General features: G+C 37.1%; 1 protein-coding gene and 1 long non-coding RNA gene across 2 annotated transcripts in view; one reads left to right on the top strand and one right to left on the bottom strand.

Moving 5' to 3' along the window:
- The first annotated feature begins 820 nt into the window (after nucleotides 1-820).
- LOC134792360 (muscarinic acetylcholine receptor gar-2) lies at nucleotides 821-29,141 on the top strand. The gene is made up of 6 exons (XM_063763638.1): nucleotides 821-1,160; nucleotides 20,029-20,108; nucleotides 22,785-22,924; nucleotides 24,116-24,251; nucleotides 25,703-25,886; nucleotides 26,489-29,141. The coding sequence occupies exons 3-6, from the start codon at nucleotides 22,848-22,850 to the stop codon at nucleotides 28,579-28,581; spliced, it is 2,490 nt and encodes an 829-aa protein (XP_063619708.1). The 5' UTR covers nucleotides 821-1,160; nucleotides 20,029-20,108; nucleotides 22,785-22,847; the 3' UTR covers nucleotides 28,582-29,141.
- Nucleotides 29,142-60,550: 31,409 nt separating this feature from the next.
- The window catches only part of LOC134792429 (uncharacterized), a 13,224-nt gene continuing 12,826 nt past the window's right edge, over nucleotides 60,551-60,948 (bottom strand). The window contains exon 3 of the long non-coding RNA XR_010144413.1: nucleotides 60,551-60,917. This is a non-coding gene — a long non-coding RNA (uncharacterized LOC134792429). The remainder of the gene's footprint in view (nucleotides 60,918-60,948) is intronic.

Below are 60,948 nucleotides of genomic sequence, written 5' to 3'. Positions count from 1 at the left end.
AAAAACACATAAGTAACATAACGTAATTTTGTATATATTGTACTTAGAAAATAAATAAGTATAAATAAAATCAATTTCAATTATTTAACAAATGAAACATTTCAATTAATCACAAGTAGTACATTAAGAACATAGTCATTAAAAACGTATTAAAAATCGTTTAAAAAAGCAATTCAATACAAATACAACATTGACTGTTTCAGAATAGTGGCATGGCTAACGACCGCAAAGTATTGTGGGGGATAAATTGAAAAACTTCAGGCGATTGACGATCACTTCAGCGGTTATGACATGATTGGTTACGGTTTTAAAGATGACTCACGCTAGACCGGGCGTGGCCGGACCGGAGCTTCCGGCGCTTCGTTTTCTGGAAAGCAACATTTGATCACCGATCAGCCGTCATAGAAAATGACATGTCGGACGCCTCGGCCCGGGCACGGCCCGGTCTAGCGTGTCATCCTTTACATTGTGGAATTTGTGGAGTATGGTGAACAGGCGTCCGTTCCAGTCCTGGTGCCATAGGCCATTTTGTTCAAAATTGTACATACTTTTTTCTCATTCAGATTTTGCACTCCGTCAGTCAGTAGGTCAGTAGACAAAAAATCTTTCAAAATTTCCACTCCGGTCATTCCGTTACCGTATTTGGTGACAGAATGGGAACTAAACCTGGGACACGTTTTCCTGCTATTAGATTAGAAGAAGAAATCTGTGTGTACTATTAAATGGCCCAGCCAAAAAGATAATCGTTAATCAAAAAACGTCAATCGAATCTCAACATGTATTGAGATGACAGATGCAAAAAGTCATGTTTACCGAAGTACCGAAAGGCTTAAAAATCTAAAAACAAAATCCGATCGTCCATTTTAGTCGAGCGATGCGAACATCGTAGCCTGTTGCGCCGTAGCGGCGTAGCGCCGTAGCGACCGTAGCCAGTTGCCAAGCGTGAGTCGTTCCGCCCGCCCGCTACGCCGCTCTCTAACCTACTTTCGTATTCTAAATTTAAATTTTCGAAAAGTGCTTATGTTTTTTCGTTAAAGGTGTTTTTTTCGTTTGTGCGGTACGATTTCTTTGCGAATGTATGTTTTTGAAACTTTGGTTGATAGTGTTTAGTTTTTAATGAATTAATTATGAACTGATTTGGAAGTTTTTCTGATTAATGGGTAAGTTTAGTGTGCATTTTTTAATTTTAATTATTTATATATTTAAAATGATTACTAGGAAATTTTTATTTTGTGTCATTTTGTAAAATGTTTAACTACAATAGCATAATTATGATTAAAAACATTGAAAACTTTATAGTTAGGTATAAATAAAATTTAAATTAACTGTAATAGAAGTATTAGTTTTTTAAAGTAGGTACCTACTTAAGTTTTAATTAAATCAGCTTGATTTTTCATCGACTTATTTTACTAAAATAAAAAAAAAACTTTCGTAATCTCCTACTACTTGAGGAATGCGGACAAGTGCGACTCGGGCTCGCCCACCGAGGGTTCCGTACTTTTTCGTATTTGTTGTTATAGCGGCAACAGAAATACAGTCATCTTCTGTGAAAATTTCTATCACAGTTCATGAGATGAGCCTGGTGACAGACAGACAGACGGACAGTTTAGTCTTTAGTAATAGGGTCCCGTTCTTACCCTTTGGGTACGGAACCCTAAAAACAATAGAATAAAAAAATCATAAAAAGACAAAAAAGAATGAATCATAAGTATCTATTATTTCTAAGTGCATAAGAGGGTTAAGTTATACATACGTGTTTTTTTTTATAAAACATTTAGAAAATATGTTTCTTTTTATAGGTACTTTTAAAATTTAAAAACGAACATGGAAAAGACGAAGGGAACAGATTGACAATGAACAGGGGGTTTTTAATTACATACTCTGAAAATAGTTTAGTTTAATCATATCATATATCGCTGTTTAATATTTTTTTAATCAGATCATTCGGCTATAACACAAGCTATACGGCCCGATTCGAACCTTAAAATACGTCAATTAATAGATGTAGAAACGATATGGATGGGTTATGTCAGTGCCAAAAGTGACGTTTTTGTTTGGAGAACAGTCACATTTGACACTGACATATCTAATCCACATCGTTTCTAGATCTATTAATTGACGTATCTTAATGTTCGAAACGGGCCGTCATTGAATTACTATGTAGTAAAAGACAATATTTTCCCGCAATAAATTGCAAGTACAAACTGGTTTCCCAATATAATATATTATTCAACGCGCACGAACCAATGAAAAAGCGCGAGCGCGATACATCGTACCAATATCCAATAAAATAGACTGGCTGTTTTTTTGTCTTTTTTTCCTTTAGGGTGGTATTCCAATTTCATTGTCCAATGTCCATTGCGTCTCACTCACCCATTAAGCAAAATGTGAGACACACATTGGACCAGGAAATTGGACACACAGAATACCAACTTAGGTCTAAATAAAATTTGGCGTGTTTAAAAATCTGGCTCCTCGTTTTGGGCATAATAAATACGAAATCAAAATTTCCGAAAATAATTAATGTAATTTTCCATTGAGAAACATAGGAAGAAGAAGATGCTTTGTTAAAAACACCGGCCAAGTGCGAGTCGGACTCGCGTTTCTAGGGTTCCGTACATAAGTCCGACTCACGCTTGATTGCACATTTCTATTAATAGGTTTTCCTGTCATCTATAGGTAAAGCACTCTTTTTGTGTATTTTTTTCAAAATTTTAGACCCAGTAGTTTCGGAGATAAGGGGGGGGAGGGAATGGTAATTTTTTGGCTATTCTTAAATATATTTGTATTTTAAAATTATAAAAAAAAACATTTCCATCTTTGGGTCACTAATTTACATATGTGTACCAAATTTCAACTTAATTGGTCCAGTAGTTTCCGAGAAAATAGGCTGTGACAGACGGACAGACAGACAGACGCACGAGTGATCCTATAAGGGTTCCGTTTTTTCCTTTTGAGGTACGGAACCCTAAAAAGTATGCTAGAAATATTAAAAACTTGTAGCTACAAAATGAAAACAGAAACTTCGAAAGAAGTTTTCGTTAGACTGAACTTTCTGACGCTTTGTTGTCTTTCAAATGAAACTGAACAAAAACATTAAATTCGCTGAACACTGCTTAATTATTGTCATGTCTTTCCCATCACGGAACAATGGTGTTCCGGACCTTTGGGAGGCGTGCGCGGAGCCGAAGCCAACACGTAGAAGCCCTTTTGACACTTTAATGAAATGTAAGGGGTACACCGAGCGGAGGCTGCCCTTGCCCGTGTCATGGGACACACGCAGAGGCAGCACCCGCCAGGGTGTAAGGACTATTGTCATTATCTTTATCATTGTATTTTCGACGAGAAATTGTGATTATTTTTGGACAATTTGAATTAACTGCCATTATCTTATACCTATAAACGAGCAATTATTTTATGTAAATATATACTGTGGTAAAACATTTATTACATTACATTATTTATTTCTGTCTTTTTTCTTCTTGTCTGTTACCTTCCGTGATTCTTCTCACTTGATGGTCTCATCGGAAGATCAGCGCTGGAAGCCACCAGCAACATGCTGAGATGGGGCCATTTCGTGGCACTTTAATCTTATTTTGTGTTTTCTTTTATACTATGTACTGTTCCGATTGTTTGTGCTTACGAATAAATCTATTCTATTCTATTCTATTCTATACATTAAATAATGCAATTTTAAACGTATTTAAAAACAGTTGTACGGTGGAAAGAAGAGAAATCTATTCTTCAAGGATGGGTATTCCACAGCCGTCTTCAGATCCAAATCTTTCTATCCTTCTTCTCGTTCCTCTAATTCTTAGAGAGACAGCTCTGATGATTGATATTTGTATTTTGACTTTGATCCAGTTGATTATTTGTGAGTATGGTTTGGACCATTTTTCACGGAGCTTAAGGGATGTTCTTTTTATGAAGGATTCATATTCCGTTCCAACAGCGCCATCACATAAATATATACTTATTTATACATGTATATATTTCGGGGATCTCGGAAACGGCTCTAACGATTTCGATGAAATTTGCTAAGTATATAGTTTTCGGGGCCGATATCGATCTAGCTAAGTCTTATCTCCGTAAAAAGTTATCCAAATTGGATGGATAACGTGACTAGTAGGGCCAATATGGTCGGCTCTTTGTCATTTCTCACCATGCCTGTCACGTTCTAACAAATATGTAAGTGCGAAAGTGACGCATTGCATGACAAGTGATAAAAATGCGACCATGGTATAGGTACAGGTGACAAAATGACTTATCACCTATTGACATGGTGCATCAACAGCGTTACATGGTTTTTTCCCACCCACCACTTTTGTATTCCAATATGTAATTTTTATTTTTATAAAAGCGATCTAAGTTACAATCAAACTTCCAATGAATTCTATCATCATTTTAATGAGGTATAAATCCAGACGGAAAAATATTTTATATCAATATCAAAATTATACTTAATTATTCGAATCCATATCACATTTTACTTACCTTAAATAATAGACGAAAAATGCAACACGACACTAAATTTAATTAAAACAAACTTCATATATGAGACAAACTCACTTCGAAATGGTTCTAAATGAGCTCGCGCCGCAATCAGCATTTCTGTAATGGTACCTTATCAAAGTAAATCTTAACGGGCTCGAAATTAGCTTTGTATGCAAATGTGAGCACGTGTTTGGATAAAATTATGAATACTATCAGGTTTATAACCGCGAAAATCCAAGTTCGCAAACTGTGGGCATCTTTCTCTGTCACTCTACTTACGCCTTCGTTGGAGTAAAAGAGAAAAATCCCCACAATTTGGGAATTTCAGTTTTCGCGGCAGCCCCTCAGGTTTCTACGTGTTACGTGGCTTTTGTTAATTAGAGAGGGTTGGAAACATCTCGGTAAACTTTAGCGTGGTAAATACATGAGTGTTCAGTAATTTCAACTTGTTTCCTTTGAAAACAAGAACAACCTAAAAAAATATTTACTCGTAACCCAACAAGTTTTGTAAGTTTTATAACTAAGCGGATATTTTCAAAAAGAAATATTTGTGAATTCGCTCTCTCTCTCTCTCTCTCTCTCTCTCTCTCTCTCTCTCTCTTTCTTTCATACAAGTGTCTTGTTTTGTTTCTGTTCTGTATCTGTTTTAGTTTTAGTTTTTAATTTTGGGTGACCTGAAAACCAGAGCCATGTCTTACAGACACTACTTATGCTGAGCGGCATCCTATTTGTTGTACGTGTCTTTATTTGTTGTTGTTTATTTTTAGGGTTCCGTACCTCAAAACGAAAATAACGAAACCCTTATAGGATCACTCGTGCGTCTATCTGTCTGTCTGTCCGACCATTCTCCCCCCCCCCCCCCTTTATATCCGGAACTACTGCGTCTAAAATTTTGGAAAAAATACACGAAATAGTTCTTTACCTATAGATGACAGAAAAACCTATTAGAAATGTGCAGTCAAGCGTGAGTCGGACTTAAAAAAACTGACACTTGACCGGTTTAGTATATTTTTACGCCAAATAAATATTTTAGATAAAGATAAAAAAGATAAAAAGATTTTTATTCGTGACGATCACAAAACATGTACGAACATGTACAGACAACAACAGCAAGAACAGAAGAGAATAATAAGTGTGCATCACGAAATGGACCCAACTCAGCATAATGCTGGCTATAAAGCCAGCGCAGGTCTTCCGTAGGGTCCATTCGGTGATGCCACGACAGATAACACAAAAAGATACATATTTAAAACATTTCAAAAGATACACAGAAGAAATAATTATGAAAACAGAAAATACAAAATACAAGAAAACGAATTAAGAAAAGAAACAAAACAAAATGAAACGAAAAGCATAAACAGACAAAAATTTATAGTACACGTATTTTCTATTTCTATTTCTAAAACAGTTGCGCAACTACTTGCAAGCTTACCTACGCTAGGATTATTGACATCGCCTAGTTGACTGCGTCGTGTTTATTCACCCGTGAGCTATCTCAAGGAAACCTACCTGTGTATACCTTACTAGGTATACAAGTCAAGTATACCCGTATTCAGCCGTGATGTAAATATTTTTTTAAAGATGTTCAAATTGTAGGAGAGAAGTTAAGGAGTAGGTTAGCGTGGTATGGGTATATAATAAGGAGGGATGAATGCTATATAGGCAAAATAATGTTGGGGATGAATCTTGATGGACGGAGAGCGGATTGTAAACCTAAAAACCAATGGACATAATGTCTGAAAGAGAATATGAGAAAGAAAGGAGTGAATGCTGAGGTGACGAAAGATAGAGGAGAATGGAAGAGAAAAACATGTTGCGCCGACCCCACGTAACGTGGTATAAGGGCAGGAAGAAGAAGAATGTGATATTCAAGCTTCCAGGAGATTACCTCTCGGCCCGATCCGAAAAACGATGGATGGATTGTGTGAAAGAGGATATGAGAAAGACAGGTGTGAGTGCAGAGGTGACGAAAGACAGAGGAGAATGGAAGAGAAAAACATGTTGTGCCGACCCCACATAACGTGGGATAAGGGCAGGAAGAAGAAAAATAATGTGATATGCTTCCAGGTGATTACCTCTCGGCACGATCCGAACAATGCTTGCTTATAAGCATGCTTAATTATAGGCATTGTTCAAAATTGGGCCGTATGTATCGATCGATTGATGTAGCTCAGGAGCTGGAAATCGCCCTTTAAGAGGAGGTCAAATGTCATGAAAAAAATTTACAAAAACATGTCTAATTCATGTAGGTATTTTCTGTTGCAATGCGTTGTCATTGCGTTAGGTACCTATAGCTTTTAATTACCCCTTTAGGTATAGGTTAACTGCAAGAGGTCCCTCTTTCTTAGGGATAAGTTCCCCTTTATCAACCTGCGGGCTCAGCATGGTTCCATTTTTATCGACTATCACTATGCCCATCACTTTCGCACTTACATACTTGTTAGAACGTGACAGGCATGGTGACAAATGATAAAAATGCGACCGTGCTACTAGGGCTGCACTCGGGACTTAATCGCGTGTTTAAGTTTAAAAAATTCGATAAATCGAATATCGTTAGTGTTGTGTGTCGACAGAGTAACATCCCTAGTGCGCAAAACGTTCAAACTGATAAACAAGACCAAGTGCGGGTAGTTCGAAAAACTCGCGCGGCTAGAAGATGTTGATGTCAACATGAGCCAGTCTTCTCTTAGACCACGGGGACAACGCCGTCCTCGAAATGTCGAAGGTAAATTTTAAAACTTAAATACACGATTAAGTCCCGAGTGCAGTTTGATAATGTTTAATAATCGTGAAAGTTCCCCTTTGTACTACACATTTATGTTTTATCTGATGTACTTACCTAACCAATATTCCTTTCTTTTCGCACAATAAAGTGCTGCTTACTTAGCTGCAGTATAATTTTCGCATAATAAAATAGATAGTGATTATAACCCAGGAATCTGGTGAGCAAAATTATAGACAGAAATGCATTTTCAGAGTAATTGAGATAAAAGGTAAAAACCCGCGTAATGTCCATATCTGCCGTTTAAGTTTCGCACGGCGTGCTATAAAATATCTTTTTAGGGTTTCCGTACCCAAAGGGTAAACACGGGACCCTATTACTAAGACTCCGCTGTCCGTCTATCCGTCTATCCCACTGTCCGTCCGTCCGCCCGTCTGTCTGTCTATCACCAGGCTGTATCTCATGAACCGTGATAGCTAGGCAGTTGAAATTGTCTTCTGTTGCCGCAATAACAACAAATACTAAAAACAGAATATAATCAATTTTTAAGTGGGGCTCCCATACAACCAACGTGATTTTTTTCGCTGTTTTTTGCGTAATGGAATCCTTCGTGCGCGAGTCCGACTCGCACTTGGCCGGTTTTTTTCCTTCCAATCCTGCCTTTCTCCTTTGAAGCCGGCTGCGAGTCCAGTCAATTCAAAACTGTAACAAATGGTAAAATCTAAACACCGCTGCCAGTTATTTCATAAACTACTAAACTGCCACCGTCCTGACACGAAAACTGTCCAAAGCAGATAACTTGTGACGTTAACAATTTCTCACCAAGAAACAATAACAAACCCAAAACGCCTGTCACTCGACTTATTCACTTAAATGACCACTGGTGAGCCTTATGTAGTTATTATAAGGTTGACAATTGGTTAGCTACTAGGACGATACATAGATACAGTAACCAGAATAGGGGGGCTAGAGTCTATCTCCGTCACTGTCGCTTTATTATGCAATAGCGATAGTGGCGGACGAAGACAATGGGCTACATGCATGAAATATATTGTACAATGTTTGTTCAGTAAACACGTTCAACAACACGAAATTAATCCAAAATTTAATTTTAAGGATGCATTCGTGAGCTTAAATTAAGTTACATTTTCAAAGACACCGGTATTCTAATTAACTCCATTTCGGAGATAAGCAATAATTTATTTTTATTTAATAAGGCCCCTATAAATGTGTACATGTGCCTTACGGCTTGTTCACATATTGATATACATATTGTATGAGTTTATGGATTTGCTACTAACCGCAAGTAGGTACTCGTACTATTTCGGACGATCGATGTTCACAATGATATGGATTATGTCAAAGTTTTCAATTATTTGGTTAAGTTAAATAGCATGGGCATGTTACAAAAACGCTATATGCAGCATTTAATTAATTTCAAGAAAAAGAAAATTAACTATACCATTCAGCTACTGAAATGGGCTTAACCATTACCCCGAAGTTAACGGAGTTTAAAAAAAAATCCATGTATATTCGAGTCTCATCTGAAATTGATTTCGTTTTTAATTCATTATTTTATTCCATTTCGTTAAATGTTTTCCGAATGGTTTTGTCATCAGGCACCGAACAGAATGCTTTTATACCCGGACGCCAATTCTTATTTTACTGTTTCATATGGTTTTTATTCTGTTTTGATACTACCTTGATTTATTGAAATAGGATGCAAACTTACATTTTGACATCAAAGTTATGTCATCTTTACACTCGCCCGTGCGTAATATATTATATACAGTGTGGAAAAATAAGTCGGGCCCTGGAGGGAACTACCTTAAATCCTTAAGTTGGTTCATTTTACTCAAAGGAGACATTCCTTTATTTTTTATACTCATAAAAAATTCAAACCAAATTCACAATCTCTAATTACAATCAGATACGCCTCTAGGTCGTGTCAAAATAAGATGAAAACCATATAAAACTGTTAGAGCACAATTGGCCTCCTGTTTGGAAAGTATTCATTTACGGATAGTTTTTGTTTTGCCTTTGTCTAGCACTGCCGGGTTGTTTGTAGAGGGCTAAAGATTTAAGTATACGGGTTTTTTCAATAGTTTGTTTTTTTACTGAACACGGTGCACTATTTTAAAATTGCTTCCATGGTCCACTCGTTGCATTTTACGTACCTATTGACTGAATTGTTTTATTTTCCAGTGAAAATATAGTATGTTTTATAATTATTGTGATATTATTAAATTGTACGATTAATCGCGTATTGTGATATGTGAAAAAAAATTGATATCTATATTGAGACTGAGTGAGTTTTTCAGAATATCCTTATTATTTCTGGAAATATTTTAGTTTAGATTAAGGTCTTGTATACCTCACATACCTTAAATTTAAATTTTGTATGAAATCTGTTTTTCGCTCCTAATTTTTAAAATAATAAAATGATCTAAAAAAAGTCAAACGTAGGGGCAAAGCTATGGTTAATATAGTTACATCAAATTATGTAAAAAATATTTTCCATAATGTAATATCCAGAGAGGAAAATCGGGACTATGTTTGTATGAAGAAGCGGCAGTCTCCTTTCCACATAAGTATTTTATAAGTGCAAACATAATCCCCACAAAGTGATGTCTGTCGGTAATAATGGAATGAACTAAGAACGTCTGGAATTTAATATCGTGCAAACTTACTAACTTGGTGAATGAACAGACTGTTGTTTCTGCTTACAATGTCGAGAATAAAACAAACATGTCTACAGAGTTGTTGATTTGAGAAAACATATAGATATATAAAGTTTAGTATTTTGGTCTCAAGAAGGCCTCTCGGGGCGGAATTGGATGGGCGTTCAAGTCTCACCCAAGGCAGTAATTTTTCCACTTCTAAATTTATTTCAAGCTTAATAACGACGCTCGCAGACGTTTCCGCTTTTTAATAAAAATTTTAGAAGAGAGTTTGGTCGTATCAACAATAAATAATAATTGCCCAAGAGCATCTCGGGCCATGCTCAGTGTAGGGTTCCGTAGTTACCATTATATCAGAATAGGCTAAACGGGGGCTAATTAGTAAGTATCATGTACATTACAAGCAAAACGGAGTACTTTCGCAGCGCTTTGTACATAGGTTCGTATTTTTACTAAGAAGAGAAGACTTTTTGTAATAACTCAAAAACGGTTGAACCGCTTATGTTCGCTATAGTTTTCATTGAAAGTATTTATGAGTTTTTGTTCTACTATTATTTCATATTTTTTGGACCCATAGTTCAAAATTTTGACGGGGGGGGACCTTTTTTTTTCTTTCGGAGCGATTATTTCCGAAAATGTTTACTTTATCAAAAAGTGGTTGTTGGAGACCCTTATTCATTTTGAAAGGCAGGGAACGTATTCTAAATTCGTTTCTTCGCTGTATGTTCCAAAAATACATATGTATACATCTGGGAACATGGCTAGATATAAATATATTTTATAGCCAGCCGGGTCAAGTGAATAATTGACTTGGGTCAGACACCTGCGCAGCCTCCACGAAAACAGAAAAGACATAACTGCCACCCTATTCTTATAAGTAAAGATCTTTTTTATATTGAAAGGATGTTCTTCTCCTTTTTGAGTGGCAATGTACGTGCCAATTCGCTGAGTTTCGCAAATTACCCGAGTAAAAAGAAATTCGGAGTTTCTGAATGAGTTTGTATCACTGAAGAGATCGACTACGACAATGACAAGCGACGGCAAAATAAAATTATTATTTCCATCTGGATAAACCACTTATAGAATGAAGCTTATTGTTTGGATTACTTGTGAATTTTAGATTAAAAAATAATTTCAGAATATAGTTTTCTATCGTTAAACAAAAAAGTTATAAACAGCCAGTGTAAGAGCACCATTAAAAAAATTGGACACCAGTGCAACCTGTGTGCAACTACGCGTCAAAAGTTACTAGTTAACGACCATTCTCAAATCATATGATGCCTGCAATACGGCCACTTGGGTTCCAAATTTTTTAATTTTTATTAAGATTTAATCTCCGATAGTAAGAAGTTTTAAGATATAGCCGTAGATTAGACTGTAACAGATATTTTTGAACGCGAACTGTAGAGATTTATCTCTGTTTGGAAAAAATATCCAGAGTGGCAGATACCTACTTTTGGTGCATTTTTTAATGTTTACTGTAATAAAGTGATATTTAATATAAGTGTAAAATTGTAAATATTAGGTATGTGTTGTACATGTTGATTTTCCCACAACAGGAGCACCGAACGCGTCCGCCATTGCTAATTTTAGCTTAGCCTTTATGGGGGTTGTGCATAATCTCTACGTTCAGAAGGGTCACCGCTCGACAGGTAGGCATTATATTACAATACATGCAAGGTCCCTATCCAAGGATACAGTTTATCCTTGTGCATGGTTATTGGGTTATTGGTTAACCTTGACATAATATGGCCAGTGAATATTGACTATGTCATTGGAAAGCTGTCTAGCTTTCTAATATTCAATACGCAATATTGCATTATATATTTTAAAATATGACGTAGGCGAGAAAACCACTAAGCTCAAATGGGACTGGGTAAGTCACGTCTACCGCACGCATTCGGAGAGGTGGGCTAGCTTAGCCACCAAGTGGATGCCGGTAGAGGGACGTGGATGGGGCAGGTCCAAACGGAGATGGCAAGATGACCTGGACAGCTTCCTGAATAATTGGCCGGAGGAAAACCAAATCGGGAGTCGTTGAAATCAAGAGGAGAGGCCTTTGCCCAGCAGTGGCACTCAGATAGGCTTCTTAAATAGGCTTAAATAGGCACTCAGATAGGCTCAAAAATCTTAGCCACTCTTCTGTCTCTCCCTGTTTACAATTTTGGTCGTCAGATCACTCGGCTATATCGCTCGCTATTTTATACTACAATATAATCGTAATTCGTAATTTCAAAATCTCGCTATCATTTTGTTGTGTGCGTGACTTCAACTCTCGTATGCTAATGACTGAATGAATGAATGACTGTTTATTTGCTATGCTCTATCTACAGCTAGTAAATAAGTAATCTACACCGCCAAGCGTCAGTGAAATTCGTTTGAAGTTTCCATCAATATTCAGTCGGAATAAATAATTTGCGAAGTTGTAACGAAGTGAGGCGACGTAATTGGCTGTTAGTTACGCCAAGGAACGTGATTATGCAATCGAGGAACTCTCCAAGTTTGGCTATTATGAGGCTTACAGGCCAATTCGAACGTCCTCTGATATCAGACTGACATCTAACATAGCCCCTAAATTTCCTTCGATAGCGTGAAGGACGGACGCGTTTGTGTTTTTTTTTTTAACATAATAGTCATTACAGTCGAAACTAAATCACTGTACGTACACATCAGATTAAAGAATACGAAATGTATTTACACAATTTAGGAAAATCAGATCACAATCAACTTTCGTCCATCATCTCACAGTACCGCAGACATATCGCGGCCGGCTCCCTGACACTGCGGGGTTGCGTAATGCATCGCAGCCATAATGTGATATGTAGTGTTTAGTTTTTTAAAGTTTAGTTATAAAATATATTTTTATATAATATGTATGCTAGTTTTAAGGTATTTATGTATGGGCCATTAGTTGCCTGAAATAAAGATTTTCATTTCATTTCATTTCATATCTGACACACAACCATCCATCGACTTGCAAACACATTCAGGTATTTCTGGTGCCCATGACAGACGAGTGAGTGATGGGTGAGTTTTTATGTGCTACAGTGCGTGTAATTGGTACTGCCAAAAGGTTGTGACTTCGCGGTCTCGGGAATTTTTTTTATGTATATTTTTGTATGGGATTTTGAACAGCGCGCCAAGCGGAACGTTTTGGAAACTCAAAATCCCATACTAAATTATTTAACGAAAACGTGTAGGTACCTCACGGCACGTTATCGAATGACATTTACACTAGGGGTAATGAAGTCATTCAAATATCGTGGATTTCACTCGAGCTTATCAGTAAACGTATTGGTGCGGGCGGGACGCAAGATAACTAAATAACATGATTCAAATATCTTGTTGATGTTATTGTACGTTCGAATTGGCCTGTGTGACTATTATGAGGCTGAGGGCCCGATTCGGATTTTGAAATAGACATCTATTAGATATCTTTTAGACATCACCAAGATACGATAACGATATGGTTAAGATCTAACCTGTCAAATTTCACATTTGCACGATTCTGGAGATACTCTTAAACGATTTCCTCAGGATATGACTTAGAGATCCAATTCACATCTAATAGATATCTTACGCTATCTAACGTAAAAGTGACATTGGTTGCCCGAATTGCGCTGCAAAAGAGAACTAGTTGATATCTAAACTATAACGTATCTAGAATGGATCTAGTACGTGTCGTCTCTTGTGAATACCTTGAAGTTCGAATACGGCAGTGAGTCGTTACTCGATTCGACACTTGGGATTATATTTCGTGGAGATGACTTGGAATGGAAATAATAGGTATTAATTCGGTATTACTCAGTACTCACAGCCCATTTCATCGTACAGTCCGCTCATTGTTTTCTTGACAGGGGTGAATTATATTTTCCTTAAGGATGACTCACGCTAGACCGGGCCGGGGCCGGGCCCGGAAAAATAAACAATCTGTTTACTTGTGTGACAGAAAAAACATGTGATAGAGAAAAACTGACAAAAACCAAGGCCAGGCCCTAAATATGGTTCACCAATCACGTTAAAGGTATTTTACGAGCTACTTCATGAAAGTTTAATTTACTTTAGAAACTTCCCGAAGATAAAATAAGTTTTCCAAGATTGTTGTTGCTAATAAATACAACTTTGGGTTTATCTTAAAATATTTTTAGATAATTATGGAATATCTAATTTAGCTAAATTTTTCACTTTTATACGTTTTTAAACATGATAATTTGTATGATTATGGTTAGCCATAGTTAGTTAGTCACTCCGAGTTGATGTAACTGTGCCGAAATAGTTATATAGAACTCACAAAATAAATTACTACTAATATTAATTATTACAAGAGTATGTTCCCACTGATAATTATTTGTCTTTACCAAATTGTAAAACATAAGTTTTAAAATATAGGTATTTCACAACATTATTGACCGAAGCGAAGCGAAGGTCTACGTTTTGACTCGGGCATTTTGCTTTCGTATGTCCGGATGTTCTCCTCTACAGGTCGCAATTCTTAACCGATTCTCGTGAAATTTTGTGACCGAATTTTATGACTAAATAAAAAATTTTTGTCAATCCGGTTTTTGGAAATTTTTAAAAATGGCGGAGTTGTGATACCTTGCGCCTAAACAAATAGTCGTATCCATATCATAAGACTTTTTTCTTTTTGAAACATGTTTACAGAGTTAATAGCAAAAAATGCAGAAAAAAATTATCGCTGGTTTAGGCGGTATTTCGATATTTAATTTTAACTAATTTTAATTTGAGAAGGAGTAGCTAAATTTCGTCAACCCATCTAAGAACTATTTGGCTCAGTTTGTAAACGTTCGCTTTTTCTGTTTGCACAGAGGGTCTGGGTTCGATCCCCAGTAATTGTATGCTGGGATATTATAACTTTTTGTATTTTTTTACACATAAATTTCGTATTGTTTTTCTTTAATTTACTATACACCGTGTTTTTATTGAATTCCGTTAACTTCGGGGTATAGTTAAGTACGTTTATAAGAACTAAATGGCATAGTTAATTTTCAAAAAAAAAAAATTTTTTTTGTTTTCTTTTTTGTTTTTTTTTTTTTTGTTTAAAAAGTAATTAAACGTAGCATATAGCGTTGTTGTAACACGGGCATTACATTTAACTCAACCAAACAATTGAAATCTGTGACATATCAATGTCATTTCGTACATCAATCGACCGAGATTGTACTTAAGTTTAGTAGCAAATGTATGAACTCATTCTAAACACTAATCAATATGTAAGCCGGCCCTAAGGCAAGTGTACACGCTTGTAGAGGCCTTATAGTAAAAAAATAAATTATGGATTATCTCCGAAATGGACTTAATTAGAACATCGGTGTCTTTGAGAAAGTTACTTGATTTAAGCTCAGGAATGCACCCTTGAAATTAACGGAAATCAAAAAAAACACGGTGTATTTAAAGCTCTTAGCACCATGTTATTTCAAGCTCTGCTCGCGAGGTCTACAGCTCACAGAGCCACTAGTCCTACTCCTTTATGGCATTTAAATGGTCAGCTTAATTTTAAAACATAAAGCCGAAAAGTAACCAGAAAGCAATCCTCCCGCAGCGCTCATTTTCTAAAAATGGCGCCAAATGAGAATTAAATTTTCTTCGTTCCTCCTTAATCATTGTCTGGCCATTAGCACAAGTCATTTATATAATTGAGAAGAATTACTTTTTCAAGAGACTCTAGACATTTGTGCAGTTTTTATTTCTTGTTACATTTAGGTGAGTATTTTAAATATTATTCAGGGTGGGCGCGAATAACTCTCTTGGCGGTTTCTGTGGATTTGAATAGGACTAATAGGAATCCATTCGTCATAAATTAAATAACATTAGGAATCTCACTAAACTCTAAAATGTGTATTAACAGGATTCTACTTAATCAAATTTATTTATTTAAACTTTATTGCTCAATTGAACAAAAAAACTTAAGACAACGAGACTTAACGCCTTAGTATTTCACAAACATGTGAATAATTTGATTAATTAATGCGATAAGATCACTTTGTCTGATCACTGAGACAATTGAAGCCTTAATAGTATCGAATACATACACAATTAAGATCTTGATTGGGATGCAGCATGGCTGCCATTCAATTTGATTGCTAATTATCAGACAGTTGATGCTCAAATGAATTCTGAGAATTTCAATGTAGGTGTTAATCAAGTGCTGGTAGCCTGGTGGTAAGAGCGTGCGACTTTCAATCCGGAGGTCGTGAACCCGCGACCCCGGCTCGTACCAATGAGTTTTTCGGAACTTATGTACGAAATATCATTTGATATTTACCAGTCACTTTTCGGTGAAGGAAAACATCGTGAGTAAACCGGACTAATCCCAATAAGGCCTAGTTTACCCTCTGGGTTGGAAAGTCAAATGGCAGTCGCTGTCGTAAAAACTAGTGCATACGCCTATTCTTGGGATTAGTTGCCAAGCGGACCCCAGGCTCCCATGAGCCGTGGCAAAATGCCGAGACAACGCGAGGAAGAAGAAGATATAAATAATCTGCCTAGATCAACAACCAATGATAATAGTTACCAACCTAACCTCGTACAGTCAGCACCAAAGTGGCCAAATATATCAGCACACATAAATAAATAAACATGAATAGTACGCAATTTTAGTTTGGTATACGAAATCTTAATTCTACAATTACAGTCGACGAGTGTGAAAATGGATTTTTAGAATAGAACCCTTTTTGCAAAAGAACGCTAAAAAATGTAATAAATTCAATATTTCCCGCTATCTCTGCAGCCAAATCGCTGAATACCATTTTAGAAATTTAATAATGAATTATGAAATGGTAATAAATTACCCATTTCTCGAAATAATATAATCTTTTTGTGTCTTTGTCGCGGGACTTATTTGAATGAATATTAAATTAATAAGGTTTCCTGTGAATTTTTTACAAATTTATGATTTTTTTATATTTGTTTAGGTCGTTGATGATGTCACAAACTCAACTTTTAGGATTTATCATTTTATCACTGACTTTATTAAATGAGTTAATTACTACTACAGAATATTATAGTACTTATAGGTACATACCTATAGTGACTATATGGTGAGAAGCGCTGGTGGCCTAGCGGTAAGAGCGTGCGACTTTCAATCCGGAGGTCGCGGGTTCAAACCCCGGCTCGTATCAATGAGTTTTTCGGAACTTATGTACGAAATATCATTTGATATTTGCCAGTCGCTTTTCGGTGAAGGAAAACATCGTGAGGAAACCGGACTAATTCCCAATAAGGCCTAGTTTAAATCCCTCTGGGTTGGAAGGTCAGATGGCAGTCGCTTTCGTAAAAACTAGTGCCTACGTCAAATCATGGGATTAGTTGTCAAGCGGACCCCAGGCTCCCATGAGCCGTGGCAAAATGCCGGGATAACGCGAGGAAGAAGAAGACCTATAGTGACTATATTAAATATAGTTATTACGGACAAGAAAATTATGATCACCAACCTATTTAACTGTTATACATTCTTACTATTAAATGGCTGCATACCTACAGAATATTACAGCTTTCCTAGACTCATAAAGTGTCTGTTAAAAGATTGTATGTACGAGCTCCGATGCATATGTTTTCGTCTAGTCAGACCAATTTTGGAGGTTCTCGCGTTTGTACAAATATAATGTTTTAGTTTAAAAATCACTACCTAACATTTAATTCTTATACTACTGTTGTTTAATTTTATTATGTTAATATTCTACAATAACTAAATCCAAATATAAGAAATACCGTTTTGCACTGAAAGAAAAATATAAAGATTTTTTATTTTTTATTTGACGGGTAGGAATATAACAGATGTGAAAAGGGCTATTACTAGGGAAAGCAACACGACTCTGCCAATGTACTGACAATTTTGTTTCGAGCCCATGCATGCAGCAGTGCTGTAGGAGAGGACAATATGTTTTTGAAAAGTACATTTTCTCAGCAATAAAAGTCTCATGGAATTTATTATACGATCAAAATAAACTAGATTAAACATTACTATTATGGTTCCCAATACTGGGTCATTTATGTTCATGTGTAAAATTTATTAGAATAAACGAAATTGTTGTGTGGAAGTAGACGAACTAATTTACATCGAAGCTCGTGTATTAACAGTAACAGAATCATCGCTGTTTAATCCTAATTATGAAATGAGCAGGATCATAAAAGTTGCACTGCAGGCCTACTACCGCGAAAATCGAAATTCGAATTGCGGGCATTTTTTTCTCTTTTACCCCAATTAAGACGTAATTAGAGTGACAGAGAAGAAGCCCGCAATTTACGAACTTCGGTGGTCTCAGTATGCCCCCAGTTCTTATAGCCTCGTCATAGTTTATCCCGTATACTTAAACTTCAAGCTAAACAGCGATATCGACTAACCGTCGTCGTGTCCAAGTAAAATAAACTTCGGTAAAGTTCGGTAGCTTCGGTAAGTTCGGTAGCTTCGGTAAGTTCGGTAGCTTCGGTAAGTTCGGTAAACTCCTACGAGTCAAATCTAACTTTATAACTGAAATACAATCTAGATGAATTCATAGGCCGATGTTAGCTTAGCGATCATCTAGTTGTTTAATCGAGAAAGTTTTGCGTGTTTTTGATTTAGAACGCATACACGGGTGATCACTCAAAATTCAGGGTGAGATATAACTAAAAATAAATATGTGATTCAAGGATTTTATTGATAAATACAAAGAAAGAAATAAACAAACATAATAAAACATAAAAATCTATAGATAAAAAATTTGGCCCAGATCGCCGACAACGGACAAGGTATCCAGAATAAAGTACAAAGACTTGTTGGCGCGCCTAACAGAGGCTTCTGGTGACCAGAGGGCTGGCCACTATTTCGCCCAGCGTATTAGTATCGCCATACACTGTGATTCAATATACACCGTGTTTTTTTTTATTTCCGTTAATTTCAAGGGTGCATTCCTGAGCTTAAATCAAGTAACTTTCTCAAAGACACCGATGTTCTAATTAAGTCCATTTCGGAGATAATCCATAATTTATTTTTTTACTATAAGGCCTCTACAAGCGTGTACACTTGCCTTAGGGCCGGCTTACATATTGATTAGTGTTTAGAATGAGTTCATACATTTGCTACTAAACTTAAGTACAATCTCGGTCGATTGATGTACGAAATGACATTGATATGTCACAGATTTCAATTGTTTGGTTGAGTTAAATGTAATGCCCGTGTTACAACAACGCTATATGCTACATTTAATTACTTTTTAAACAAAAAAAAAACAAAAAAGAAAACAAAAAATATTTTTTTTTTGAAAATTAACTATGCCATTTAGTTCTTATAAACGTACTTAACTATACCCCGAAGTTAACGGAATTCAATAAAAACACGGTGTATATCAGAATAAATATCAGAGTACGTGGCGGGTTTTGGAGATGAATGACATCTTTTTGCAGTTTTACTTAATAAGCACTGGCATAAACGGCCATTTACCTTTCTTCTTCAGAAGAAGATAATTTCATAAAGTCGAAAAAATACCCGTCTGTGTTGACGCATATTAAGCTCAAATCTCTTCGCAATAGTCATACTACTTTAACTCTCTTTATATATGTATTTTTTTTCCTTGTTTCAGTTTAATAGTTATTTGTTTTACAAGGAGGCAAAGTTGTTGTTTAACCGCTCGTGCTAATATTGATACCCAAGCAAGCGAAAGATCCCAAAGTTGAACCACGAGCGTAGCGAGTGGTTCGAAAATGGAATCTTGAGCGTTGCGAGGGTTTCAAAGCACGAGGGTTAAACAAAATTTGCCTCCGAGTGAAACACAACATTTTTCACCACACCAACCCGAAGCAAATATTTAATGTAAAATATCAAACAAAATCAAATCCAAATGAATGTTTTTAAATATTTATCATCCAAAATCATCATTTAAAAGTCAATTCTACCAGCAAACATAAGAAAACAACTCAAAATTTGCATTTGATTACTTTGCCTCACATGTGAATAAAATGCAACTTTGCTATCAGTTTTTGAAGTGCAAAAGTAAGCCTTTCCGAGCTGGTGTGGTGAAAATAAACTTGTTGTTGCTTTAAAAAACAGCTGTAATCTGAAAGTCGAACGACATGAAACCTGCACACCAAAAACACAAATTTCAACCACACGTTATCGCCCTATTTCCTCCACAGACGTGAGCCGCGATCACACGATGCTTCCGGACGAGAGCCGGACGGCGGGCATCCGTCAGGCCGGGGCCTTATCTCGCAAGGTGAGTAACACCCACGCAAATGGCTGCTCATAGCCTAATGATGTTTCATGGGGCAGTTTGCGGGAAAATTAGAGACTTTAACCTTTTCGCCGCCACGTCAGTGAAGTAATAAAGTGTCATCAACGCCATGTCTAGAATTGCACGTAAACAAAGCTGACCAAAACCACGACTTGATATGAAGTCGAGGGGTGTGGGGCACGAAATGTACTGACTTTATATCAAGTCAATGGCGGCAAAAAAGTTAAAATATAGATACATTTATTACGAACGTCTACCCGCCGAATTAAGAACTGAAATATCTGACGAAGCATTTGAACGTCAACTGAGGAACTTTTTATTGAATAACCCATTATATTCAGTGGACGAATACATGGAATTAAAATTGAAATAACTATTTGATATTATACTTAGCTTATGTAAAATTGTTTTTATTTGACCTTCGTTCTGAACTTATTACCTATGATTACCACTCTTAGTTTTAGTATGACGATCATTATGAGATATTAGACATGTATTCTGTTATATATTGAGTTTTTTTTCAATTTGACGATAGTTCTCAAATTTCTTTTTAAATTATAAATTTGTAATTTGATTATCATTGCTGACATTGTATAATTACGTTTGCATGCTAAATTATATTGACGATCATAATGTAAATTCATATAGATTAGCGTAAGAATAATTTATACTGTAATTTATCATTATGAAATAAATAAACTAAACTAAACTAATTTGTTTTTAGGAATCAAGAACTGTAAAATTGCCAACTTTAGTTTAAAATTTCTCAACTATTTATGGTCCAAAACAAGCTCGCCTTAACGAAGATAATAATCTTCGTTAACGCGTTAGTTGAAAGACGCAGTTTTAAGATAAAATATGCTCATAAATTGAAGAATATCTCAGACGAACTCGAAAATAGCATTGATTTTTATTATTGAACAATAGTTGAGTGGTTTTACGGAGTCGGGATGCATGTGTCCATAAACTACAGTTACCGCAAAAAATTAAATACATCGTGAATCTTAGAAATACTTTTTTTATGTTCAGACTACGTTGTATTGGGTGTGGCTATTTTATTAATCTTATAACTCTTCCAAAATTCCCTAATTGTTTAATCCCCCAAAGAGCTGCGCAGTTATGTTTTTTTAAGCGCTGGTCCTGATTACACAACCCACAATAAAGAAAGGAAATCTCAAACAACAGGCTAATGTTTTATCAAAATTCGATTAAACTTCGTCTACATTAATGAGGTTAATATCAGATTACTGAACTTCGTTAATGGAGTCTGGAGACAATGATCTTATGCTAAAGATGAAGTCGGGATTCAATGGATGAAAATAAGATATTGATTTGTGAGTTCGAAGAACGAGTCTATTTTGGATTGGATTTGAAATAATCCTAACATCTAGTTAAATCTTCGGGATTGGTACCAAACTTAAACTTATTAGTAACTTGTGAAAGGTTGTGCTTATAAGATATTTTTTCTACCTTAATAAAGTGTTTATATTATTAAGGCTGAAAAAAATCTTATACATCAGTAAGCTCAATAACGCTTCAAAATGAACTGTTGAGCTATTAATATTTATTTGTTTTACAAGGGGCAAAGTTGTAATATTGATACCCAAGCAAGCCAAAGAATCCAAAATTGAACGACACAGCGAGTGTTCGAAAAGTGGAATCTTGAGCGTTGCCAAGGTTACAAGGCACGAGGGTTAAACAAATTTTGCCACCAAGTGAAACGCAAAATTTTTCACCACACCTCCTCCTCGCGTCGGTTTCCTCAATGCTGAGGGTCGTGACCATCTCGTCGAAATAGTTTTGTGTGGACCACTCGGCGCCACACACTTCTATCTGCTGCCTCGTGAAGAGCGTCGTGTACGGTGGTGTCGAGGGTGGTGCGAACCTGGTCAGTCTAACGTATCGGGCTTCTGCCCCTAGGTCTGTTTCCTTCCACTTTGCCAGTGACCACTAATTTTTCGAGATTATCGCTGCTTTTCCTGGCTATGTGTCCGAAGTACTCCAGCATCCTTCGTAGGCAGGTGGTAGAAATCCTCGTCTGGATCTTGAGCTCCTGAAGAATCGATACGTTGGTGCGATGTGCTGTCCAGGGAATCCCCAGCATCCTGCGCCAGCACCACATCTCAAAAGCATCAATGCGGTCACGGTCGGCTTTCTTTAAGGTCCACGTCTCTGCGCCATATATTTCACCACACCAACGCGAGGAAAATACTAACTGTAAAATATCAAACAAAAACAAATCCAAATGAACGTTATTATTATTTAATATTTATCATTCAAAATCATTATTTAAAAGTCAATTCAACCGGACAACATTAAGGAAACAACTCAAAAGTTGCATCAGATAACTTTGCCACACATGTGGATAAAATGCAACTTTCTCACCAGTTTGTGAACATTCAAGAAAGCCTTTACCAGCTAGTGTGGTGAAAAAAAATTACGTCATTCAGTCATATTATAGCGCTATAACGAAATGGCCTTGACAGGACATCCAACTTTAATAGAAGGTCCTCAGGGATCTACTCTCACCTCCAAGTTTTAACATTTGACATTCTACATCTACACAAATCTTTCAACCTTTTCTATTTGTCTGCTTTTCCCTACAGACGTGTTGACGCACAGAGATAACAAATTTTCAACAACACCCATTTGTTTCAGACTCCAGGCGTTTGAGGCGTCCGGCAGATAACCGTAGACAATAATAGAGCCTTCGATACCATAATGAACTCGACGGAAAGCCTCGACGTCAATAGATCTACACCGATATACACCATCGGCACGACTTTTATTACACAGTGGTGAGTGTTTACTCGTATGCTTTTACGTAGTTATCGTTAATAGCTTTTTCACATCACCTATTTGGAAAAGAGCTTTTTCTTCCTTGCTAGGAAGGATCAAAGTGACACTTTTCCTGCCCTGCTGGGAGGGATGATCAAAAGGTCACTTTTCTGTTCTAGGACACCATTATTTAATTTTTTTTTTTACATTTTTGCACAGGTACTCTGTTTTAGCTTAAATAATATTTTGAACGTTTTTGATTAGTCTCTATTATATTTTTTTTTACTTTCCTCGTATTCAAAATGAAAAGTAGAGTGTTTAACGCGGGTGAAATGAGTACCTTTCATCCCTTGGTTAACAATCTACTATTGAGGCCACGCACATAACAGTGTTTAGCTTAAATAAATATCATTTCATTTATTTTATTCTTAAACAATACAATCATGCATTATGTAGTGTAATCATACGCCTCAACTCTCCTGTAATCAATAGTTACTAAATTAAAAACATCTCTTCTCATTTAGACGCCCAAATTGCGCCAAAAGCATAAGTTGTCGATTATACTTACTCTATTCCCATTGCAAAATAGTCCCAAAATATGCTTTTCACTATGACCCTGCAGTTTGAAACTACTTCTGTCACATTCGATCGTTAAAGTAAATACTTGTATACAAATATTTTATGAAATAAATATGCATGCCTAACATACAGGAATTGAAACCAAAACCAATACGAAGAGCTTTAAACTTTTACAAATGCAGTCGAATAGAATTAAACTGTGCATCAAATGCAATTCTCCAGGCTATTTTAGAACTATGTCGGATAGAAACTAAATACGAGAGTTGTTGTCAGGATACTGTTGAAACTGAAGGAACATACGTGCTTTCCAACAATCAGTCCAATCAATGAATACAATTATTTGTTTCCTTTAAAGAACTTCCAGCTATCGTTTGAGTAGAACATGGTCTGGAATTAAAGTAGATTGTTAACCAAGGGAGGCCAGGCACTCAAGTCAAGGTAGTTTGGTGCTCAAACGTAGTGGGTAGACTTTCATTGGAGTCAGACACTATACTTTTCTTTTCGAATACGAGGAAAGTAAAATACATGTGTTTAAAAAAAACGTGATGTATCCCACCCACCCCACTTTCAGAGCATGAGAAATGAAAAATCTGTTGCTGGTGAAATAAACTAAATAAGTATCTTATTTGCAGGAAACTGTTAAAACTGAAACAACGCACGTGCCTCCCGACCGACAGTCCCAGCGAGTGCCAGAATATCTACCTCCTCAACGGGTCTAACTACTCTGACGTATACTACTATAACAACTCCTTGGACAACAACGGGCTGGTAAGAAATAAGCACAGACCTACAATGACCCTTACCCTTAACCTTGACACCAAAATGAGACTTCCGACACAAGCCAACATTATAATTTTTTGATCCTGCGCTACTTCTTGCCAATTGTTGAGTCGCGATACCTCGCTTAAAGATAAATTTGTTCAAAACAGAAGCCATCTGGTTTGTTAACATATGAGTGCGAATGAGAACTAGAAGAGCGATAATTTTGCTCGACTTAGCGGAGGCATTGATCAGCAGCTGTACCCCAGATATAAGCATATAGTTTCCTACGTTGTTTACGCCAAAATATTGCAAAACAAAACAATTTTGTTGATGTTGACAAAAATACCTAAACAGCTTTTTATTTGAACTTCAAAAGAATCTGCAGAACACAAATAACATCTACCGATTTCGATCACCTTGTATTGTATTCGTAAACAATATTAAATGTAAGTGTAAATATCTCAGAAACCGATTCCGTAAGCAGTAAATAGAATACTTAATAGAGCAAATTAGCCTAGTTTCAAGCATTTTAGCCTTGTAATAGAAAACTCAGAAGATAGGTTTGCCGATCCGAATCGCTGTGGCATTTTATCGATTGTGAAAGGCGTATGAAGTCATTTGTTTGCTTTTTTCTTATAAAGCGGCGGTTGTGAGTCAAAATGGATATAAAAGAAGCCTATTTTGTAGCAAAGAAAAAATAAACGGTATTTCAAAGTCAATGCAACCTTGACGATAGGGCAGGTTCGCTAGGTACCTTCCATTTTCTTTGTGTTAGTTTAGCTATTATATGTACAAACTTTAGTGACTATTTACGTTCAGTTTTACTTTGGCTAATCTATTTTCTTTTAATATTTAGCTAGTCAACAAAATAAAACAGTGATTGCAGTTAAGTAGGTATGCTGTAAAAAATCATCTTTTAAAGTTTTTGACTGACAAAATTGGGCACAAACATCTCCTTAATGATGGTCCTTAATGTCAGCGGTTTGGTCTATAATCCCCACGCTGGCCCAATTCGGGTTGGGGACTTCAAAGTGTATACCAGTGGTGGGCAAAGTACGGCCCGCGGGTCAGCTCCGGCCCGCGAATGGATTTTATCCGGCCCGCCGCCGGTCCTATGAAATAATTAGTATATGGGCTATATGGCATTGGCCCACGATTATCATAAATCAATATAAATTTAGGCTACAATTCTGGCCCTCCACTTAAATTTCCTAAACTTTCTGGCCCCCTATGAAGAAAGTTTGCCCACCACTGGTGTATACCTTCAAATTTCATCACGGTTGTATGCAGGTTTCCTCACGATATTTCCTTCATCGAAAATCTAGTGGTAAATAACAAATGCTATACCTACCATAGGTTTTGAACCCGCGACTTCCGGATTGAAAGTCGGGCGTCAGATTTACTCGGCCATCACCGCTTCATTTGAAATACAATTAACATTACTATTTCCCCCTCAGGAACCAATACTCCCACCATTCCCGCTGTGGCTGGCCGCGATATTCGCCACATGCCTTCTGCTGGTCATCCTGCTGACTGTCAGCGGCAATGTCCTGGTGCTCATGGCCTTCCTTGTTGACCGGACTATTCGGCAGCCCAGCAACTACTTCATCGCCTCGCTTGCTGCTACAGATCTGCTCATAGGTGAGATATTACCAATATAAATATTCATGCTGTCTGCTCTTGAGTATTTTGCTGAAAGTCAGCGGCAGTGTTCTGGTGCTTATTGGGATCCTTGTGGACCAGACTATCAGCCAGCCCAGCAACTACTTCATCGCCTCGCACGCTACAGATCTGCTCATAGGGAAGGACAAACACTCGGGTTCTCGGATTCTTGCTATAGTAAAATTCAACTGAATATCTATTGTAAATAATTTCAAAATCATCTTTCGACACTCGCTTCTTTAATATGCCGTTTTAATGAAGAAAAATGTACAATCAATTTTTCCTCCCAACGCGTTTATTTATTATTATTTTATTGTAGTTTAGACCTCTTTTGCGACGATGACCAAATAAAAAAAAATGATTTGCGAATTCTCTGAATAATTGAAGCTGTCACATTATTATTCTCCAATAGCCTCAGGTTTATCTTCTTTAAATAAGTACCTGAAATGTGTTTCCACAAACGTTATTTAAAAAGAAAATAACCCCTACAAATTGCATGCAACGGTTAGCAATTCAATTCCACTAAAGCTCGAGAAATTCAGCTGTTGCCTCTATTAAAGTAAGATTGTCCTTGTCCGCAGGTACAATATCCATGCCATTTTACACAGATTACGTTTTGAAAGGCTACTGGCATCTCGGCCCTCTATTGTGCGATCTCTGGCTATCCGTCGACTACACCGTTTGTCTAGTATCACAATACACTGTGCTCCTTATTACTGTAGACAGATTCTGCAGCGTTAAAATAGCAGCTCGATACAGGGCCTGGAGAACTAAGAACCGAGTTATTTGGATGGTGACAGTCACCTGGATTATACCAGCCTTACTGTTCTTTACAACTATATTTGGATGGGAACACTTCATCGGCTACAGGGATTTGCAAGAAGGAGAATGCGCTGTACAGTTCCTAAAGGATCCCATTTTTAACACAGCTTTAATTATCGGATATTACTGGACTACATTGATTGTCCTAATCGTGCTATACGCGGGAATATTTAAGACTGCTTATGATATGCAAAAGAAAAGTGAGGCGAAACAAAGAAAGATGCAATCCATGGTGGCTTTGAGTGCAGGTGTCATGTCAGGAATGGCTGGACGCGCTGCAGGCATGGCGGCACTTTCCAAAGCCACAATTTCTAGTGAAGACCAAATGAAGGTATCCGAATCTATAAGAAAAGATTCAACTTCTAAAGGATCTTTAGCAGCACCTTTACTTACACTTGGAGGATCAACTGATTCTAATTCTAGCCAAAAATCATCAGCTCACAAAAGTAGCGCTACTGTTACGGCCACATCAACAACTGCTGAATCGGACGGAGATAAGAAAGAAGATCAAGTAGAAGCGGAAAGGTCTAGCAGTCCCGCTTTCGACTCCGATGATGAAAGCACAACTCAAACCAACGTCAAAAAGCGACCGTCTGTAGCCAACCTCGTGATGCAAACCGGAGCGCTTCAACTGCTCAACAACATGCGAATGAACGGCGGAATGTTAATCAAAACAGATTCAAAACAAACCTCTGTAACGAAACAAGAACTTGATAAACCTAAATCTTCTCTGTCGCAGATATCCGAAAAAAGTTTACTTGACACTGACAACCCTGATACGTCTCAGACTGGACCAGCCGTGCAAGCGCCGACAGTGCCTCCGTCAAACACTAGTGTCACCACACCGACGTCTTCAGGTATCGCTACGCCGTCTGAACAACGAGAAGTATCGACAACTATTGCTCAAAGAATTATACCTCCACCTTCTGAGTTCAGATGTAGCCCTTCTGTCTCCGAAAGCCCTCCGTCTTATTCCGAATCCTCTCGAACAAGAACTGTTAGAGTAGTAAGAGATGGCAATACTTATGACGTACTGGTTGGAATGGATGGCGCTGATTTGAGATATATGGACGAGAGCTCCATCGTGATTCCTACACCAACTAACGAAAGTCCGCCCTCTTCTGTGACGTTTCCAACTGCAACTGAACCGTCATCTCCACCAACTTTGAATAGTGCAACCAATGTAACTAATACTTCCCTTTTGCAAGCAGCTCTTATTAGAGCTACAGCGGAGGCCAAAGCGCCGGCTCCTAAAACAAGCTTTTCACCGCCACCGCCTATAAAAGTTAACACAGAAGTTAGTTTGACGACGGGAGAGAGACCCAAGCCAGTGATCACTTTAGTGTCAACGTCTTCCAATAATAACGAGCAGCAGTCACCGAAGCGGCCTGAAATGATCTCACCATTGAAACTAAACGCTTGCATAACGCCGGCCGTGGAAAACAGCGAAGCGTCTAGCCCCGCCGTTACTGGGTCAGGCCGTGGCGACTCGAAGAAAGAGTTTGTTAAAAACATTGGAAAGAAATTAAAAGTTAAACGTTCGAAGCGCGACGGCCTATTCCCGAGCATCGGGCGGCAGAAGTCGAAATCGGAAAACAGGGCAAGGAAGGCGTTTAGGACCATTTCGTTTATTCTCGGCGCGTTCGTAGTATGTTGGACGCCTTATCACATTTTAGCTCTAGTGGAAGGTTTCTGCACAGATCCGCCCTGTACGAACAAACATTTATACATGTTCACGTACTTTTTGTGCTATGCTAATAGTCCTATTAACCCTTTCTGCTACGCTCTTGCTAACCAGCAATTCAAAAAGACCTTCACGAGACTCCTCCGGGGTGATTTCCACATCACCTAGTCCATGTATGTGGGGCATAAGGCGTGAATTTACCAACCCCCGGGCTACACGCGCACAATTTTGAATGACTATTCAAATGTTGTTTATGATAAGACAATACTGTATTTTAAATTCAGTAAGAATGCTTTCAGTGTATAGAATGAGATGTGTAGAAAGTGTTTTAAGATGTATAAGGCTTTTTAAAAGCCAAACAACTGATATTAACTGTAAATAGTCTATTCGTTGGTAAGTTAATTTCAGTCATAAAGTTCAGAACTGACAATAAATTGTTAGAATGTGTGTATATAATAGTTGTAGTGATGTATGTAAACTTCAAGTCTCTTTATAATTCTAGCTAAGAACATAACAATAATCACTTTAAGTGTTGCTTTAGAGAAAGCCGTTGTAAAAACATAATAAGTATTTATATCAAAAGAGATGTATGATCGACCGTTTTAAATTCAAAGTCTGTATTGTTATGTGGCTATAAATTCTGAATGTTTTTTTTTCTATTAACATAAAAAAACTTAAGATTTTTTTTTGAACAACAAACTACATTATTATGAATCGACATTTTCAGATATTATAATAATTATATTTAAATAATAATATTATTGTATTAGAAGGTCGGGTAAGACTAACATAGTTTATTTTGCTCGGGGCAAGACAAACAGTATGAGGATTCCATAAAAGTGATAGTCTTACCCCGGTGATAGTCTTGCCCCACCTTACCTTATAATGCTTATAATATAATTATATAATTTATTTAAACTATTTTTATAGCCACATTACAAACGACGGAACGCTTAAAAGCTTTAAGCACGAGCCCAGCTAAAGTTTTTCAGCGTCATAAAATAAAATAGTCAATTATCTGTTAGTCTAAGCATTGTTTAGTACTAAGGGCCTAAACCGTTTCTATAAAGTGTAGACTCGATATTATTAGATTTTAGGTTTTACGTGATCAGAAATAAAAAAAAAGAGTTGATCAAAAGGCAGCAAGCAAGTGATAATATTATATTTGGAAAATCAAATAAAATATCAAATCTACGCTTTCTCGGTAATATGTGGCGTTCCATCAGAGAAGAGTCCTTATGTTTCATATTATGCAATACGGACGTTTTTATCAGAATTTCATATGGAAACGTCCTTTTTGAACTTCAAGCATAAGGACCCTTCTGTGTTGGAAAGCAACATAATAAACTCTACTGTGCAAAACACATTTTAACAGACTTTGAGAAATGAGATTGTTCTACGAAAATAAAACCGTAGTTGGATAAGTTATAAAAAAATAGCTTGTTATAAACAAATAAATCATCATTTTGTTTCGATAAACTATTAATTACGAGTACATGGACAATATGAATATGGAGAAAAGTAAAAAAAAAACAAACACATCAGAAGTTAAAAATTTTAATGTTAATACGGGTAAGTGTCTCTAGGATTAAGTGTGGCTGACTTTTATATTGGGGCCTGTTTACACATTTATTAGTGTTTATTGCGAGTTCATACACTTGCCAAAAACGCAAGTAGCACGGCTAGCCGTACTTACCCGTATTGAGTTTATTTGTATAGCATTTAACCAAATACTTTAACAAATGCAAAAACTTTTTATTGTGACCATGTTTTACACATTTTGAGTTCAGAGAATCTCAATGTTTTAATTGAGATTGTGTTAATTATTAATTTACTTAGAATACTTGCATGTCTTAGATTTGTATATTTAGCCTTGCCTTTTGTAGTACAATATTAATTCAGTGTCAAAATATGTATGATCCTAAACAGTATTTTTATAATAGTGCCCTGTAGCCACAATACCTATAGGTCGTATATAAATTGTCACATCAATATGAAAGACAAGAGTGAAATGACATTAGTTAGTGTTATCGGAAAATTACAGAAAAAAAAGATACCTAGATTAATAAAATATGATTTTAATGAAAAGAGGAATAGTTTAATTGTACCTATGTAATTAAAATCAAGTAAGGTGTATTCGGGTATTACCGAATGTCGGATAATTCCGAAATTTAGATGAAAATCACCCTTAATTCCTTCATAATAAAAGTCTCTTTTCGGAATTATCCGACAGTTTTCGACATTCGGAATTACCCGAGTAAACCTTACACATTTTTCAAGCTTTTGTATTCAGCTGTATTATGTAAATGTTAATCTTTCATACAAACATTTTTTTTTTGTAATTGTATTAAGTACAACTTTTTGCCCACTTTTTGCCACGCCCTACTCTTTTGATTATATTTCAATTGTTTGTGATAATAGGTAAAAAGTTATTAAAATTATACATGATGATAATTCATTAAGTTTTTAGAAAAAAAAATGCCGGTCTACGACAGAAAGTATTAAAAGACCTATTTTTTTTTTCATATATTTTTTAATAATGAACTAAAGTTGTGTTGTTTGTTGTTGATATATTGTTATCAAAATTATGTATTAAGAATCTTTGTTTATACCTATGTACTTTTCCATATTTGTTATATTTAATTCAATTTAGTTACGAGATTAATATATAACATATTATTTTATTTACAAAATAATAGACATTTTATAGAAATAATATTTACAATGTAATAAACTGTTTTAGATGAAAATAACTATTATTTGTTCGGTGTTGTCAAATGGATGGAGTTAACATAGAAGTTTTTTGAACAGACTGCTAATCTTCAATTTGAACTGTTTGTAATAAAAAATGGAAGACAGTTATCAGAATAAAACAGAATAGTAATGATGTTTAGTTTTATTCACAATCATTTATTAAAAATACAAAAAAAAAACAACTTAAATACAATATCAATCCACAGTGCAGGCTTCGTCATAGTTGCTACTTGCTACACACAAAAATAGTATCCACAACATACTTCGTCAAATAAAACACCAAAATCAAACAAACAAAAAAAATGCTATTCTAACATTTTAAGCAATGATTTGTAACGTAGAAACTTGTTTCAACACAAAGCTTATATGCTATTACTTTATTACTTTTACTATAATAAGGAGTTATTTGTCTTTCATAAAAGACAAGTTCAGAATGAGCAATAGCAATAATTGCTTTTCGTGACGGCTAATAGAAACTAAAGCAAAGAAATAATGTGAAAGAAAATGGCCAAGAAGTAATAATTGTCGTAGCGTGATAGTTTCGTGCCTACCGCCATTAGGCCGAAAATAAACGAAGGTTTCCGATTTTTCCCGAGGCTGCGACCTTGGCAAACACGAGTAAAGAAAGGAATTTCGTACAGTACCTAATTATACTGCTGTCCTGCCCATGACGACGGAGGTCAATGACACTGTGAGAACGGGATAACATAATTATGCGCGTGCGAAAGAGATAGGAACAGGCGGGTCAATGTACTAAATTCCTCGTGCTCCCCGTGCTGCCTCTCTTTAGAAAGGAATAGGTGTCCTAATATTAAAGTTCCATTTATAGATAAAAATCAAAGTAAGTTTTGTAACCAAAAAACTACATCACAAAAAAGTAGGTAAAAAATATTTTAGACGTTTTCCATTTTTTTTTTTTTTTTTTTAATTTATTTATTTCAAAAAATATACTTATGTTTAGGTATACAAAAGTTTCGCCAAACTGTAGACAGTTTGTTGGCATTTGTATGATATCAAGTATTCAAAACGTTATTCACACAGATACACAATAAGCGAAACCCAAATATGTCTCATCGCTTTTTGCATCAGAACTTTGTACATTACGACATCATCTTGTGATACTGTGTAGATGCAGAGTATACGTGTCTATAACAGCGGGTCATGTTTCAACGAGATTTTTTAAGCATATATAGTTTAAATTCTGATTTTAAATTTCTTAAAGTTTTGATATAAAAATATTAAAATTGAACATAATATTATTAACTCAAAACAGATTTGCGCACAAATCTCTGTTTTGACATTTTGCTGGGACTTCAGTCAGCCGCGACCACGACCAGTGAAACCTGTGTCAAAACGTCGGTAAATAAAGGTAATTGAATAAAATTCGCGTTAGACCCGTCTATAAATGTGAGTTAATATGTGTTCAAAGCGAGAAAGTTTTAAATATTACATAATATTATTGTCGAATTGTAATTTATCGCAATCGGAAATTTTACATTTACCAATCTGCTGATCGCAATGTGTGATAGGTAGGTACGAGTAATTAAACATTGTAGTACAACAAGTAATTACATTTTTTAATGATCCAATAACAATACATTTTACATGTAAAATTACAGTGAAAATTTAGAAGAACAATTGAATAACTTTAATTTTATGACAAATTTAGCTTATTAAAATTACTGTTGTTACGTGTACAGTTTAGTCGCATAATGGTAACATTCCATTTCTAACCGCAGCTGCACTACCAGGGGCCTATTTCTCGTACGTTACAAGTTCACAAGTCTACAAGCTTACATTTAAAATTTCATTGTACAAGTGTGTTTTAATTCTGTTTCTCGTAGGAATGATTACTACAAGTGCTACAAGGCGGCTGTCTAAAGTTAGAAAATAGGTTTGTTTACTATGCAAAAAGGAAATGCAATGGCCATTATAAATGTTATCTTAATGTCAATGTCACTGTTATGCATCATAATCTTAATAAGAGGAAAATAAAATGGCTGACTAGTGCTGACTTGTGTTTTCTGAATATACAAGCGTATAATAATACAAGTAGTAATGAAAAGCGTTTCTCAAAATTATCAATTACAAGTGTAAAATCAAACTCAGTTTCGTCAGTCACTCTATGAATGTTTACAAGCTTCAGGGTGGGTCAGTTTTTTTTTTATAATACGGGTGAATTCGTTAAAAAATTATTATGTTATTGGTCATTTACTGGTTCTTTACCAATTATAATAATTTCATAGGAATGAGTTTACTGTTTTTTTTTTTTTGGAGAATAAAAGCTAAATTTAAATAATATTACTGATTTTAACGAAGTGCATTCAAAACTTACACGTTTGAGATCTTAAAAATGCAATATCTTCATTTATTTATTAATCGATTTTTACCAAAACGCATATTAGCAGTTTGTAGAGACTCCTCATTATTTCGTGATAAGTCACAAGCTACAAGTATAAAGTACAGCTTTTGAGAAACGAAATTACTATTTTAGTATATAATATCTACTAGTGTTTGTCAACTTGTGAAACAACAACACTTGTGAAAACTCTTTTATCCCCGCTCTTGTAACAATTATACATTTACGTGAAACGGAAACTTGTAAAAAATATTGAAATATAAGCGTTACCATAGATACACACTTGTATTACAAGACTTGTAACGTACGAGAAATAGGTCCCAGTACTGAACGCGTCGCTGTCATTGTCAATTTCCATAGTAAAATAAACAGTATTGCAGTTGCAGTTGGAAATGGAATGTCACTCTAAGTTGCATTACATGTGTTTCCGTATCTTACGGTAGCTATGTGACTGCAGCCTCTAGTGTCACTTTGATAAAATGTCATTTTTAGTAGGTAGCTTGTTGGTCTATATTTTGCAAAGCTTTAAATTATCTTTGATCACTCTTGAGTATTTCCTACAGCTCACATTTGCGGTTATGTTACTGTATTTAACATCTCCACCGTGACCGCCGCCGGCTTTTGAAGTGTCACCCGCAATAGGCCGTGAAATTCAACGTGATTTGTGTTCGCTATCGCTCACGCAACGCGGGCGCTCGAATGCCTCTCGATTACTGTTTATATTCTGTATAACAGCGATTCTAAGGAAGTTCTTTTGCAGTTGTAAAGAATTACCACTCCTTTTTGTAAAGGATGTTTTTCTCACGTTAACTTGTATTTAGCGCTTCTTCGGAGTTGGAGGGGGTAGACCTCGGCGGACTTTCGGTGGTCAGTAGGCCGAGCAGATGATTGGCGCGACAGTATCTCGCGGCGAGATAGACTACCCGTCTTTTTCTATCTATGTTAATAAAAGAGGGACGGTTAGTCTATCTCGCCGCGAGATACTGTCGCGCCAATTATGTGCTAGCCCGGCAGATCGGGGAAATCCTGAAGAAAGGCCAGGTCAAGAGCACCCTAAACCGACGAGCGTGTATGAGGAATGTTATAATAGTGAACGAAGCAAAAGAGGTATGTCAGGATCGTAGCAAGTGGAAATCCGTGATCTCTGCGTACGCCTCTGCGAAATAGACGTGATTATAATGTATTACGTATGTATGTAACTTATACTTTGGTAGGTGTATGTTATAGGTCATTATATAGTGGTATATAGGTAGTGACAGCCAAATTGGCCAAATATATCGTAGCGTGGAAATAAGGTGTTGTGAATATACCATAATATTTGGCCACTTTGAGTTTGATTATATTTTGACGCTGACTGTACCCGTGTGGTACTTAATGAACGAGTTTGACTAAGGGAACATGTATAAAATTACAAAAACAAATTTTCGAAAAACTTTTGTATTGAAATTTTTCTAGACATCCAAATTAATTCGCAATTTTGAAGTTAGCCCGTGCGAAAACTAACTAGTTCAGTATGATTATATACGTAGATTATAGACCACTAGGTCTCTATTGTTTCCCATAAAGTTTTAAGTCATAAAATGTATAGTTTGTCCACATTTTCGTTAGTCATAATTTAGTTTTTCTCAGAAACGCGTAACTTTTCAGGATAGCCATAAAACAAACCTAATCTAACCTAATAACCTAACCTAACCTATCTATAGGATAACTCTACGAAAATCCTGAAAAGTTAACGATTTCAGAATTATGACTAATGATAATCTGACAATCATCATTATGACTTTCAATACCTACTCATAACTATGTCAAACAAAGGGACCCCTTATACTAGTACCTGTGACAACAAGCTTATTTAAACTAAAAAAAGAAAAAAACTACATATATGAAGAGAGTTGGTTAATGGTGGAGTTCTGGGCTAGAGCTGCGGTAGGGTTGCCCCGTCGTCAAAGCTTAGGATTTTTAATGGAGATTATAGACTTAACTGACGATTGAAGCATCATATAGGGTGGTATTCCACCTATCCAATTTATTTGTCCAATGTGTATTTTGTCTCACATTTTGCTTAATGAGAGAGTGCGACGCACTGACATTGGACAAAGAAATACCACCCAAAGGTACACCTTCTAATCTGAATGTCAATAGTATAACGAAAAATTAATTCGAATTAATTAATTACATCCCAGTAAACAAACACCACATGAGTACCTACTTATCAACTACATCGTTATTTTGTACCTACCACTGAGATATTACTTTATTTGAAAGCACGCCTTTAGGATACGAAGAGACGTATCATCATCATCATCATGATTTCAGCCTATATACGTCCCACTGCTGGGCACAGGCCTCCTCTCATACGCGAGAGGGCTTGGGCTATAGTCCCCACGCTAGCCCAATGCGGATGCGGGGACTTCACATACACCTTTGAATTTCTTCGCAGATGTATGCAGGTTTCCTCGCGATGTTTTCCTTCACCGAAAAGCTAGCCTAAAGAAGAAGAAGCTAGCTAGCGAAGAGACGTATACTTTGAGATAATAAACCGTAGGTACCTATACACGGTGTGGCCTGTAACACGAGCAAAGAATTAAAACATAGATTGTACTCCTCAAACGGTGGCACTTTTGTTCAACAACTTTTAAAAATTATGAAGTATTTAGACTCCCTATTTTTCATACAAAATAAATATTATCTTCAATGGACGCCATCGCCACGCCATATTAGTGTGATTGACGTTGCTTGTCACGCCTTAAACATAACAAAATTCGCAATACATTGCGTCTTAGAATAAATATTAAAGTGTAATAAAAATCAAACCACAAGTTATTTTTAAAAGTCGCTGAACAAATGTTGGTCAGTATGAGGAGTACAGCCTACAGTTTAATTTTTTGCTCATGTTACAGGCCACACCCGGTATAACGTAGTGACGGAGTTACGGGGATGGTTATAAGTAGGTAGTTACAGTTCTTAATAGTTCAGTTGTAAGTTAAAAGTGGTTGAAGGTATTTTTATTACTTCCAGGCCTTCATTTAACTAACAAACATTGCAAGCAAGATTTGAACCTGTTATTGATAATAAATAATAGAAAGTATAATGAGGCATAATATTATAAGGTATATTGGTGATACCTATTAAAAATACCTCATAGACTAACATAACCTACATACTTAGGGAGACCGAGGTGAGTTGTGTAAGAGGAGAGTTGTGACATCGTTGATTTTTTGGAATCTATTAACTAAAAACAGGGTCGCAATAGCGCGCGTTTGTTAGTTCAAGTTACGAGCTACCAAACGCACACTGTTGCGAGCTCGCTAACAGTCATTAGATTCCAAAAAATCGACAATGTCACAACTCTCCTCTGTCAAAACTCACCTCGGTCTCCCCTACCTACCTATAAATTTTATAAACCTTAATCTAAACACTATTCAGATGACAGAACGGCGTAGCTCGGTTGAATCGTCTGCTTTTGTGTCGGATTCGGCAGTTTGTCCCGGAACCTCCGAAACACACCCTTCGGCCAGAAGTTGGCGCCCTCGATGTTCTCCTGCAGCAATCCAGTTCCACCACAAACAGTTAAAGAGCATCGAAGCTGGAACATCCTCAGCGTATTTGGTCTTCTGGTGTACTTAATACCTACTTAACCACTTCAGCAGCCACAACGCTTTATAAAAGGAGAATTTAAAATATCTGTCAAGGTGACATTCGGATTTCATTCCAGGACTCATTTTATCAAGGAAATTGACAGCGCCCGCAGCAGTAATGTCGCAACAGTAATACAACTCTACGGTTGCTATCCGAGCGTCACCGTAGAGCGTTTTCACATTTTCCGATCTGTTAACGGATGTAGGAAGGAAGCAAAATGTAAGATATAATGTATTTCATTTGATAAATCATTATTACTAAAAAACGATAGATAACACATAAAAGGCGGACTTCATGCCAATGGCACTCTCCTGCAGCTGTTTTTGTCATAGGCGCCTTCCGACATCCGATATCGGAAAGGCGCTTCCGATAAATTCTGCCATGTCGGAGCCCCTCTTCAGCTGTCGGACCGATATTATTTGTTTGTGTCCGTATGTGTAGGCATAATGTTTATTGTAGTATGCGTGACCGCTAAAGACGGCGCCCCCGCGGCCTGACTACGCGGATGTAGGATCCTACATCCGATGTCGGATCGGACAATGTGAAATCGCTCTGATCATTGGAGACCTCAATTATTTTTACTTTTTAATCAAACTTTACAAATTGTGATTATTGTGAATCTTCTGAAAAGGTACAAGTTTCATACTATTGTATGGCACATGAACCTTTTACTAAAGCCACTCAAGTTTCTCTTATCGCTTGTGCCAGCCGCCGCCGTTGTCGCCGTACCACAATAGGAGGCGCGTCGACAGGTATTGTGAATGGCGTGCTTTAATTTGCTTAGTTGCTTTGTATGCGAGTAGATCATTTAGATGTCATGGTTCCAGGATTACATAACATAAACATAAACATTTATTCACTTTAAACACGTATTTCATGGTTACATTCATATAAAACAAAGACTTAAAAATAGTGATAGTTTACATGTGTCTGAACTAGGATTCCCTGTGTTTCAGGCGTATTGTATTTTAGTTAAAAGTCTGTCTTATACATGTTTTGCAGTTAAAAATGAGTTGCTGCTTTAGTTTTGTAGGTAGATCAGAATTTTCAATTGGTCAAAGCTTGTAGTAGTAGTAGTAGTACTTTATTGTACAAAAAGACATACCATGTAACCATTTGTAGGTATAATTATACTTCTTACGTCGAATGCTGTTCCGTATAACAGTTTATTTTGGCGTATAATGTTTCTAGACATTTTTTGGAAGTTTATTACATTCTTTTTTTAGAAATGTAACATTTATGTAATAAAAAATACGATGAAAAATATGTTGTCAATTTTTTCATCTCAAGTTTACAAGACGCCTTTGGGAGCGGTTGTTTGTTCGAGAAAAAACTTCCATGTCGGTTTATCCCAACGGTCCAACTACTATCATAAATTGTAAGTAATGTTTTTAAGTGTCATAAAGACTTATGTATGTTTTCCGCGTATCCATGTATCACATTCTTGTGAATATTTCTCGCGAGGCCCATTTGGTTGAGTGCTCGCTGCTTCACCAAAGAAGGCGCAAATGTCCTATGGGTAGAATATTCTAGTAAATCTGTGTTTTTCACATGAATACACAATTTGGTCGACTGAGTAATCAGTGGCTGCTTGTGGTATGAAAAGGATCTTTTCACGCATTAAATTTAATTTTACTTGCATGAAGATAACAGAACTGGCAGTGATAGACTAAGATAAGTCTCCAACGATTTTCATAAAACACGTGTAAGTGTTATTTTAAACGTAAAGCTTCTATGAAATTATGACGTATAAATAACACTTGCACTGCGTATGCTATCAAGATGCAGACTTTTCTTGGTCTAACTCTATGTGTTTTTTATTTTATTTAAACTAGGTACTTACATATAAAATTATTGACTTCACTGAGGGGTGAATATCTAGGTCATGCTGATCATTTTTATATCCCCATTATATAACCCCTAAATCGCAAAAATAATCAGCTGTTCTGAAATCATTGACATTATGATTCGCCGAAACGTTACTGACAGCAGATTTTTTTTAAGTTTTCGGGATCGGCCCCATACTAAAAGTTATTAATTATTACATTCATATTCACCCCTCTGAGTATGGTCAGACATCAAAATGACTCTTTATGTAATTATTTTTCTCACTATGTTTCCCTTGAGTTGGGACAAAAATACGCTTCGGTATAAAAGTTCTTCACTTCGTAAGCATAATATAATACTCTCTACATTTTTCTTAAGAACGCCATTCACACTGTATTTAATATTCGCAGAGACAATGGCTTACTCACGGAACAATGAACTCGGTTATATTAAAACAGTTCTGGATCCGTTATGGCGCAGTCAAGTTATGGAATGGTGTGACGAGAAAGGACGAGACATTATGAGTCCGTATAATAGTTTGAGGAAAATATCTCAGATCGTTTTCAGATAGGTAGGTAATAAAATTTAACACATGGTATTGCACACAAAGCTTCTGGCTGTAATATCGTCTGCGTGGAACGTCAGAAATACATACATACATACCTACATATAATCACGCCTATTTCCCGGATAGTAGTATAGTAAGGTAGTAGGGGTAGGCAAGACCACGAATTTTCACTTGCTACGATCCTGACATACCGCTTTCGCTTCCTTCACTTTCATAACATTCATACACGCTCGCCGGGTTTAGGGTGCTCTTGACTGGGCCTTTCTTCAGGATTTCCCCGATCTGATCAGAGAAAGTCCGCCGAGGTCTACCCCTTCCAACTCCCACTTCTACTTCTCCCTTATACATTCTACATAAATACCTATTCCGTAATTTGGATGTAGAACAATAAGTATACCGCAAACAAATAAAGTAGTCTTCGGTGGTATGGCCACGTGATAGCAAATAGTGAAGTGGGCTATAAACTCCTTTAAACCTTACAAGACGTGCGGCCTGGACGGAGTAAGCCCTGTGCTAATGCAGCGAGGAGCTGAAGTCCTAATCCCGCATTTGGTTAGAATTTTCAGAGCTAGTTATGCCTGGGGACACTTACCAGAACAGTGGAACAAGGTCAAGGTATTATTTATACCGAAGGCTGGGAGGAAGGATTATGCTTTAGCCAAGTCCTTCAGACCGATCAGTCTCTCCTCGTTCCTCCTTAAAACCTTGGAAAAGGTAATCGATAAGTATATCAGGGAGAGCTGTCTTCTGAGAAAACCCATACACGACAGTCAACATGCTTACCGCAGGGGCAGATCTACAGAGACTGCCTTGCTGGAGCTAGTTGACAGAGTGGAAAGGGCCTTGGAAGACAAGGACATAGCCATGTCGGCCTTCCTAGATATTGAGGGCGCTTTTGATAATACACCCATTCGGACACTGGTGGAAGGGCTTAGGGCCAAGGAGGTGGATTCCACCACTATCCGCTGGGTGCAAAGCATGCTCTCAAGCAGAGTGGTTAGGCTAGACTTGCTTAACACTACTCTCGAAGTGGCCACTGTGAGAGGCTGCCCGCAGGGAGGTGTCCTATCTCCCTTGCTCTGGACTCTCGCGGTGGATGGACTTCTGCACAAGATGGCGGAACTCCGAATCGACACTCAGGGGTACGCAGACGACCTTGTTGTGACGGTGAGGGGCAACTGCCAAAGTACTTTATCAGACCTTATGCAGAGGGCTCTCAACACCATAAATACATGGTGCGGAGAGAATGAATTGTCTATCAATGCAGATAAGACAATTATAGTACCATTCACGAACAAGAGGAAACTGGACAAACTTAAACCACTTGTCATGAATGGTAAAACTATTCCGTTCTCAACAGAGGTCAAATATCTGGGGGTAACACTGGACCAGAAACTGACCTGGAACAAGCATGTGGACGGAACCATACAAAAGGCTAAATCAGCCTTGGCAATATGCTGTCGTTTGGCAGGCAACAGATGGGGTCTAAAACCCAAAATTGCCTTATGGCTGTACACATCCATAGTGAGGCCGATAGTGTCTTACGCCTCTGTAGCATGGTACAGGAAAACGACGCAGAAGGTAACAGTGATGAAGCTTGGCAGCCTTCAAAGAACTGCCTGTGTCATCGTCACTGGGGCCATGTCATCCTCCCCGACGGCAGCCCTAGAAGCCATACTAAATCTACCACCCCTCCACTTGCATCTAGAATTGGAGGCGAGATCTAGTATGCTTAGAATAGCGGGCGTGAGGAGAGGTAATTGGTTATCGCAAACTCTGAGACTGTTTACGATATTCCTGTTCTTGGGATGCCAACCGACACTATGTCACCCAAATTTTGTCCACTCAAACTTTACTTAGTGGAAATCCCCAAACGGGAGGACTGGTGAAACAGTCAAATTAAGTGGAAAGAAGGAAGCCTGAGGTGGTACACTGATGGCTCCAAATCCGGATCTGAAGTAGGTTGCGGAGTATACGGTGAAGCGCCTAGGAAAAGCATCAGCTTAAACCTAGGACGTTTTTGCTCTATATTCCAGGCAGAGGTATACGCCATTCTAGAATGTGCGTCAATCAATCTGCAAAGCAACTACGGCAATCATACTATCTATATCCATTCGGATAGCCAGGCGGCACTCTTAGCTCTAACCTCCGATGTCACCACATCGAGGCTGGTTGAGAACTGCAGGCAACTATTGAACAACCTTGGAGCCAGGAACAAGGTTGTTCTACGTTGGGTCCCGGGGCATGCGGGTATCGTAGGAAACGAGAAGGCCGACGAACTCGCGCGAGCAGGGGCTAAGGGGAAGAACTACAGTCCTGAGCCCTTTTGTGGTATCCCCAAAAGCCTAACGCGGCTCACCCTAAAGACCTACTGTCACTACAAAACCATTCAACTCTGGAGAGAAACAACAGGTTTGAACCATTCCAAAGCGGTTATCAAGGCCTTCAGCAAAAAGGCGTCCTCGAACGCCTTAGCGCTGTCTAGGAACCAACTGCGCAACTTGGTAAGGGTGCTTACCGGGCATTGCGGCCTAAATAAGCACATGCGCACCATGGGGAAACGTGACATAGGGCGGTGCAGACTCTGCATGGAGGCGGAGGAGACGCCCTTGCACATCCTCACAGAGTGCCCTTGCCTAATGCGTACTCGTGACCTAATCTTGGGCGGACACATATTACGCCCGGAGGAGGTAAAGTCTCTCGAGACCAAAAGGATCCTGCAGCTATTCGAAGTTGCAGGGTTGGATCGAGAGTTGTAATAGGTGGCGATCACAATAGATCAGGAATGGTCGCAGTGATACATAGGCTTTGGAGCCTTATATAGCCCCTAATAAAGAAGAAGAAGAAGAAGAAGAATGGCCACGTGATGCGACGCCCAGAAGACCACGTAGTTCGGCAAGCCTTGGCATTGCGGAACAGGGAAACGAGCAGACAAGGAAGACATAAAGCCACGTAGTGGTCTATAGTCAACAGTGACAACAACAACTCAGGGCAGACTGTCCTGGCGCATGAGAACGAGGAAAGCCGACCCCAAACAATGGGAATAAGGCAAAGAGAAAGAAGAAGAACACACGGTTTGTGTGATATTCCCAGTATCATCGTTCATATTGACTGACACCCTGACAACCTCATTGCAACGACATGAGGAGGCGTCTTCTAATTGCAGTAACAGATTATGAATTTATTTGGATTTGTTATGGATACTTACCAAAATATGGATATCAAAAATTGTCATTTCTTAAACAGTTTTCAATGATTCGAGCGAACGCAGCCGACGCGCACGAATGAGAGTAGACCGAGCGCGGTCTACATAACTTTGACACCCACCCGCTATATCTTCAGTTACCCGTGAACAAGATGCATGTAACTGCGTCGAAATATCGGGAGCTCGAAAACAATACAACAGGTAATCACGGTCCATATCCCGGCCGATACTTATATCGGGTATCGGGTATCGGGTAAAAAAAACAAGAAATGTCATTGTTAGACTTATCTAACAATGACATTTCTTGTTTTTTTACCACTAATGATCAGATATTATGCTGTTATTAATTCCGAACCCTTATACGTATACACAACTGCCATACCCAACATTCCTAGAACCCATTTGAATGAATGCAGCCTAGAACCCCAGGCATTTATTATTGAAATGAAGACAAACGCATAACACTGCTAGTTACATAACGTTGTAAACGACATAGATTAATTATTAGGAACATACGCCCTTTTATCAAAACGAATCGTAAGCTCTAGGCCAGGTAAGAAAATGAGGTATGCGCTAATTGAGGCTTCATAGCGAAAATTCAATCCATACCTTTAAAGCAAAAGTTTATAATTAGAGGGATGCCGTCAAGTACCTACCTACTTAGGTAAAATAGAATTTGGTACTTATCAGGCTATCATAATTTCATAGAAGTTTGACGTTTAAAATAACAGTTGCACTATCTTGCTATCAAAATCTCTGCAGACTTTTCTTGGTCTAACTCTAGTGAATAGTGTTTTAAAACATAAAGTTAAAATTGAACAAAATAACGAGTCAAGGTTCTAGATTACTCCTGACTAGATAGCGTTTAGGTGCAACTTTGAACGCAAAGTTCTGATGAGCACAGCAATATTAGCACTTTGATCGTTATATTAGCATAACCGATGCCGCAGCCGGTTTGGTATTAATATATTCAATCGATGGCATCAGACCGAGGCGGTAGTAGCTACTTGAAATAAGTATAGGTACTATTAATAGTCATTATTGTCATTAAAGTAAAATTGCATATGTATATGTATAATATTGATTTATGCCGGGTCACTCACGCAGGGGAGAGGATCCTAAAACGGGCACCCAGCGAGTACGCGCTGTTTTATTACAAAAAAAGTCCAAAGAAGTATTATGCATATACAGTGAAACCTGGATAAGTGAGACTTCAAGGGACGAGCAGATTTGTCTCACTTAAAGAGGTATTTCACTTACCCAGGCTCTCAGTTAGCCAGGTACAAATACATTTCTGTCTCATTTACAGAGGGTCCCATTAATAGAGGTGAGAATAGAGGATATATCTCAGTTATAGAGGTGGTTAATAAGGTATTTTGTAATTATCTTTAAATGTTTAGGTAAAATAATTCTTGTCCCTAAATATTTTTTAAGTCTGTTTAAATATTTCTTTGAATTTATTTTGAATGATTTTCCAAAGGATAGATTTTCCAATTAAATTTGATACGGAATTCATTGGGTCTTAGAAATGTATTAAATGAAAATTTGTTTATTCGTGTTACTTATCAAGATTTCAGCTTTCGTTTCGATAGTTTTAACTACATAAAGTAACTAAATGAAACTTGAAGTCGTTTAAACACAATTAAGCAAATGCGGAATTTGTGGATAGACTAAGAGTTAGTAAGTATACGGAAATAGATCAATAAAGTCCAAGTTAGAGAGGTCATAGATTGACGTTATCTCAGATACAGAGGTAATTCGTATAAAATTCTAAAAAAATAATTAGGAAAATGTAATCTTATAAATATAGTCTCAGTAAAAGAGGTAAAATACACTCTCTGTCTCAATTATAGAGGTAAATGTAACTATAAAATCGCAACAACTAATCCCAGTTATAGAGGTTCGTTTTATCTCACTAACAGAGGTAATTCAGTGCTAAAGTGTCGGGACCGCACCATGAGTCCCAGCTATAGAGGTTTCTCACTTATCCAGGTCCCACTTAACCAGGTTTCACTGTATTTATTAATTCATTAATTACATTGTAATGATCATGTGAAAACTCCAGCGGTAAGTTCCACAAGTGGGCTGAACCGATTTGGACTTTTTAAATTATTTTTCAAATCATTTACTGGTTGTTTACATTGTTAATACGTTAGATTTTATTAATTTTTATCTTGGAGAATTTGAGAGGACTTTCCAATTGTTTATATTCTGGGACTTCATAAAACAAAACCAACGTTACAAGATCAACATCACAGTCACAAAGTAATGTCACATTTATTTGACTAAACATTAACCACGAAGCCGCAATAAATATCAACGCACATAGCTTAATAAACAACAATTTTTCCCACTAGGCTAGTACGCCGCAAAACGGCCTATTGTTCCACGCTTCATTCACGTCCAAGTCATTAGTGGAATGCTCAGTTTCCCGCTCTTTAATAAATACCGCTTTGTTTGGACTTTTTGATTGTGAGGGACCAGCGTTCGTTGGGATACAAGTTTGGGGGTATAATTATTTAGGTACTTTAATGAATTCTTGGCTGTGTAGAACATGATTTAGATATATTAACAATACACTCTTTTTGTTTGGGCAGTCGTGTAAAAACGGGTCACTCACGTATTAACGTACAGTGTGTATGTATTGTGTATTTAATATGTCTGTGTCTCACGGAAGTTTTGTTATGAAAACATGATTTCGTTAGGTTTATCTTTTTGATGTAAAATCATCCCCTATATGCCTTGTCGTCCCAGCATCAACCTTTTTCAACCGACGAAAAAAAAAACGGAGGAGGTTCTCAAGTCGACGCGTATATATATTTTTTTTTTTTATGTATGACCACGCATAACTTTTTACAGAGATGTTCGATTTTGATAATTATTTTTTTATTGGAAAGGGTATACCCCGAAGTTGGTCCCATATAAATTTGGAAAAAAAATCCAACCTTAAGGGTAGGAAAATAGGGGATGATTGATTTTTTCACTCACCGATTGTAACGTATGACCACGCATAACCTTTTACAGAGTAGTCGTAATAATAATAAAAAATTGGAAAATAATCCTACCCTAAGGGTGGGAAAATAGGGGTAATTTATTTATATTACAGAACAAAATAATAGTTTAAGTAGGATTATTAATATAACAGTTAATAGCTAAAGCAAGGTAGGTAGCTATTTTAAAAGTAATCAAAAATTAAGCATGTAATAATTTGTATAAATTATAGCCACAGAAAATTATAAAATACAAACTTTTAACAAAAAAAATAACCGCCGAAAAAAACTAAAAGGAAATAAAAAAACCGGCACTAACACGAAACGAGTCGACCAACAAAAACAATAGCACACTGAAAAGAAAAAAATAATTATTTTGTCTTCAATAACGCAAGTGAATACCTATGAACTATGTATATACATACTCGTACTTCTGAAATCAATCACACAAATCTGCGTATTTATATATTTACAATCTGTTATTTTTGGAGTCGGTGCCAGCCTCAAACAAACTTGAGCACCTTAGTGAAGCACCTGCACCGACTCCAAAAATAACAGATTGTAAATATATAAATACGCAGATTTGTGTGATTGATTTCAGAAGTACGAGTATGTATATACATAGTTCATAGGTATTCACTTGCGTTATTGAAGACAAAATAATTATTTTTTTCTTTTCAGTGTGCTATTGTTTTTGTTGGTCGACTCGTTTCGTGTTAGTGCCGGTTTTTTATTCTTACGCTGCCAAACTCATTTTAGGGGATCCATTTCATCAATCGGTGATGAATGAAAGAATGAGCGCGCCGCGCATTTGACTCATCGTTTCGGGTGCATTAGTTAGATATTAGTATTTTTATTTAGACGAATATTTTATTGTGCTTTAAAGCATGACTCACGCAAGAACAATGCTGTTCCAGGCAAAGGCGTCCGACACTTCAGTTTTCTATAGAAAGCATCACGACGTGATCAGTGATCACCGACCACCCGTCATAGAAAACGAAGTGTCGGAAGCCTCGGCCCAGACCCGGACCATTCTAGCATGATTCATCCTTTAAAGAACAATGATTTATTCGTCAAAATAATATGTATTTTCGAATATACTTGATGCCCGGCACCTTAAAATATAAATATTATTACAACCTTTATTTCTCTTACCTCGGTAATTTTTTCACTTATTGTATGTAATTAAGTTATTTTCTTATCACGAAAAATAATCTAGCGTGCTAATTGAGATTTCATCAAGAGCTTTCTACTTGAGTTAAACAAACAGGGTTGTACAGTCAAGTTTAAAAATATGGGTGTATACAAATTACTCAAAAATATGTCCCATAGTTCTTAATTCGCTGAACTCGACCCCAGGGCAGACCAAACAAGCGACGGCTCGATGTCGTGAGAGCAGATAGGAGCGTAAACGGGCTCACACGAGAGGATGGGACGCCCAGGATCGCGCAAAGTGGAGGAAAGCAAGTAGGAAAGCGGACTGTGGCAAAGGCCGGGATAAGGCTAGGTAGAAGAAGAATAGTTCTTAATTCGCTGACATAAGAGCTATGGTCTAAGGTCATATTTTTGAGATGATTTGTGCACCCATATTTTTACACTTGACTGTACTTTATAGTACAATATCTTGTACAGTACAATTCTCACGCACGACTTTAGTACGATCAGGGGGGTGTCACTACGCAGTTTAGGTACATTTGGTCGGCGCGCCGCCCGTGCCGGCAGGTGCATGGTATAATAATATACTCCGCCTGGTACTCCATTCCCGTCTTTTCTAGGTCACCTAACTGACACGGGCCTACGTCATCATGCGACAGCGCTATATGATAATATGCGATAGCGCTATATATAGCGGCCATGTTGTTGTGACGTAGGCCCGTGTCACTCTGGGAATGGAAGACCATGTTTTATTAGACTATGGGCAGGTGTATGGCAGTGGGCTGCCGCTCGACCGCACGATAGTCGTGTCACGTGGCGCTCGCGCAAAGAAGATTCACCGTTCGTGCGCGGTTATAAGTTTCAATTTTGTTGCAGGCGGCGAGTATAGATATAATTTTATACCTAAATCTGACTTTTGTGAAGGAGTGAATTTTCTGTACGGTAGTACTATTAGTTATTCTGTGGTACGATTCCCACCGAACGGGCGGAATTAGAGCTCATTTCACATTTGTACGGCCGCAAGCCGGTCGGCTCCTCGCGGACGCGGACTGGTTCCGGACGGACTCCATCGCTTGTGCCATACATAATGTATACTTGTATAGGCACATCGAAAATGCGTTCCGGCGCGGCCCGACTGCAGCTGGTGATGGGAATCGTACATTTCACTTTGCGACAGTGAGAGCGATTTTCAAAGTCATATATATGGAAATAAAATCGAAACAGTAACAATTTTTTACATCTTTGTCTCTCCCATTCTTACAATGACTGTACAACATAGCAAAACACATCAAACGGTGACACTTTTGTTCTACAACTTTTAAAAATTATGAAATATTTAGAGTCCCTATTTTTTATACAAAATAAATATTATCTTCAATGGACGCCATCACCATGCCATATCATTGTGATTGACGTTGCTTGTCACGCCTTAAATATAACAAAATTTGCAATACATTGCGTCTTAGAATAAAATTCAAAGTGTAATAAAAATCAAACCACAAGTTATTTTTAAAAGTCGCTGAACAAATGTTGGTTAGTATGAGAAGTACAGCCTACAGTTTAATTTTTTGCTCATAATACAGGCCACACCCGGTATATGAAAATAAAATCGAACCCGTAACAATTTTTTACATCTGAGTCTCTCCCATTCTTACAATGCGAAACCTACATTAATTTTGTTTTTATTTGATCACATCCCTAAACTTTTCTGCTTTAGCGTGTGTAGTTATTGATTTCCAGTTATTATCGCGTGTTTAACGATGCCGCTCTAACCACGGAATCATTTAGCTTTAAATGCCCAATTATTATAATAATATATTCGTTAAACCCCTTTATGATAAAAAAAATTATGCCATCAAAGGCTGACATATATTATGTTATACTGCCCCACCAAGCACAACAGCCATATCAGCTATTGGAAAATTAATTTAACTGTTTACCTTATGCTAGCGCAATAAATTTAAAAAGTTTAACGGATTTTCACTATGATGCAAGATGGGAGCGGTGGGACAGAAGTAACCTACTCAATTGGCGTTAATAGTACATTGTGCAACGAGGGAGGTAAGTAATCTTTTGCATACGAGGTCTATATGTATACATTCACGACAGCCGCAGGCTGGAGTGAATTAATGACTCGAGGTTGCAATATTTTTACCCCCGGATTTACACAATGTTTTCCATCACACTTGCAAAAAAAACTAATATTTAAGCAAAATAATTCTTAAATACGCATAGCATGGACTTTTAACAAAAACCTACGGCTCGATTCGGAAAATGAATTAGACTTCAACAAGTTACGATATGGATAATTTAAAGATATTTGTAAGATAGATATGTCAAATTTGACGTTTCCGCGATTCTGGAGGTCCTCTTGAACGATTTCGACAAGTTATGACTTAGATATCCAAGTCACTTCTAGTCGATATCTAATGTAGATCTAGTTGATCTCTAAATCGTCTCTAGATATTGTGATTATCTCGAAATCCGAATAGGCCTGCTACTTGGTTTACTTACTTAAGTAGATCTGTTGAATCTCAATAGGGTTGCCTGTATATCCTCCCTTATTTTCCATCCTCCGCCATGATGGAATGTGATGTATGTGATGAGTACCCTAATGTGCTTATCTTACATCGCGTTATCATAATTCGATCCGACAAAACGGAAGACTGCATAAGATTGAGGGAGTAAGAATATATGGAAGAGCAAATAATTTGTTTATTTAGACTAAATACCCTTATGCATAAAACTTTACGGGCCTGATTTTGTTAAATTATGTTTTATCCCTGTCTTACAAATACATAAGTTAAAATGACAGATAAAGACAAACGATTATTAGCTAATCGAGGTTTGTAGCGCGTTCAAGAATAAGGGGGTAAAACAATAGCAAAAACGGAAATAGTAATAATAATAGTTATTGGTTTTACAAGGGAGCAAGTTGTTGTTTAGGTTGCGTTTCCAATAGAGATGTGCGCGGATGTGTAGCGAGGGATGTGTTTGTTAAGAAACATTAGATTCACTTCATTTGTTTTCCTCTCTCGGCGTGTAGTGATTCTATTGGTTCCTAATAAACACATCCCTCTCTACGCATCCTCGCGTATCTCTGGTGGAAACGCACCCTTAACACCTCATGCTATTAGGTATTCATACCCAAGCAAGCGGAAGATTCCAAAATTGAACCACAAGCAGTGTTGGCCGAACGTTATTGCAATTGACCATTAAAAATTAACCATTGAAAAGGTTAATTGCCATTAACCATTAACCATTGAAGGAAAATTAATTATCAATTGCATTGATCATCAGTTTGCATTAATATTAATTTATTTCGAACCACTAACAATTAAAAAGAATAAATGGTTATTGCTTTACAAACCATTAAAAATTAAATCAATTTTGAATGAAAATAAAACTGTGATTGATAATTAACAATTAACAAGAATAAACATCGTAATTTTTGTCTCTGTATTTTTATGCAGGGTTTTCCCATATGTTCCCCGCGAAGACAAATGGGAATTCACCCATTATTGGTAATTATTGGTAATAATGGGTGCTTATTGGTGTATTCCCATTTGTCCCCGATTCGCGTGACCTACGCCATGCATGAAGCTGGGACAAATGGGAATGTTTTATGTGAATGAATATGAACGGCGGGGAACAAAAGCGATACACCCGATATTAGTGTTCCCATTGTCACCGCTCCAATGAGATGGGGAAAAATGGAAATATTTCTATGCAGCGTCATTCCCATATGTTTCTATACACTCATTATAGGTGCATTCCTATTTGTCCCTGCCATATGTGAGTTGGAGACAAATGGGAAACGGGGGCAAATGGGATTTATATGCAGAGCCTATTCCATCTGTTCCAGGTGGGAACAAATGGGAAAACATCAGAAAATAATGTGTTCCCATTTGTCCCCACCTTATTGGTGTGGAGACAAATGGGAAACGGGGACAAATGGGATTTAATTGCAGCGTCTATTCCATCTGTTCCAGGTGGGAAAAAATGGGAAAACATGGGAAAATGATGTGTTCACATTTATCTCCACACCAATAAGGTGGGGACAAATGGGAATGTTTTATATGAATGAATATGAACGGCGGGGAACAAAAGGGATACACCCGATATTAGTGTTCCCATTTGGCTCCGCTCCAATGAGATGGGGAAAAATGAAAATATTTCTATGCAGCGTCTTTTCCCATATGTTCCAGGTGGGAACAAATGGGAAAACATCGGAAAATTATGTGTTCCCATTTGTCTACACACCAATAAGGTGGGGACAAATGGGAAATATTTATATGCAGACTTTTCCTATATGTTCCCCGAGGGGACAAATGGGAATACACGCATTATTGGTTATAATGGGTGCATTATTGGTGTATTCCCACTTGTCCCCTATCCACGTGTCCTACGCCATACATGAGAAGGGACAAATGGGAACACATCATTTTCCCATGTTTTCCCATTTTTTCCCACCTGGAACAGATGGAATAGACGCTGCATATAAATCCCATTTGTCCCCGTTTCCCATTTGTCTCCACAATAAGGTGGGGACAAATGGGAACACTTCATTTTCCGATGTTTTCTCATTTGTTCCCACCTGGAACAGATGGAATAGGCTCTGCATATAAATCCCATTTGTCCCCGTTTCCCATTTGTCTCCAACTCACATATGGCAGGGACAAATAGGAATACACCTATAATGAGTGTATAGAAACATATGGGAAAAGAAGCTGCACAGAAATATTTCCATTTTTCCCCATCTCATTGGAGCGGAGACAAATGGGAACACTAATATCGGGTGTATCCCTTTTGTTCCCCGCCATTCATATTCATTCATATAAAACATTCCCATTTGTCCCCACCTTATTGGTGTGGAAACAAATGTGAACACATAATTTTCCCATGTTTTCCCATTTTTTCCCACCTGGAACAGATGGAATAGACGCTGCATATAAATCCCATTTGTCCCCTTTTCCCATTTGTCTCCACATCAATAAGGTGGTGACAAATGGGAACACATAATTTTCTGATGTTTTCCCATTTGTTCCCACCTGGAACAGATGGAATAGGCTCTGCATATAAATCCCATTTGTCCCCGTTTCCCATTTGTCTCCAACTCACATATGGCAGGGACAAATAGGAATACACCTATAATGAGTGTATAGAAACATATAGTGTAGAGTCTCATGTTAAAATATGTATCACGATCTGATAATTCACTGAAGCTTGTACTAATGGTTATTTTTATTTATAATTTTAATAGTTCCAAGCAAAAGTAACATTAATTATTAGTTTATGAAAAAAAATATTTAATTCCATTAAACGTTAATGCAGATTGACAGTCAATGTAATTAAACGTCTCAAAATTCAATTCTAACTAATTTTAATTATATTGATGCGTAATGCAATTGATTAATTGCGGAATTAATGGTTAATGCAATTGATTAATTGTTAATTAGAATTAACCATTACGGCCAACACTGCTTCGAAGCCTGATATAACGCCCGGAGTGACGACATTTCATTGCATGTTTGAGAAAAAACACTTTTTTGGGAAGTGAAAATTTTATAAATCTGATTTAAATAAACGTTTTTAAATATTACCATTAAAATCATCACTTATAAATCAATTACATTTCTTTGCTAGTCTTGCGGAAAAAAAGTAACTTTATTCATCAGTTTTTGAAGTATAAAGAAACCCTTTATAATCTGGTGTGGTGAAATATATTATTGGTGTCTCTTCCAGAAACCTAGACATAGGAGCGAGTATTGGGTACAGCTGTATTGGGCCTCGCGGCTCCTTTGATCCTCAGCACAAAGGACTACTTACGAGCCAGAGCATATGACGCTAGTGCCTCGGGCATTGCACATTGCACACTACAGGATGGATTTTCAAATGGGTCAAGTTACATCTGTATATTTTAATTTGTTCTTTTCGATTGGAAATATCGGATTCAGTTTTTTATCATTATCAAGCAAACAAACATCGAAAACATTGAAAAAAGTTCTAAACTGTTTTATTAATGTTATGATACGACCTATCACCAGTTTGGCACTGACTTAAACGCCATCGTGAACTTAACTTAGGTATCACACATACACTGACATATTTTATTTTATTTTATTTTATTTATTCAAACAAAATGTATACAGTCTGACAGTATAAACCAAATCACTGTACAATTTAGAGTTAACTTAAATATTAGTGCGAACGACATGTATAGAAAGTAAATTACGTAGACGTTGACGTATATGTCAGTGTTGACACTGTCAGTGACTCATGGTACGGATACTTGGCACGACCAGGGACAGGAACCGGTTACCTTAACCGGGGTTTTTCATAGGGTTATTTTAGAGGTGTTTATAAAAACCCCTACCATAACGGTAACCGCTTAATAAGGTAACACTTTGATTCGGTAACCGTATCAGATCGAGTTAACCTCTGTTACCGGTAACCGAAATAAAAACCCAGTCTATTCAGTTACCTCATTATGAGGTTTTTGACCAGTTCAAACGATTGTAATCTTTACGCACACTTAAATTCAACTTATTATTGAATAACCGAGGTTGGCATGGGCGGTCTATGAATCGCCTAATCTATTGCCTTTCCTTTGTTTATCTTTATACCTACCTGTGTGGTGTGTTCTTATTATAAATATTATTATATTAAAATAAATAAATTAAATAAGTTTAATAAATTAAATAAATTAAATAAATTAAATACATTAAATAAATTAAATAAATTAAATAAATTAAATAAATTAAATAAATTAAATAAATTAAATAAATTAAATAAATTAAATAAATTAAATAAATTAAATAAATTAAATAAATTAAATAAATTAAATAAATTAAATAAATTAAATAAATTAAATAAATTAAATAAATTAAATAAATTAAATAAATTAAATAAATTAAATAAATTAAATAAATTAAATAAATTAAATAAATTAAATAAATTAAATAAATTAAATAAATTAAATAAATTAAATAAATTAAATAAATTAAATAAATTAAATAAATTAAATAAATTAAATAAATTAAATAAATTAAATAAATTAAATAAATTAAATAAATTAAATAAATTAAATAAATTAAATAAATTAAATAAATTAAATAAATTAAATAAATTAAATAAATTAAATAAATTAAATAAATTCATCATCATCATCATCTCAGCCATAAGACGTCCACTGCTGAACATAGGCCTCCCCCTTGGACCTCCATACGTGCCGGTTGGAAGCGACCCGCATCCAGCGTCTTCCGGCGACCTTAACAAGATCGTCTGTCCATCTTGTGGGTGGACGTCCTACGCTGCGCTTGCTAGTCCGTGGTCTCCACTCGAGCACTTTTCGACCCCATCGGCCATCTTCTCTGCGTGCAATGTGGCCTGCCCATTGCCACTTCAGCTTGCTAATCCGGTGGGCTATGTCGGTGACTTTAGTTCGTCTACGGTTTATTTAATTAAATAAATTAAATAAATTAAATAAATTAAATAAATTAAATAAATTAAATAAATTAAATAAATTAAATAAATTAAATAAATTAAATAAATTAAATAAATTAAATAAATTAAATAAATTAAATAAATTAAATAAATTAAATAAATTAAATAAATTAAATAAATTAAATAAATTAAATAAATTAAATAAATTAAATAAATTAAATAAATTAAATAAATTAAATAAATTAAATAAATTAAATAAATTAAATAAATTAAATAAATTAAATAATAAATTAAATAAATTAAATAAATTAAATAAATTAAATAAATTAAATTTATTTAATTTAATTAATTTAATTAACTTAATTAATTTAATTAATTTAATTAATTAAATTAATTAAATAAATTATAAAATCAACAAAATATAAATAAAGTAAATAAAATAAACAATTTTTTTAGTATTTTTTTTAGTTCTGACGGCACATCACTAAAACTACTTTAATGTAGCAAACCAGTAAGCAACCGATAATAAAGGTTACCATAACTGAATGAAAACCTGTTAAAAACCCTTAACAAAAACCCTCTCGCGATGGGGTTTTGAGATTAACTCGGTTAAAGGTTAGGGTTACCGTTTCAATAAGGTTACCATTACAATCAGGTAACAGTATGATAGGGTTACCGAATGATAAGGTAACCGAATCGATTGGGTTACCGAATTGATAGGATTAAGCGTAAAGAGGGGTTTTCCGGTCCTTGGGCACGACTCGCAACACAAGCGCGAATGATCATTTCATATCGATATAACATAACTGAATATTCTGAATACAACTATAGTTTTACTAACTGGCTATGATTTGCCGAAGCCGAGGAAATTAAGGTACCGTTTCGATTCAGACTACAACAGCATTAATTACTGCTGCAGATTTGCCGCGTGACATCACTGCCGCTGTCAAAATTTTGTTGGATTTCTTTGCCCCAGATTACAGCCGACTGCATTGTTGCAGAAAACGTCAAAAAGGTCTCATTTTTATCGAGACATTTATATTAAATTTTGCAGCAGTATTGCCGCGGGACATTATTGCAGCAGTATTACAGCGGGACATTAACTGCCGATTGCATTCAAATGTCATAATCGATGTTGCTGCCTGGATTTGTAACATTTGCGGTAGCAATACTTCAATAATACTGGCAGTCAGGCTATCAGGCAGTTGCGTCATTCTCTTAAAAAATCGTGGTAAATTCATTTTCCAGTCTCTAGTTCTATTTAAACTAAAACGGGATTTTATCTCGTTCACTTACTTTTATTCCTCCTGACATCTCAAACGTGACCTTACGATCTAGGTTGCAAGCAGAAAAGTAAGTGCACGTCATAAACTCAAGTTTTATAGTTTTGCAAACCAATTCTATCAGTAGAAAATCCGGCCAAGTCCGAGTGGGACTTTCGTTCCAAGGGTTCCGTACATTAAGTCCGACTCACGCTTGAATGCATATTTCTAATAGGTTTTCCTGTCATCTATAGGTAAAAAACTAATTAGTGGTTTTTTTTTAATTTTAGGCCCAGTAGGTACTTTTGGAAATAAAGGAATGGGGAATGGTCATTTTTTTGGCTATTTTCTTAAATAACTTCTAATTCTAACCTTTCTAACCAAATTATAAAATTATAAAAAATATATATTTGAAATCCTCAAAATACACACATACATGTCCGTCTATGGGTCACTAATTTACCTATGTGTACCAAATTTTAACTTAATTGGTGGACCAATTAAGTTAAAATTAAAACTACTGGAGTAGTTTCCGAGAAGTGATCCTATAAGGGTTCTGTTTTTTTCCTTTTAAGTTTTACGGAACCCTAAAAAGAAGAAGGAACGTTCTGGTATAGAAATTTCGAATTTTCTTGCCTTTTTACAAGCTTTTATTTAACTTGCAATGTTTGTTAATCGTCATTAAAATATACGGCCGTATAAAATTTACATGCTGTATGTAATAGTCGGGTAAAATCATGCAAGCAAAATTTGCCGACTTCCCATTATTCGATTGATCTGAAACTTCACATAGGTACATAATATGTAAGTTGGGTGACAATGCAATATTACGGTACCATGGAGCTGATCTGATGGACACAGAAGGTGGCCAAAGGAACTCTGTGATAAAACAACGCAACTTACGCAACATATTTGTGTTTGGCTTTTTGAATTGTCTCTGAGTAGGTATTAGTTGCCCGTTAAAAGAAAAGTTCAGTCAGCGATAAAAGCTTGTAACATCAAAATTTTCATTTTTGACATAAAACTTATTTACTTTGCTATGTCCCAGACTATGTGTTAAATGAGTGATGATCCTGTTATCGGCTTCTGCTACTAACTGTACTTACTTTAGCTTAGTAGGTACTATTTTGCTAACCATCATCATCATTTCAGCCTATATACGTCCCACTGCTGGGCACAGGCCTCCTCTCATGCGCGAGAGGGCTTGGGCTATAGTCCCCACGCTAGCCCAATGCGGATTGGGGACTCCACATACACCTTTGAATTTCTTCGCAGATGTATGCAGGTTTCCTCACGATGTTTTTCTTCACCGAATGGCTAGTGTTTTTTTTTTTTTGCCTACTTTGGTGTCCCACTGCTGGGCAAAGGCCTCCCCTCGTTTTCTCCACTCAACCCTGTCATCGGCATTTTCCCACCATTTGGGGCAGAAGGGGTGCTAAGTGGTAAATATCAAATGATATTTCGTACATAAGTTCCGAAAAGCTTATTGGTACGAGCTAGGATTTGAACCCGCGACCTCCGGATTGAAAGTCGGACGTCATATCCACTTGGCTACCACCGCTTGCTAACCATGTTTGTAGTTAATTATGGTGTACAAACGAGATGACAAACGCATTAAAATGCAAATGGCCGCCACGCCGCCGCCGTGCTCCCGAATAAGATTTTTATAAGCACAGTATACAAAGCGCGAATAAGTTCTGTCCGCCTGATGGTAAAGCGGCCTTTGGAGAGAAAGAGAGTACGTGGAGTACCTACTTCCAGTTTGAAACCTTTACATAATGAACACTTGTTATCTATTTGAAGACTCGCATTACCTACTGTGATATGATTCAAAACTGTAATGTTTACTGTTATTGTGCTTTATCGCCACCACAATATGTAGGTACTGTAAAACGTTGTACATTACACGTGCGAAAAGGTAATTCGCAACTAGTGGCGATTTACAACACTCCCTTCGGTCGTGTTTCAATTTTATTTACTCATTGCGAACCTTCTACTTTTCCCATTTGTATCGTAAATCGTAACGTACTAATGCCGGAACCGGAATAGCGAAGCAATATTTACTATGGACTTCAGCAGCTAACCCATTTCAATAAATCGGGGGGCACGGCAGTGCCCCCGCCAAGTCGAGCGCGAAGCAAACACTGCCGTACCATCCTTTACTGGAACCATTTCGCCGCATTTTCAGGTCCTTATTTGAGAACCTCTGGATAAGACCAGAACGCAGAAATTTTCGTCATCCAGTAAGCTATAATCACATACTTAAAATACAAAATTTCAAGTCTATAGGTCATTTAGTTCCGAAGTTAAGCGAAAGCAAAGTTTCGCATTTATGACACACACTCACTCACTTATGATCATCAGAATAGAACTAGTACTTCCCATAAACTCAGAGAGCTGAAATTTGGTACAGAGTTAAGGTTTAATGGCCACATAAAGGGAAAACTATAAAAACCAGGATAATCGAAGATCTCGAGTACCTGGTGACCCTGATTAGAAAACACAAGAGCCCAACCAAACTATTGGAGATCGACATACCGCCTTTACAAAAAATATTCAAATTGGTGGGCCGCTTCATTTGATGTCAAAAATCGAAGGTCTGAAGTATCTGATGAAGAACCCTCAGCTGGTCTCAGCTGTATTAAGGCTCCGTCAGACATAGGCGTTTTGCTTGGTGCAACATATGTACACACTGTTTTGGTCATCCGACACGCCTTGATGAGCCTTTGGGAAAGTAGTACCCAAGATGGAGCTGATGCTGAACCTTGGCTGTACCTAGTGGAACTCAGGCTTGGTGCAACATATGCACACACTGTTTTGGTCATCCGACACGCCTTGATGAGCCTTTGGGAGAGTAGTACCCAAGATGGAGCTGATGCTGAACCCTGGCTGTACCTAGTGGAACTCAGGTTTGGTGCAACATACGCCCACGCTATTTTGGTCATCCGTCACATCTTGATGAGCACTTGGGAGAGCAGTACCCAAGATAGAGCTGATGCTGAACCCTGGCTGTACCTAGTGGAACTCAGGTTTGGTGCAACATAGGCCAACGCTATTTTGGTCATCCGTTACATCTTGATGAGCACTTGGGAACGCAGTACCCAAGATAGAGCTGATGCTGAACCCTGGCTGTACCTACTGGAACTCAGGTTTGGTGCAACATAGGCCCACGCTATTTTGGTCATCCGTCACATCTTGATGAGCACTTGGGAGAGCAGTACATGAAATAGAGCTGATGCTGAACGCTAGCTGTACCTAGTGGAACTCAGGTTTGGTGCAACATAGGCCAACGCTATTTTGGTCATCCGTCACATCTTGATGAGCACTTGGGAGAGCAGTACCCAAGATAGAGCTAATGCTGAACCCTGGCTGTACCTACTGGAACTTAGGTTTGGTGTAACATAGGCCAACGCTAGTTTGGTCATCCATCACATCTTGATGAGCACTTGGGAGAGCAGTACCTGAAATAGAGCTGATGCTGAACCCTGGCTCTACCTAGTGGAACTTAGGTTTGGTGCAACATAGCCCCACGCTATTTTGGTCATCCGGTACATCTTGACCGCCTAGTGGAACTCTGCAACAGGCATACGACGACAAGTCGGTTAACCAAAACAAAGTGTGCCTATGTTGCACCAAACCTGAGTTCCACTAGGTACAGCCAGGGTTCAGCATCAGCTCTATCTTGGGTACTGCTCTCCCAAGTGCTCATCAAGATGTGACGGATGACCAAAATAGCGTGGGCTTATGTTGTACCAAACCTGAGTTCCACTAGGTACAGCCAGGGTTCAACATCAGCTCTGTCTAAGGTACTGCTCTCCCAAGTGCTCATCAAGATGTGACGGATGACTAAAATAGCGTGGGCTTATGTTGCACCAAACCTGAGTTCCACTAGGTACAACCAGGGTTCAGCATCAGCTCAGATCTATGTATACTAAAACCTTTACCAGAATGTAACAAACACTTTTCTGAAAAGCGCATCAAAATCGGTTCAGCCAAACGCGAGATAATCGCGAACAAACATACATACGGGTCAAACTGAGAACCTTTATTTTAAGGCGGTTAAAAATACATCAACTTTGTCATTTTTGGCAGTAATGCAGTCGGCAGCTATACTGCAGCAGGATTGCAGCATGCACTACTGCCGACTGAATTACTGAGGTAAATATCAAAAATTCGGTCAGCATCATCGTATTTGACATTTGCTGCAGTAATGCAGTCGGCAGTATTGTCGCAATATACTGCTGCAGGCTACAAAACGCTCGTGAAACTATTCAACGTCCATGATCATGCTTTCCAACGTCCAACGTTCAGTAATCGAGTGACCGCTCTCAACACGCGCTGTGTTCTGTGTGACTGCGCGGGCGTGATCAAAGCGGGTCGCGCGCGCAGCGCGCCGGCGGGCCGCTGCGTCCAAGCGCAGATCGCGAGCGCCACGCGCTCGCGTCACGCTCGCATCGTGCCCCGCTCACGCCGCGCTTTGAAAACGCTCATGTGTGACGGAGCCTTTAGAGATATGGTAATAAAAAAACTACTCCTAAAAAGAAAAAAAATGTGTCAAATAAGAAAATCTAATAAAATAAATCAATATGCCCGCGTTTCTACAAAAAGAAGTGAAATCCCACCAAAAACATTCTGTAAAAAACTAGCCAAGTCTCGATGGAGCTGCTTGTTTATCTCTAAAAAGTAATGAAATCTAGACAAAGTCGTGCCAAGTCTAAGGTTCCTTACTGTGATTTCTTTATTATTATAGTTATTGTTGTGTGACTTGGCCGTTGAAGGGTACACAAGGGTACAAAACCAGGTGCTCCATGACACCAAACATACAGTATAAAAAATTATTTCCAGTACTTCTGATCATTGATAGAAGTCCGTCTGTACGTCTATTTTATGTTAGATCGATGGTCGATTTGACGCTTCAAAAAGAAGTACTGTTTGTTTCAGGCTCGCCTATACATAAGTATTATTGAAATACGCAGCTTTATCAAGCCTACAATTGACTGGTTATTGAATCAACGTTGTCCAAGTGGCAATTTTCCATCGTCAATGGGTAGCGGTTCTGGCGACAGATTGGTGCAATGGTGTCATGGAACACCTGGTTTTGTACCCTTGTGTACCCTTCAACGGCCAAGTCACACAACAATAACTATAATAATAAAGAAATCGCAGTAAGGAACCTTAGACTTGGCACGACTTTGTCTAGATTTCATTACTTTTTAGAGATAAACAAGCAGCTCCATCGAGACTTGGCTAGTTTTTTACAGAATGTTTTTGGTGGGATAACTTGTTACTATTTTAGGTTCTTGTTCGAACGTGACTAATGTTTTTATCCA

Source organism: Cydia splendana, chromosome 7 (genome assembly GCF_910591565.1).
Source record: "Cydia splendana chromosome 7, ilCydSple1.2, whole genome shotgun sequence".
Taxonomy (NCBI): Eukaryota; Metazoa; Arthropoda; class Insecta; order Lepidoptera; family Tortricidae; genus Cydia; species Cydia splendana.
This window is presented reverse-complemented; position numbering and strand designations above follow the sequence as displayed.

Coding starts and splice junctions, on each gene's coding strand:
- LOC134792360 (XM_063763638.1), top strand. CDS start 22,848: ATGAACTCGACGGAAAGCCTCGACGTCAATAGATCTACACCGATATAC. Junction 22,925..24,115: donor ACGACTTTTATTACACAGTG/GTGAGTGTTTAC, acceptor TCTTATTTGCAG/GAAACTGTTAAAACTGAAAC. Junction 25,887..26,488: donor TGCTACAGATCTGCTCATAG/GTGAGATATTAC, acceptor CCTTGTCCGCAG/GTACAATATCCATGCCATTT.